Source organism: Cyprinodon tularosa, unplaced genomic scaffold, assembly GCF_016077235.1.
Source record: "Cyprinodon tularosa strain WSP-4 unplaced genomic scaffold, ASM1607723v1 ctg93, whole genome shotgun sequence".
Lineage (NCBI taxonomy): Eukaryota > Metazoa > Chordata > Actinopteri > Cyprinodontiformes > Cyprinodontidae > Cyprinodon > Cyprinodon tularosa.
The window spans coordinates 1650362-1714724 of record NW_024039707.1 but is presented as its reverse complement, the minus strand read 5'-3'; the positions used below and the strand labels follow the sequence as shown (position 1 = coordinate 1714724).

Below are 64363 nucleotides of genomic sequence, written 5' to 3'. Positions count from 1 at the left end.
TTCCAGTAGCTTGACCGTAGCGCCGCTGCTTTATTTATCAAGTAACTTTCCAGTAGTGACGTTATTATTTTTATCAAGTAGCGACGTAGCGTCCACAAACGCTACAAAATCCAGGGCATAACTAAGAAATGAAATCAGGTTTTCTATTTTTGAAACAACAATCAGAGTTATTCGTTGGACATTGAATGTCCTCTGATAAAAAGTATGTGTTCAAATTTCGGTTCTTGACCATAGAGAGCTCATGTGGCCAAGACTAGCCATTTGTTTTACATAGCCAAACACTCATTAAAACAAGCAACTGCAGTCAATTTTTTTAAATAAAAATGAGAAAAATATATCAGCTTTAACTTTATTGGCGCCTTTAATTTCCAGATAGTTCAATCTGATGAGTGCCACTAAGATATTCTCATTAGAGAGCAGTAGCCAAACTTAGATATTGTATTTTCATGGCCTAATTTACCAGACAGGATGTTTACATATATCTGTTTTAAGGCTTATTTGCAGAGATTAGATTTTTTTAGGTATGGAGGAACAGCTCTCCCATATATAAAAATAAATACATAAATAAATACATGCTCAATAAATAAATAAGCATTCAATTAATTACACCCCAAAATACAATGAATAAATATGTAGGTAGAAATTAAATTATACAGTGAGACATAAATGTATATATATCTCTTAATTAGCGTCTTTATTTTTTCACCTTTTTTGTAAACAGTTTCATTTGTTACTTGAATCGACTGTTTAATTGAGGTCTGCAGAAGTTTTCTCTAAGGGAGACCCTAAAGAAATAAGATGCCTTTTGTACTGTAGGGTTTTGTTTTCCCTAGAGATGTCCATTGAATGCAAACTCATAGCCATGTCTCGATGTGTAGAACACTACACAGTACCTTTAATTTGGTTCTAATAACAGCAGATTGTTTATTTTTTTGTCCAACAATGCTGGCATTGTTGTTCGAGCTTTCGCAAAAGCAGGCATTATTTCTGAGGAGCCGCGCTGCACGGAAAGTGACTCCGACAGCGAAGAAGGGGAAATTGGCATGTCTGATTTAGCGCAGCTGTTTAATTCAGAAACAGAGGATGATGACTTTGATGGGTTCGATTAATACTTTGTAATAAATACATGAATAAAGCACAATCATACTCAGTTTTGCTCCCGCTCTATTTTTCTACCTGAAAACTTAATTCAACAGCAGCCTCTGGGCGGGTCTCCTCCTCTTCACCGCGGCGGCTGGCAGGTGTTTTTTCATCTAAATAATCTAAATCTTGCAGCTATATTTGCTGTGATCAGTGGGAATAAAGTAGTTTTAATATGTTTTAAGTGAGAAAGTCCACCTGAAAACTTATAAATAATTAAATAATTGCAGTCAGTTCATCCAGATTATCATCCTGCCTATACTATTTCTGTTGGAGGCGCTCAGACCCCCACATCGGTACACCAACAGTAGAAATCCCTTCAACAGCAGCCTCTAGGCTGGGTAGCCTCCGGGTTCACCGCGGCGGCTGACAGGTGTTTTTCATCTAAATAATTTAAACTGCAGGCACCAGGATACCGGTAATAAAAGCGAACATATTCCGTTGGCAGGTTTCAGGATTTTAAGTTAATTTAGGAGTTATCACAGCGCTCTGTCATCTGCGATGTGTCTGTCTCTCTGCCAGCTCCCAGGTTTGATTAATACTTTGTAATAAATACATGAATAAAGCACAATCATACTCAGTTTTGCTACCGCTCTATTTTTAAATATGCAGTAGAGGTATTTAAACGCAGTAGAGGACATGTACCTATATATACAAAACGCGCCCTATAGTCCGGTGCGCCTAATCTGTGTGTTAAATACAGTAATGGCACACATAACTGAGACTGCGCCTTTTAGTACGGTGCGCCTTATGGTCGTGAAAATACGGTATTATGCTGATCATAAAACAATTTTTACACTGTGTTATGTCATTGGCTGATCTTTAATAAATGTTTTAACCAGTGTATCAGACTCATTTTGAATTGACATTAGCTTGGTACAAGTAGCTTCTGATGTAGTTAAGCTACTGTTAACACATTAGTGTAATTAGCTTGCTATAATTCTTTAGGTGGTAGCTTTGGTGTAGTGAAGCTTAATTTATTGTTGAGTAACTGATAGCTTAGCTCACTACACTGGACAAGTAGCTTGCCCAACACTGCTGGTATATTCTGATCATTAGCAGGCCCCTGTGGGTTAGAATAATAGCAGGTATATCTTACCTCTCCGCTCTACCAGCCTAAGAAAAATCTGTCGCCGGTTTTGCTGCCGCCGAAGCCGTCAAAGCAACTCTCCTCCTCCAATAACAAGTAAATAAAAAAAATAAAATAAAGATTTCCATATCCATTTTTTTTTTGTTTTGTTGTAGGATTTTCATCTTTATTATCCGATCAATGCCGCCGCTTACCAGGCGCAGCCATCTTTGTTTACATGCCGGCCTCATCACTACCGTCGTGGCGGATGGAATGACGGGATTCCCAATGGATTGCAGATGCCACACACGCACACAAAATGACAGAAAGATCCGAGTGTTTTAGTATACCACAGATTGGTGAATTTAGATCAAGATATAAGAAGCATTATTTCTGCATAACATGGCATCAAATATCCTGTAGCTATAAGTAGCCTATAATAATCTACTATTAATTAATACACTGAATTTCAATGAAGGTTAAAAGAAGAACGCCCGAAACGTCACGGCATTAAAAAAATAGATACTCACGGGTGTGGATTTCTTCTTTTCATCTGCATTTCTAAACTTTACCATGGAACAATTTTGCATTAATAACTGAAATGATGGTGAGGAAATTAAAACCCACTGATGAAAGAAAAGAGGCCTGATGAGACAGATTCATTCAGAGTCGCTGAGGACGTTTTTATAACCTAGAAATGATCCAGTTTACGTCCATGAGCACGCGACCGATTGAATGGACGGATGATCCACGGATCTTTGTTGATTCAGTTATTTGTTTTGCCAAAAAGATTAATTATAATCATTTTTCATTAAATAATAGAGATGCAGATAAATAGAAATAAACAGTTCTCAGATAAGATCGGAGGTGTATAAAATAAGATAATGCAGTCACTATGTTAAATTAATTCATTAACTTTATTTTAATCAAAAACATCATATCATCTTAAGATTTTGGTTGTTTATGCAAATGGTCTCAATAAACTTCAGTTGACTGCAGGCCCACAAACGTCACCTTTAGGTGCTCTGGGCACGTTCCACCGGGGGGAGGCCCAGGGGGAGAACCAAGGACACACTGGAGGGACTATGTATCTTGGCTGGCCTGGGAGCGCCTTGGGGTTCCCCCAGAGGACCTGTCCCAAGTGGCTGGGGAGACGGACATCTGGGCCTCCCTACTGAAGCTGCATCCCCCGCTACCTGATGCTGGATAAGCGGAAGAAGATGGATGGATGGATGGATGGATGGATGGATGGATGGATGGATGGATGGATGGATGGATGGATGGATGGAATTAAATACATTTTCTAAAATAGAAAAAAATACATACAGTATATTACACATTTCATCATGTATAAATCTCTTTCAGTGTCAGGTTTAAAGAAAATGATGAAAATGTTTCAGAACATTCCAGTTGGCACTATGGCTCGTGCTCCCAAATCAATTGGCAGTTTCTAACATGGACAAGCCAAATTGCTTCTGGTGAAAAGTTATTTAAGATTAAGTTTGGCCACACTGAAAAGTTTACTTGTAGCATAATGGCCTCTCAGTTCAAATCAGAGCCAAATCATAAAAAAAAAGAAAAAATAAGAAAACATGAAAAACTTTTAAAGTTAGTGGCAGTGTCATACTGTCAGGATGTTTACCTGACACTCCAGATCCAGAAAGTAAAAACACTGCCTAGATTTTTGCCTTGAAAATGGTTGTAACTAATCTCTGTGGAGGCTTTTTTCACTTTCTGAACCTGGATTATCCAGATTTGATTTTGGCACATTAAAAATGGATGGAACGAAGAAGAGCAACACTCCAAATAACAATTTCAAATTGATCTTAGAATAAATGAAGCAGTTTATCAGACATTGTAAGTGGCCTTCCAGAAGCTTTAACATCAGAGACTGTAAAAATGTGTGGACAACGCTTAAATGCAGCATCTGTGTAAGGGAACCAAACAACTTTCAGCCTCTATTATACTTGAAGCTTCACAATTCATTTAATTTAATTTAACCTTAATTTAATTTAGCCTTAAAGTTCTGTTTCCAGTCTAACGCTGAAAGTTCATATAATCTTTGATATCTGTGTTGCATCAGAATGAAGTGAAAGCTTAAAAAAATAACATGACTGGATTTTAGAGCTCTGACCAAACAGACTTTTTCAGGATCTCATCTCGTCATACTGATGACTCATAATCAAATGGCTGCTCTTTGTTCCACATTTAAGCCAGCCCATCCATAAAGGGAACTTGACACGTATAATAAAACACGATCCGATCAATGTCCAGAGCAACGTGGAGTGAAAGTGTGGATGACCTGCAATCTGTTTATTGAGACAGAAGTTCTGCTTCATATCCTACAGAAAATCAGAACCAACTGTGAACCTTTGATTATGACAGAGCTTGTGTGGTTTATTGTAGCCAACATGCTCATATGGGGTTGATTTCATCTACTTAAAGACTAATAATTTGAGCCCAGAGATCCCAGTTTGCTTGCCAGCTGGAGAATCTAAACATGTGTTTCATCCTCTGGCCTCCAAATATTGAGCATCCAATCCATTTTTAATTTGAATTTAAAGTGCATATGAGGGAAATATTAAGGAGTTTGTAGCAATGCTGCTTGCACCTACAAACATGGGTGATTCTAGACAAGGGTCACAGGGGAGAGTGCCCCTGTAGAACTGGTCCTTGCCCATTTTATGGCCCCTCTTCTGAGGACATAATTCTAAAAATACTTTATTATTTGCTATGCAACAGACATAATGACCCATTTCATTTTTTTTATTTACAGTTCTGTGTTTTAAGTTAGTGCTTTAGTTATGATGAATAAATTATGGTGATAGTTTCAGTTGTATTGAGATAGGGTCACAGTTTTCATCTCCTAAATATTATTTTGATCCAAATTGAAAGAAAATACTGGATTTTACAGCAGAATGTTTCAATTTTACTTAAGTTCTACTTATGCATTCATTAAAACTGTTTTAAAAAAAATATATATATATAATATTCCTGAATTATCCTGATATCCCATAGAACAGCTTTATTTTATCTTTTGGTAGATATTTCTGTAGCAACTAAATGTTTCTGTTACTTTTATCTCCTTTTAAGGGATTTTTAAATTTCAGTAAAATTAAAAATTTTTAAAGACATAAATACACATTTTTCAGTGGAAAAACATAAAATGTAAAACTAAATAATATCAAAATTTCTCTTCATTTAGTGCTGGGCCAAAAGAGCTCTTTGGTGTTGTGCTTCTCTTAATATATATTAAAGGATAAACCTTTGCCCTGCTTTTTTGTTTCATGCTTTTCTATGCCCTATGAAAACCCCTGGGGCCCCTGGTAAATGTGTTCTTGAACCGCCACTGCCAATACTGTCTAAAGACATTGACTTCACTGTGTGTTAGACTTCTCTGTAAGCTTCCTACTACACTGAATTCCCTTCATCATGAGCAGTGACCTGAAATAGACCAGGCATACTCTACTTGGTGCAGGAGATTAGATCCAGGACATGAATCATCCTTTTATGAATTTTTATTGCATGAGCTAAGCAGCTGTCAGCCTGGCACACAGCCTACTGGGCAACATGGACAGAAAAGGTCATCTTGTATAACTTTTGTAGCCAATGTCAGCATAGCGACGTTTAATGTGTCTTTAAAGTCATTATTTGTAAGGTTGATTTTTGGGACATGAACTTTTAACACTTTTCTTGGTATCTACATATCGCTTTACGAAGGGTTTATTAATTCATCAATTCACATTGTTACGTCGACTGAGTGATTATCTATCCATTTACATAGAAATAAAATGAAAACATCAAATTAAATCCAAAATCTGTGATAGGACTGAAAACTTATGTTTGCAGAAGTTATGAATACAATATGACTTGAGATATTTTCCACAAGGCCGATGGAAAAAGAATAAAGTTCAAAGTTGGTAAAGAAACACCACATAAAACCTACAGCTGTAAGCGCTGCATTAGAAGAAATGGACCCAGGGGTGTAAATACAAATGCACACCAAACTTTTCTGTATACTATATGCTGAGAATTTTAGAAACAATGCATAATGTTTTTTTTTCTCATTCACTGTTAAAAACCCTTTCTGGCCAAATAAGAATAGACCAAAATATAGTCAAACATTGTCGAAAATAGCTTTTTCCTTCCCTTATGCTGTCATTTGGGTTGTAAGCAATAAATGCACTATATAATCCAGTAATAAACAGGCTCACACTTTTTTGCTTATAGCATTTAATTGAAACATTTGGAAAATAAACTGATTTTTTTGGTTTTCATGCTCTGTATTTAGAGATTTTCATCCAAAATATGTGGAATTAGGAAGCTCTTGAGGTGAGGGGTGAAACTAAATCCTAAGGGAAGTTTCTAGAGCTTTTAATTATGCAACAGGACCCCAGACAAATATCCTTTCTTGTAATTAAAGCTCAGCCGGGAAGGGAGTTAGGCAAGGAAAATGAAAAAGTACAGGTTGAGACTATTGGAGGGTTGCGGAGCCATAAATAAAATAAACTGCTGTATTGTTGAAATGTTTTGGGAGGTTTTAATGTGTAATTTGGCCCACCTGCTCTAGTGTCAGAGGAGAGGGTAGTTTGGCATATTTTTGTTGACTTAGATGATGCTAAAACTAAGTTTGGGGTTTTATTTATCTTTCCTTTATTTTCATTTCTAAACATTTTTCCCTCAGACTTATTTCATGCTGCCGAATCGCCATTGCATCTAAAGGAAATCCCCCAGCTCCACTTTCTGAACTTCCACCTTCTTGTCGCCACCTTTGCTCTGGAATCTCGCCTCACAATGCCACGCCTAATCTCGCGATATTATATTTCCAGCGCATAAATACAGCAGCCCCACCGAGCCCGTTCACATCAGCCTTGGAGTCACTGACAGCTGCGAGAAACTTCTTAATAAACACGGTAAATATTTTAGGTGTAATTGCTGAACATTTATTAAGGACTGCCCTCTTAGAAACGGGTCTCTAAGTACCGGAAATACTTTTATAAATGCTCTATTACGGAAGTAACTGCTCATTTCTTATGGTTTCTGTTTCTTCGTCTGTATTTTATCGGGATTAAAGTTGATATCTGAATTCTAAAGTTGTTTTTATATATTTTTTTTATAAACAGAAATGGCAGCAGCTGAAGTTATGCCAAATCAGGTGAGTTTGTTTACTCTTTTACTGTTAAACTCACCCTTCCGTGTTAAAGGCAAAGGTTTCTATCTATCTATCTATCTATCTATCTATCTATCTATCTATCTATCTATCTATCTATCTATCTATCTATCTATCTATCTATCTATCTATCTATCTATCTATTTTACTTTCAATTTGTTTTAAACGAATTAAACATTAAAATAGAAGGGAAAATAAAGCAAGTTGAGATAGAAAAATGTTAAAAGCTTACTAATAATATCTCAATTATCAGTTTAATTTCTAATTGAGGCAGCTGATTATTAACCTGCTGTCTGTGTGTTTCCTCAGAGTGTGGTGGAGAGAGTAACCAGCCTCCCTTTGGTGAGCTCCACCTACAGCATGGTGTTCAATGTTTACTCCAACACCAAGGACAACCACCCTTACATCAGGAGCGTGTGTGAGGCTGCAGAGCAAGGGGTCCGCACCATCACCTCTGTGGCCCTCACCACCGCCTCGCCCATCATCGGCAAACTGGAGCCTCAAAGTAAGAGCCCTGAGCTTACTTCTTCCCCCACCTCTGTCGGCCATTGAATGTGGCGACAGAGATTAGAGGGGCATACTGAATCCCTCGTGGTCGTCGTGCTCTGTTCAGAGTCACGTTTCAAGAATTTGAAACAGGAAGGTTGACCCAGACTGCTGACTCTTAATCCACCTCACCTTTCACACAGTTCTGAGTCACAAAATGAGTTCCTCCTCTAGTTCAGTGACCTTGCATACGTTTTTACAATTCTTTATATTTTGTATTTTATTGAAGAAACATATTTGATAAATAGGCTCAACCTGCACCAGCATGTGAAACCTTTCAGATTTTATACAAAATCCCTCGCTTTAATAATGAGCAAGTAAGCATCTACTGATATATATTGAATTCTGTGTTTGTAATATGAGAAAGTTTAATAAAGATCAAAAGAAAAGCCAAGATGTCTCGACTTTTTTAAAGCGATTTGCTTCAGAAATTCTTATAATAATCACTTTGTTCTATCTGCAGTTGCCATTGCCAACGACCTGGCCTGCAAAGGTTTGGACAAGATCGAGAAAACCTTGCCAATCCTCCATCAGCCCTCTGAGCAGGTATGGCACCATGCCTAGTTGCACAATAAAGATGAAAAATACAAATCATGATGACCCATGCCCCATCTTCCTTTTGGCTTTCCACCCCAGATCGTTTCCAGTGCCAAGGATGTGGTAACCTCTGCCAAGGATGTGATGACAGGGAAAGTGTCTGAGGCCAAGGGCACCGTCTCTGACACTCTGAGCACGGTTGTGGAGAAGACCCGGGGTGTGGTACAGGAGGGGATGGAGAAGACCAAAGCGGCTGTGAGTGGGAGCGTGAGCACGGTGCTGGACAGCAGAGTGGTGCAACTGGTCAGCAGTGGTGTGGACACAGCCCTCAGTACCTCTGAGACTCTAGTGGAGCAGTACCTGCCTCTGTCAGAGGAGGAGCTTGGTGAGTCGAAAAACCATTTACTTACCTTCTTCTAGGAACGTTAAAGTATTTTTGACTTGAATTGCTCTTAAGGGCAGAGACTATGATGAATGAAACAAAAAAATCACAGTTTGTAGCATTACAGCTTAAAACCTGAATTATGTCAGGATTTTACATGTTAGACTAATCAAAATAACACCATTTATGAAGGGTAAGGAAAAACATTAATTTCCAGTGTTTTTTTATTACAAATAGCAGTGTTCATCCACCCTTCACTCTGATACAAAGAATCAAAACGCAATAAAGTTAATCACCTTTATATATCACCAAATAAGCTAATGAAGGGCTCTCTGGATCCATTCAAAAAATTAAAAGAAAAACAGCAGAACAGGTGTGTAAATGAAGAATTATGTTATAAAATAGGTTTGACAGCTTTAGAGGTCTCAATTTAGAAAAATGGAACAAGCGCTAAAACTGGAAGCATCATGCTGTGGGAATGTTGTTTCTTTAACAGTAAAATGAACTAAAAATGAGTAAATCTGGAAGAAATCTCCATTTCTGAAACATTTATCAGGTGTGGTTTAAAAAAAAAAAAGAAAAACATCACTTATTTTCTATTTAATTAAATGTAAGCAATAAAGCCCAAGCTTGCAGTTAGTTACATAAGTGTTATATATGGGTCAGCAGCTGAAGTGGTTCCCAGAACATTGTGTCTATCAGATGAAGGGTTTTTAGGGTGGTTACATGTGTTAGCTTTTTACTTTTTTTCTCCCCCAGCAATAAATAGAAGAGTTGTTCAGACTGATAAGCTGGTACACTGTGATCAGACTTGTCCTTATGCAAAAAATAAAACAAACAACGCTTTCTAGTTCTAAAAACAACATAGGCATTGCGTTGTGGCACTTACAACGTCTAAATATAGCCTGTTTTCGTTTTCCCTCGCCTTGTGACAGAGCTGGAGGCAGAAGCAGTGAAAGGCTTCGACAGTAAAGAGACGAGCCTCTACGTTCGCCTGGGCTGCCTCTCCACCAAGCTCCGAAAGAGAGCGTACACTAGAGCCATGGCCAGGATGCAGGAGGGCAAGGAGCGCAGCATGGGATTCATCTCCGAGCTCAACTCCACTGTTGACTTGGTGAGTCTCTAATGATCACAAACGCTCCTACTGTGTGATCCTAAGAGGATCAGTGTGAATTATGACCTTTAAAGTGTTCAGTATCAACATTCTCACTCTAAAATAAAGTCTTTGGTCTTCTTAGATTGAATACGGCAGGAAGAACATCAGCAGTGCTAACCAGATGGTAAACAACAAGCTAAACTCCCTGGTGCCGTGGAAGTCGGGTAGTGCAATCCAGGAGAATGGTCACCATGCAGAGGTAACTAATGGCCAGTACTTTTTCAGCTAACACTGCATGAAAAGTGAGATTTTCGTCCCCGTAAACTCCCGCAGATCTGCCTGATTTTCGTCAGTTTCCGACAATTTGCAACCCGTGCTTGTCCGCGTTTGTCGTGCCACAAATTGTCGGAAACGTACCATGACGTATGTGGAGAGCGATCAGCTGTACTAATGGCCCTAATTAGCATATGAATGCAGCAAACCCGCGCGGCTGGCCAGGTCTGGCTTGAATAACCTTCTCAGTATTGGCTGAAACCACTATTCTCAAACAAATGAAATCGCTCGTGATTGGCAGCAAAACCACACGTGGCCACGCCAGGCTTTAATTTTCTTACTGAGTATTGGACGGAACCACTTCTTTTTAAACAAGTAAAGTCGCTCGTGATTGGTTGGCATATATATATATATTTACATATATATATTTATTCATATATATATATACACTATATTGCCAAAAGTATTTGCTCACCTGCCTTGACTCACATATGAGCTTAAGTGACATCCCGTTCCTAATCCATAGGGTTCAATATGACGTCGGTCCACCCTTTGCAGCTAGAACAGCTTCAACTCTTCTGGGAAGGCTGTCCACAAGGTTTAGGAGTGTGTTTATGGGAATTTTTGACCATTCTTCCAGAAGCGCATTTGTGAGGTCGCACACTGATGTTGGACGAGAAGGCCTGGCTCTCAGTCTCCGCTCTAATTCATCCCAAAGGTGTTCTATCGGGTTGAGGTCAGGACTCTGTGCAGGCCAGTCAAGTTCATCCACACCAGACTCTGTCATCCATGTCTTTATGGACCTTGCTTTGTGCACTGGTGCACAGTCATGTTGGAAGAGGAAGGGGCCAGCTCCAAACTGTTCCCACAAAGTTGGGAGCATGGAATTGTCCAAAATGTCTTGGTATGCTGAAGAATTCAGAGTTCCTTTCACTGGAACTAAGGGGCCAAGCCCAGCTCCTGAAAAACAACCTCACACCATAATCCCCCCTCCACCAAACTTTACACTTGGCACAATGCAGTCAGACAAGTACCGTTCTCCTGGCAACCGCCAAACCCAGACCCGTCCATCAGATTGCCAGATGGAGAAGCGCGATTCGTCACTCCAGAGAACGCGTCTCCACTGCTCTAGAGTCCAGTGGCGGCGTGCTTTACACCACCGCATCCGACGCTTTGCATTGCACTTGGTGATGTATGGCTTGGATGCAGCTGCTCGACCATGGAAACCCATTCCATGAAGCTCTCTGCGCACTGTTCTTGAGCTAATCTGAAGGCCACATGAAGTTTGGAGGTCTGTAGTGATTGACTCTGCAGAAAGTTGGCGACCTCTTCGCACTATGCGCGTCAGCATCCGCTGACCCCGCTCCGTCAGTTTACGTGGCCTACCACTTCGTGGCTGAGTTGCTGTCGTTCCCAAACACTTCCATTTTCTTATAATACAGCTGACAGTTGACTGTGGAATATTTAGGAGCGAGGAAATTTCACGACTGGATTTGTTGCACAGGTGGCATCCTATCACAGTTCCACGCTGGAATTCACTGAGCTCCTGAGAGCGACCCATTCTTTCACAAATGTTTGTAAAAACAGTCTGCATGCCTAGGTGCTTGAATTTATACACCTGTGGCCATGGAAGTGATTGGAACACCTGATTCCAATAATTTGGATGGGTGAGCAAATACTTTTGGCAATATAGTGTATATTTATTCATTCATATATATATTCATATATTTATTCATTCATATATTTATTCATTCATATGCTGTGTATTTATGTTATCCTACACTACTACACAATTATTATGCTACCATCAAGGACATGAATGAATTTATACAGGAAATGAAGATTTGCCAGGAAGCTGTTTATGCATAGAAAGAGCTTTATTAAAACACACACACAACTATATACAACGCGTATCCAAACACATTCGTTTCTAAAAATTAAAAGTCCGTGAACGGTCCGTTTGCTTCCTCTGGGTTGGAGGTAACAGGCAGCATTCCCTCCGAGGCAGGTCCGATGTGCAGACGCCTACTGTGCGCGGCCCTGTACTTCGGCATCGCTTCTAACCGGGACTGCAGCTTAACACAGAGTTCAGTGAGATCCGGCCTACGAAATGGCGGCGACCGTACAATCCATCCAGAGACACCGCCGCCGACGCCATCTTCTTCGTCGGACATGAGGTCGACGGTGGCGGACTTACAGAGTTCCACTTCCTCATCTGCCAGCACACTCTGCCTCGCCTTCAGCAGCTGAAAAAAAAAACAATGAATCAGCGCACTGCATATGGACACAACACATCTATCAATGCACCTGAAAAACAGTCACCAAATAAAGTCTTACCCTCTTTCTTCTGGCCCGACTCCGAGCAGATAGCCTGGCACCCTCCGCACGCAGCGTGCTGGCTAGCAGCGTGTATCTGAAGCTCCTGCATACCGTCTCATAATACGTCTTACAGGCAGCTGGAAAACAATTAAATGAGAGTGGTATGAATAAAAAAAAAAATCAAACGCAAGTCACAGTAACAAGGAAGGAGAAAACATTAAAACAAGTCACTTACACACAATGTCGTCTTTATCAACATCGTGCAAATCTGGACTTGCCGAGACGGCAAATAGGAGGTCACCGCCTCATTGTGAGGCGACTGTAGTCTGTGAAAAAAAAAAAAAGTACAGCTATGGTCGGTATTTATCCGTATCCATGTCCTTCTACCGCAGAATGAAAGCATATTCTTTAAACCTTACCCCTGCTCCGGTTCATAGCGCCTGCAATTAGTCTCCGAGTTGTGAAGACGGCGTACTGCTTCCTGTGAATCACAAAAAATACACTTTAATAAAGCTTTAGGCTAGGCTACTTTTAGCTTACCTAGCTAGGCTAGGTTGTCTTTAGCTTGCCTAGCTAAGCTAGACTGCTTTTAGCATAGCTACCAGTAATCGAACATATATTTACCGCTAGCATGGCGTTGTGCACCCGTCTTCTCTTCCTCGAGTTCGTATATCCCGCAAAGTTGCTCGACTGCAGAGCCGCCATCTTGTCCTCTATGGACTGCAACCTGGAGTGCATCGAATTCTCCAGCTGAGTGAGGCGGTCATTCATGTCGGCAGTATGTTGGGCAAGCTGACGAGATAGTCCGCTGATAGCAATCAGCAGTTTCTTCTCGTCAGTCTGCGGGCTGGCCGAAAGTTGTGGACTAAGAGCAGTTGGAGGCGAGTTGAACGCGAGACGTCGTGCAGCCATTGTTCACGTAACAACAAAATACAAACACGGTAACTGGAGATGAAGTTCTTCTGAGTATAGTAACACAAACATGTCTGCTAATATGCTGGTCTCGCGAGTAGTCGAAGTGCACAAAAGCTCACACGTGATTGGACGATGGGGCCGAAGGCTCATCAGGCTCCTCCAATCTCATACGACGTCATTGTTATACGGAAGGACTCGCGAGAAGAGCTCGCGTCGCTCCATTCTGGAAGGTGGCGGTAATGCACCTATAAATTGTTTGCAATTGCAATTGTTTGTCTCCATAAGATTGAATTTGAGCAGGTGGACATTAGAGATAATAAATGCAACAACAAGTTTTTGAATCAATATTCTATAAATAATATGTACCCAGGAAGAACAAAAAGCACAGCTCTCTTACAAAATTTTAAGAAATCTATGATAGTCAAAATTAGGACAAATTATTTGAAATTCTCAATTCCTCCTAAATATAAAGAATTACAATTTAAAATAATAAATAACATATATCCTTCAAATGAGTTTTTAAGAGAGAGATTTAAGTTTAATGTTGAGAATTGTGGCTTTTGTACAACTCAATTGGAAACAACTAAACATCTTTTTTTATGAATGTAAAGAAGTATTAAACTTATGGGATCAACTTCGAACCTTTCTGCCTTCTAAAACAATAAATTTAGATTTTATTTCCTGGCAAAACATTCAATTCGGTTTATCCATTAAAGAAAAAAAAAATTTGAATTTTTAATCAATATTCTAATAATTGTAACAAAGTATTATATCCATAAATGTCGCTATGCAAAATGCTCCCTCTCAATCTCTGCTCTCAAAAATGAACTTTCCCTTTTCAAAAGATGTCTGAGAAAGATGCAGAATTTAAATGCAATTAAATTGTTTGAGTTAATTGAAGAATTTCAGTTGGTAGTCCCCACTGATTAATTTACTTTAACTACTATTATTATTTTATTTATTTTTATTTATTTTATTTTATTTTATACTTTGTTCCAGCCTGTGCATTTAATTTTATTTTTCAAAAGCAGGAGTTGTGATATTTCTTCTTGTATTGAAATATTTGTTATTGACTTGTTATTTGAGATTGTTATTGTTTTCTTATATATTCAATAACAAAAAAAAAAAAAAAAAGTGGAAATCTAAAAAAAAAAATTAACCATTACAGCCAACTGATTCTGAGTAAAACTAATTTTTGAAGTAAATTATTTTGTGTATTTTTTTTACATAACATTTGCATACACAGTAATCTAGCGTACTTTAATTAAATAAATCAATTCAAGCTAAAATGTAAGAGTCTATAATTAGGCTATACTGAGCCTGATCTATTTCTACCATCTATTTGGGGGATATTTATTGCCATACTTTGGGCCACTTAATACCAATTTAGCATGCTGACCTATGTCCTTATGACCACAGTGTACCAATCTTCTGATGGCTACTTCCAACAAGATAATGCGCCATGTTATAAAGTGAATCATCTCAGAATCATTTCTTGAAACTTTTCCACTTAAGTAATTGTGAATTGAGCATATTGACAGACAACATTTTATTTTTTATCTTAAATGCAAATTTAAAAAAAAATTATTACTGCTCTAAATGTATTGCTCTGTCAGCTAAAGATCTGTTTTGGTCTCTATACTTTAATTAAATAAATCAATTCAAGCTAAAATGTAAGAGGCTATACCTGATCTCTTTGTATCAGAGATTTTCTTACCCAGAAAGATGTCACTTGGGGTAAAACCCCCCCTGCAACCCTGATTTGCATTTGTATAGCTCACAGCATGTTCATTTACATGTTAAAGCCTCCCCTAGAATTCCATGGGGGGGAGGCATGGGGGGAACACTGCCTAAGAAATTCCACGTCAATTTCTGACAATTTACGGGAGTTTTCGGCGAAGCCTGCAAATTGCCGTAAACTGCCGCTAACCTGAAGTTCCACGACAATCTACAGTGCCGTATATTGACGAAAATCCCACTTTTCATGCAGTGTAAAGAGTGAATTGATTTCCATATCCAGACTTAATAGAGCAATTTAGGATTATTCAAAGTTCCTAAAAACTCCTAAAACAAAAAAGAAGAAAGAGGAAAGGCTACAAATAGTTTTTGTTGTGTTTTTGTGAATGTATTTTTGTATATTTTCCTAGTATAACAGTTCCTGTTTCAACATATTTTTACTAATTTACAAATGTTTGTTTTATCTCTTTAATGCTGAGTGCTTTTTTAATGTGTATCCTCTTGCCGTAGGTAATCGAGTCTCGCACCTTGATGCTTGCACGTTCCCTCACCCAACAGCTCCAGACAACCTGTCTAGTCCTGGTCTCCGGTTTGAAAGGACTCCCCAACAACATCCAGCAGGAGGCGCTGTCCATTAGCCATTCAGCTGCACAGGTGTACACCAGTTTCAGCCAAGCCAAGGTGCTGGGAGACTTGCCAGACAGCGTGTTAGCCAGTAGCAGAGTCCAGCTAGGCAAGGTGAAGGACTCCCTGGATAACGTAATGGATTACCTGGTCAACAACACGCCGCTCAACTGGCTGGTGGGTCCCTTCTACCCAAGGATGCCCGTTCACCCTGAGTCCTCCTGCCGCCGACAGCCTGTAAATCAAAATTCCCAGTTGAACGAGCTGCGAACCAAGGAGCCTATGGAGGTGGAGATGGAGTCACTACATTCCTAATAATACTTCAACCTAGCTTTCATTTCAAAGTTGAAATAATTTTACTTCCTTGTATTTTAGTAATACTGAATTCCTTTTGCCTGAGTATTTAGGTTAAACAAAATGTTCTATTGCTTTTTTATTCTTGCAGACAATTGTCCTTTTTTTACCTCCGATAACTGTGTTGACTTGAGAAATCCTTTAGAAAATACAACAGAAGCTTGATTCGTTTGAAGCTTTCCTCCCAGCACATTTTAAAAAGAAACATGAATTAAATGTTTGATTCTGTGCTTATAAGACTGAATACTTGACCAATAAACATTTATTAAAAATTATTTATGATTTAATTAATGCAAGCAATCCTGCAGGTTGACATGCAGCATGTTTTAACCACTAGTTTACATTATTTCAGTATATAGATATATTTATAAAAAACTACTAATATATGCAAATATATGAGTTTTATATCCATATATCAGTGAGAGGAAGCCAGAGTACCCAGAGAGAACCCACAGAAGAACATGCAAACTCTCGGTGTGTTCAAATTCATCAGGTGCGTGCACTGAATGCCAGATTGGTCAGCCGATTGCATCATAATACGGCACCGTGGCCTGTATACGCTCAAAGACTCCAAACAGGCTTTGTTTGGTATTAAAATCTTTAATCTGTCCCTGTGCAAATGGGTTTGGCTGAAATTTAAGCACAGATTCCAATATGTGTTCAGTGTGGGGATTAAGCTCTGTTGCTAGGCGACAGTTTTTACCCTGAGTGAGGGGCGGTTGTCTATGTAGAAAAGTCCCCAGGAATTTCCTTCCAAGGCAACAGTGCTACAAACTGCACCACCATGCAGCCCTAAGTCCTAAATCTGTCATTCTATTTCATATAACATGCAGATGCAAAGACATCTCAACAAATGTATTGAGCCTCTTGGATGGGGTTCTTAACTGGACACTCAGAACCAGCAGTTCCTTTAACTGGAACTCGTTAAGGTACCAAAAATCACAGTCATACCTTTTTCATGAGTATTTACCAATAGAATACAGATCTTGTAATTTTAAGATAATCCAGTCCATAAACCAACACTTTTATTTGATAGAATGTTTTAATTAAAATCCTTCTTACTCAAAATCAATTATTTAATACTAGATGTGGTTATTGTAACTTATCAGTCCCAAAGCATACCATCTTAAACCCTAAAGATATGTTAAAAAACGTTTCTGCTACTCATCTAAAATCTGTACCTGGATTGATTAGACACCCCTACAGTCCGGTGCTGTATCACCACCACCCATAGAAATACCAAATTACTGATGCCCTCCCCTTTAAAACAAAAACTGCAACAAGACTGAAATGAACGTCAGTAAAATAGAACGGTAAAAAAACCTCATGAAATGGGACTGAAATAGTCTACCTTTAATATATTTAAGGCAAACCAGTCCTGTAACTGGCAGTGAGACCTCTGCTCCTCTCATCAGATATTTTGACTCCTCACAAGCAAACTGCTCCAGTTATACCAGACGCCATGTTTTAGCTGCTTCCATAGATGCTCAGTAGGATTTGAGTCAGGAAACTTTGGGGGTGTTGGCCTAGTGGTTAGAGCAGGTTGAGAAGGTTGCAAGTACCCGGTTCAATCCCCACAGCCTCCACTCTGGGTCTCTGAGCAAGACCCTTAACCCCACATGGCTCCCCAAAGGGACGGGTTAAATGCAGAGAGTGAATTTCCTTGCTTTGTACTTAACTTAATGTCAATAAAGTGGAATTCTATTCCATTTATAAAAGGACACTTCAGAAAAGTCCAATGATTTCCTGAGATTCTCTTCAGATAATTTGTGTTTTTCCATTAACGCAAAGGGTACCAACAATTAAGTTCAAGTGTTTAACAGGATGAACATCAGCCAGCACTGAAATTAAGCAGATATATATATCCCTCGGTCTAGTACAAATCACATCTTAGCTTTTTGTCCTCATAGTAGCTTCATCTGGTCTGTTCTTCTGTGAATCCATCCTGGATTGAAATATCAGCTGTGTCGCTTCCATCAATATCCGTTTACAGATGGGCCTGTTTTTTTCCAGTGTAGACCCGTTTCTTTTACAGTGACCATGTTTAAAATGAAACTATATGTATAGGCTTTTTAATTTTGTACAAAAGAATCTTTTATTTTCTAAGATCTAAAATATGAAGAGGTAGCAGTTAAGAGACAACATTGAAGTAAAAAAAAAAAAGAAAAAAAAAAATTTTGATTTAGAAAAGAAACAAGTTTTTATGATCATGATACTTTATTATATTTATGACATTTTGTTATGATCCCAAAAAAATAAATTCAGGCCCAGCGGGACAGTGCAGGTAAATTAAAATGCCCATTCATCTTTATTCATTGATGAATGCGATGGTGCCGTGATAAATACTCCATCAGACCCTGAGGAAAAAAAAATAAAAAAAGCAGAATGAACAATAACCAATTAATGAGTTAAAGTGCAATTATCAGTGTAAAACTTTTCATCCCCACACCAGAGGGGCAAGAGAGCAACTTTATCATAGATCCTGGTTTGTCAGAGCATCCTTTTTATTTCTGATCAAATAAAACAGACGATCGTTTTCAATCCTTGGTTAGAACCTAAAAGGAGCACGGAAACTGCTTTTTAAATATATTTTTAATATTCAAAATGAAAAACACACAAGTGTCAAAGAACGGAAAGTGAGCTTCAAAATACATTTAGTGCAAAATAATTAAGTTCTGATTAAAAAGTTCAACTGCAGATATTTAATTGGGCCGATTCAGGCGATTTAAAAAGCCAAAGGAGGCGTTTCAGATAAAGACTAGATGAAGATTTTGGAATCAAATGTCTAGAATAGTATGCAACATTCATAAAAGTTATAAGACGTTGAGGGTTGAAAGGTGTGGAAGATTAATAGGTTGTAGCCCTGAACACATTTTTGAGGAGCTCACCGAAAGCTTTTTAATCTGGCACCAAGCAACGTCATCAAGCAGGTCCAAGTTAATTTCATCCCTCGTCTCTTCAGAAAAACTCAACATCTAGAAATAGAAATAAAAATAATTTAGTTAAACACCAAACATTTTTTATAGAGAGACTACTACAAAAGAAGCGAAAAACTTGGAAAAACGTTTATCTGTGATCAAAAGAAATTGTGCTGGAAGCATCATGTATGCAGGTTAAAAAATGATTAAACAAAAATATCTCCAGCTTCACTTTAAAACAAGCAGAAAGTAAAAACTTTTAAAATGGATATAAAACATTTAACAATCTTTAATTATATCATATTTGGTTGATTGCATAAATGTAAAGTATCATAGATTTAAAGAGTTATAATATTCCATCTTGGAACAAAGAATTGCTGCTTGCTCTCTTTTCCACTCCAATAAGGTTAAATTCTGAAATTAGGATGTAAACCACATCCAATCACTGATGAAGTGTGGACATCTCTCAGGCTAAAAATGCAGCTTTTCCCATGCAAAGTCAGATGGTTTCTGGAAAGCAGGTATTTGGAAACATTTAATGAAGATTTGCTTTTTTGTTAACCTGGTTTCAGGCATTTTTCTCTGCAGCTCCAATATTTTTCTTACCTGTCCCTGCGCCGTCGTCACAGAGATGTGAGCTGCAGCTCCTCCCTTTGAACAAAGAATATCCCCAGCAGACATAACTGACCTGTAAAAGAGGAGGCTAGTTTCAGCATAACTGGATTCTAGAGCATTTTGGGGAGCAGCTCTTGAAAACATTTGTCAGAGACAAAAAAATAAATAGTTCATATTCTTATTCTTCTATTCAACCACAATTCTTGCTAATCAGTTCCAAGGCAAGCTAATGGCACCATTGTGTATTACTACATATATGCTCAATACATTTCAACTTTTTAAAAAAATTTGCTTTTCACTGCTTATAATGCAAGACCATGCAGGCCTAGATGAAGGTCTACAGTATGTGATCAAAATCAGCTGTAATCCTTTTTTGATGCATTAGACTAGCCCCGATTAGACGAGTCACCATGACAACAGGGAACAGGAAGTGCCCATTTCTACCCACTGGAACTAAAAATTTAAATGAAGACATGGTATGGAAAAAAGGAGAATGTGTTTAAAGGAAAGACAAACAGTGCTACAGCTACAAAGAGGAAGATGGCAAAGAAGATTGTTGCTCAAGTTGACAGACCAAATGGGTCCAATTTTCTCCTGCTAAAAAGATTAGATGCATAAAGAAAATAGAAATCCATTTTTCATTATAAACGAATACTCCTTTTATTTAAACCAAATAGGAAAACCCAGCTGTCTTGATGCAAAATATGCATGATATCTACACTGTGTGCAGAATTATTAGGCAAATTAGTATTTCGACCACATCTTTTTCATACATGTCCTACTCCAAGTTGTATAGGCTTAAAAGCCAACTACAAATTAAGTAAATCAGGTGGTGTGCATCTCTGTAATGAGAAGGGGTGTGGCCTAATGACATCAACTCCCTATATAAGGTGTGCTTAATTATTAGGCAACTTTCTTTTCTTTCACAAAATGGGTCAGAAAAGAGATTTGACAGACTGAAAAGTCAAAAAATTGTCAGATGTCTTTCAGAGGGGTGCAGCACTTTGGAAATTGCCAAGCTTTGAAGCGGGATCATCGCACAATCAAGCGGTTCATGGCAAATGTCCAACAGGGGCGCAACAAGCGTGTTGAAAAAAAAGATCCAAAATAATAGAGAAGGATCAAGCATGAAGCAGCAAGGAAGCCATTAGCCACCGGTTGTGCCATATTTCAGAGCTGCAACATGTCTGGAGTGCTGAGAAGCACAAGGTGCTCAATACTCAAGGACCTGGCCAAAGTAAGGAAAGACGGAAAAAAAGGCCACCTTTGAACAAGACACACAAGACAAAACGTCAAGATTGGGCAAAGAAATATCTGAAGACAGATTTTTCCAAGGTGTTTTGGTCTGATGAAATAAGAGTAAGTCTTGAAGGGCCAGATGGATGGGCACCAGGCTGGATCAGTAAAGGGCAGCAAGTTCCTTATCGACTCAGACGCTAGCAAGGTGGAGGTGAGGTACTGGTATGGGATGGTATCAATGAAGAGCTGGTGGGACCTTTTCGGGTTGATGGAGTCAGCATCAACTCCCAGACCTACTGCCAGTTTCTTGAAGACACCTTCTTCAAAAGGTGGTAAAAGAAAAAGTTGCCATCATTCAAGAAAAACATGATATCATGCAGGACATTGCTCCGTCTAGGGTTGTCAAAAGTATCGATACTCAAAAAAGTATCGATACTGAAATGTTGTATCCAGATACAATACTCGTTTTTAAAAGTATCAATACAGTGCCACCACCATTGGCACCTAAGCAGTCATTCATCTAAAGTGCAGAATAGAGGACAATGCACTTTCAGAACACTGATTGAATAATGCTGTGTACTTTCAGTTTCAGACTTTTTTTTGTAACAGGGGCAGCTGCTGAGAATTATTTTTGTTTCTTAACCGGTTTGGCTAGTATCACTGTTATGTGTGCAAAGCATAGCCAAGGAAGGAACACTTAATTTTAATTTGATAAGTTTTTTAATCAAGCTTTCTTAATATTGTGCACAGCATACAACCTTTATTGTATTTATATATTGTATTGTATTTATTAATGAAAATATTTCTGTAGAATTTTTATCCTTTTGGTATCGAAAATGGTACCGAGTATCGAATATTTTCCTTAGTAACGGTATCGAGTTGAAAAGTTTAGTATCGTGACAACCCTAGCTCCGTCACACGCATCAAAATACACCCAAGCATGGTTGGCCAGAAAAAGTCTAGAAGGAGAGAAAATAATGACATGGCCCCCTTGTTCACCTGATCTGAACCCCATCTCCATGAAATCTGAGATCTACAGGGAGGGAAAACAGTCCACCTCTCTGAACAGTGTCCGTGAGGCTGTGGTGGCTGCTGCATGCAACGTGGATCGCAAACAGATCAAGACACTGACAGAATCTATGGATGGAAGGCTTTTGAGCATCATGGTGAAGAAAGGTGGCTATATTGGTCACTGATTTGTTTTTGTTTTTGAATGTCACAAATGTTTATTTCTGAATTTTGAGTTGTTATATTTGTTTACCTGGTGAAAATAAATGGGTATATATTTGTTGTTTATGAAACTTTGATATTAAGGAGTTTTTTGGGTTGATAGAGAGCACCATTATGGCCCAATAATAAAAATACAACTTCCCTAATAATTCTGCACACAGTGTATATGGGCTCTCTGCCTGGTGGAGTTTATTTTTATGATCAGCATTGTGTAGTGCTGACCTTAGTCTTTGTTTCCAGAATGCATTTAGCTGAGTTTTGTTTTTTTCTTTTACTGCCCCATTACAACTGATAAATAAAATCTTGATTAGGTCCATGTTTTGTTAATCAGCCCCTCAGGATGATTTCACCCCACCATGAATTATTATACATAGGCCTCTTTCCATCTTACAAGCTATATTTTAACATATTTGCAGCACAGTGACAAAATAGTTTTTGGATCCAATAAAGATCTGGTTTATCAATGCTAGATTTGATTTTCATAGTCTGTTTTACTGACAAGAGGGACAGACCTGAGTTTAGGTGTGGTCTGCTTCTGTACCGCCTGCTCTGCAGTTTGACGACTCGTTAGCCGAGTCTGTGCTCGTTTGGTCATCACTGAGGAACCTCTGCAGGAAAAGGAAACCGATGTCACTCCATGACCTTTTTTCCTCCATCACGGTAACAACTTTACCTTGATTTCTGGGCTTACACGAGGTTTCCAGTGCTGTTGCTTCCAACTAGGTTTCTAGTACTTCTGGTGCCCTTAACCTAGAAAAATAAATAACTGTGTGAAGCCATCATTTTACAATAAATCCTTTATACATTACCTTTGAATTCCTGGTAGAAGACCTCTGGCCTGAGCTGGAACACACTGGGGGAGTATCTGCCGACTTTACTTTGATAGTAAATGGGAAAAAAAAGCACAACCCCCATTTTAAACCCCAGTAATCAGTGCAATAACATTTATGCTTGATAAAATGATCAATTACATCTTCTGCTGTGGTTTCGCCTGAGGGGAGGAGTCATTTCAAGGGACTCGCTCTGCAAAAGATGAAAATATAAATTTTATTAAAAATAGTCCGAATCAAGTATAGTGGGATACTAAAACCTCACCTTCATGGCTATAGATGCATCACTGGCTGAGGCTTCTTCCTCTAACAAGATACAAAGAAAATGAAAAAAGTTGATTTTATCCTCAACAAAAAGTGAAAAGGGTAACACACACAAGTAAAGCATCTATACGAGTTTCAACAATATTTCATCATTTATAACCCATTTATGATCCGATTGTAATCTGTTTGAAGAGGTTAACAAGATTAGGATGCCTGAAAAATCTAGTTTTAAAGATCCAAAAGACAGACAGAAGAGGTAACAAGTGGGAGGAGGAATAGAAATGGTAAATGGCCAGTATAATAATATAATAACAGCACCACCAAACAGCTACCCAAGTCCACTTTGACATATTGCCCAATTTGATGCTGGTGCACTAAAAGATTTCCTCATTTGTCAAACCGATACCAAAGTATAACTTCAAACGATGCTCAACATTCCTCATTTTAGTGACGAAAGTGCTTCTTGTAAGAGTTGTCAAAATACAACTATATTCTCGTAATGTTGCAACTTTATTCTGGTAATAAAAAAAATAAATAAAAATCTCTAGCCTAGCCAATACTCAGTCGTAGCTTTAGTCCTACATACTAGTACATAGGTACTGGCATAGGCCAGTATCGAGTTTTGTAGGCGAACAACAACCTCAACAATTCCCCATTATGCAGGGGTGGATCTGTTCATTCAATTCAATTTGCATGTTTTCTAAGCCATAACAAGGCTTTGTTGGGCTACTGCATAAAACTTGGAACTCAACACTAATCCAAACATTTTGAATTGAGAACTTTCTGGATGGGAAGCGAAGCATCTTCAAACTTGGAAAACAAAGTCAGGCATCCCAAGTCTGCCGGAAGTTTCGGGAGTCTCCCTGATACCGATAGTTGTTCACAGATGTTCGCCAGATGGATAAATTATCCCGCATTTTAGACTGCGAGGTGGTGTTTTTTTTAATGCGAGTGAGATTGTGCAGTCAATACAATAATTTGTGCACCATGTGTGAATTCAAACTACTTTGATTGCGCAGGCACAACAAGATAAAGTGGGTGTGGGGAGGAGGTTGCTTGTGAAACCTGTGCAGTGCATGTTGTACAAAGCGATGTTTTGTTCAACAAGCGTTCCAAGCGACTTGTCAGAGAGCGCGCTGATTGGATTAATCAGAAAAAGGGTGGGGTGTTCAATAATAAGAGGATTAGGGCCTCTGAAAAAAAAAGTTTACTGATTTTTACATTTTATTTCAGTATATTATGAGAAAAAAAGTCAGAATTCTGACAGCTAACTAACATGTTAGCATCAAGTTGTAGCCATGACTGTTTTACTAAACTAGGTCTCTTGTTTAAATCACCTTCTGCTCTTCCATTAATCAAATAGCATCACCGGGGACCCCTCGGGCACGTAAAAAGTTGCCTAATTTCATAATTTTCCACTAAAGTGGTACTGTTCCTCCCAAACAACTCACATCTTTGTCAGTGGAGCTGAGTGCTCCCACATCTCTTCCATCATGGTGCCCATCTACATTAAGATCCACAATTCTGAGATTAAAGTCAGAATTCCGACTTTTCCCCCCCATATTAAAATGAAATATTTAAAATCAGTTCACTTTTTTCCAGTGGCCCTAATCATTTTCGGCACAATAAGGATCTCTCTGAAATGAGTTTTTGGAACTTGGGATGTCTGCAAAGTCTTTTTTTTTTTTGGAATGATTATGACCTGGATATCTTCACCAGCATACGTTGGAAAAGAAACTAAATTGCTGCAACAACTAAACACTAGATTTAAATGAGTAACAAACCTTTGGATAATCTTTATAGATCAAATAAATACAGAAAAACATTTATACTCAAAATGTGATGCCTATACCCACCCATCACTGCAATGGATGTTAAGATAACAAGTGATGTAGAGCTTTAGTTTTTCACATTAATATAACTCCTCTCATTCCTACTTGAAGCAGTTGGCATATTGCCCATATTCTACTCTTCCCCCAAGTGTTTGATCATTAAAAGCATCTGATTGGTTGAGGTAGATCTGGATCAGTTCAATTTATTGATTAAACCAAATAAATGCATAGAGTTTGAACTACTAAGCAGGGATGCATATAGTTAGATTTTAATGTTACAGTGGAAACTCCCACACTCACCACTTATCAGGTCTCGTATAAGAGTGTTTTGGAGAGAAGGAGGCATCTTCATCAGCTCCACTTTAAACAATTTATCTGTTGTTGCCAGCAAATCCTCCATTCTGGACTCCAGGTCGTTAAGGCGGTCCTGTGCTGCAAAGACACGTTTAAAAAAAATACAATTATTCTTACCTTTAAGCCCCCCTTTCCATCTAAGTGTACCTTCTTTCTCAAACTGTTGGATAAAAAGCGCCAGTTTCTTCCGCCGCATTTCGCGACTTAGCAGCTGTTTGTTTTCAGTGCCTCCTTGATCTTTCGTCCGTCGCCTCGGCATCTCTTCTTCTCAATTAAATTTCTTCAATAAAATTTAAAAATCAAGAACAACGACGCAACCTCAGGATCGCACACCTGTGATCCTACCAGATTTAATTGGGGTATCACTGCGCCCAGCGCACCTGCGGTGATGAGGCTCTGGGCGGAAGAACACAGCTGCAACTAATCAATGAATTGCAACCAGTTCTAACATAAGCTGCCCTACTTTGACTTAGATTCAGTTAATACAATAGGTAAATAAAATAAATTAGATGACTGTTAATTTCCTCTAAATTTCAGTAGCTGTTTTCTTTTCTGAAACCGACTGATGAGTTCACTAAATAAGAAACCGCTATTAGTTACTAATCTCCCTTTCTTGCTTTATGTAGCAGACTATTTAAATTTCATTAAAACCTTTATTTTACTAAAAGCTGCTTTCTACTTAGATTGAGTCCTGGATTTGGATACACTTGTTTTAATCATTAAAACAAGTGCATCTTGTATTTCATTAAAGGGACACTATGCAACATTTTTCAGTTAATGTGTTCCATAACGTTATGGATGACTAAATGAGTCATTTCAGGTTGAACAAAGGTATTCTCGGCCGCCCTGGTGGTCTGTGGGGGAAATACTGCACTTGCAACTGCAGGAGCACCGACCCGCACCCACAGGCTCAGAAGTCTCGTGAGAGTCAGTCTTGCTTTACGGCGAGAACTGCTACACGCCCCCAGTTAAAAGCATTCTCGTTGCTAGCACAGTGGCAATCTTTGTGCAGTTATGCTACGTTCACGCAGCAAAAGCAGCAAAATCGCGTCTGCTGCTTCCTTTTTGCTGCTTGTACCAGTTAGTTCTGACGCGTGGCTGAAGCAGCTTTGTTGCTCTGGCTGTGTCTGAGGCGCGTTGGGCGGAGCGTCACTATCCTTTCTCTGCCTTGCAGCTATATTTGCTGTGATCAGTGGGAATAAAGTAGTTTTAATATGTGTTTAAGTGAGAAAATACACCTGAAAACGTAATCAGTGCAGTCAGTTCATTCAGATTATTATCCTGCCTTCAATATTTTTTCTGTCGGAGCCGCTCAGACCCCCACATACCAGCGGGGCGCCGACAGTACGGATCCCTTCATCAGCAGCGGTTCACCGCGGCAGCTGGTAGGTGTTTTTCATCTAAATAATCCAAACTGCATATTCTGCCGGCAGATTTCTGCATTTTAAGTTAATTTAGGCGTCAAACTGTTTAAGAGGAGTGATCATCAGCGCTGTGTCTCTCTCCCTGCGTTATGGGCCTTTTGGGCCTTTCAGACAGGCTGCGACGACCGCACTGCTGCGCTGTGAAACCCATTCTTTTCAATGGCTTGCGCCGCGCCAGGGCGGTTTATCGCTGCGTCGAGCAAAGCGCAAGCACAGCGCAGCGCAGCGCTTCGCGAGCTCGCGCGCAGACCAGGTCAAAGTTGAACTATGTTGAACTTTGACCGCGGCGCGCCGTGACGAATGCACGCGTGGCCAATAGAAACCATCGGCTGGAAAGACCAGGAAGCAAAATGGAGGAAAAGCTTATACTGTGTGTGTCTGAATTCCCCGAACTATATGACACAAGTTTGCAATTTTTTTCACAAGCGGGAACTCCCCAAGCTGCTCTCTGGACCTGAGTGTTTCGTGCACCCACAGCCTCTTCTTTCTTGCTGCTCTTTTTCTTCGAACTAGCAGGGCTAGTGCTAGCGCTTGCTTCTTAGCACGGGTCAGATACATATTTGCTGCTGACCAAAAGCTGGAACAACAAACAAATGACTAGACCCGGCAACCCAGCCGGCGCAGCGCAGCGCAAATGCGCTGAACCCCGCGGCCAGCGCAGCGCAAATCGCTTCCTATCTGCTTCAGCTGCTCAGACGTGCTGCGCCTGGTGCTCAAAACGCGCCGTGGGACCTTTTGCTGCGCCTTGACGCGCGTCAACCATTGACTTTGCATGTAAACTCGCTGCTTCTGTCGCGCCAGCTACGTCCAGTGTGAACGCAGCTGCTAAGCTCAAAACAACCGCGCCTGGCTTGACGGAGAAACCAGGAGAACAGCTGTGCATATTTACGACAGTGCACTTTTACTTTCGCCCTCTGGAGGGAGCCTCACTGGAAAATCAACACCGGTTGCATAGTGTACCTTTAACTTCATGAAATGCACCCTCCCTACAAAAAGTTTAAAAAGCGCCTTTAAATTATGTATACAAATAAATAAAATGGGACACTACACCAGTTTGTTATTATAGTTGGAAAATTAAAAGAAATATTTATTTTTCTTTACTTCCCAATTGTTTTGTTAGTTTTCATGAAACTACACATGTATGACAAGAGGTATGGGTTTGAAGAGACCATAGTTGGACAGAGATTGTCGAAATATATATCAATCCAAAAAGAAAAACTGGCCAATATTTGGCTCCAAAGTGCAAGAAAATACTATAAAAAAATAAATGGTGACATTCTATTGTCAATACAATATACTTTAACGTTTTGCAAGCCACCATCAGGTAACTTGCTTAAGGGTATTGAAAGCTTAAGGGCCTGTGTCTTTAATACTCTTTTAGGTGACTTAGGCTGGTAGGCCAGGGTTCCTCTATTCCAGACCATGAGCTCTGGTGTCCTGCACCTTTTAGATGCGTCTCAACTTCAAAACACCAAAATCAAAAAAATCCTGTCATGAGCAGAACTTGGAGAACTTGACTGCAAGCTGAGGATGTAATTCAGCCATTTGATTCAGGTGAAGAAGCAGAGAAACATCTGAAAGGTGGAGGACACCTGATCTTGGCCATCTCAATTTCTTTATAATTGTTTTCAGGTATTTATATTTAGTGTTTGTCCACAGTGAGCCTGTGAAACTAAACTTAAAATTCATATTTGTGCACACATGTTGACAATGAAGCAGATTGTGACTCTAGAAGCAGCTAATTTCTTTCACACAATGATACTACCTCCTCTGTGTTACTGTAAAAACCAATCATGAGAATAAAAACTCTTTCATTGCCCATTTCTTCCCCAATACTATTATAATGGGCAAATTATATGTTTAATCAACAGACATTTATTATTCTCTAGAATTTTGGAAAAATTATTATTAATAAATCTTTTTTGATAAAAATTAACCATCTTTGGCTGTTTGATTCCAACACCGTGAATAGCATCTAGGTTTTATACACTTGTTCTTCTAGCTCTTGAAGCAGCCTAAAACATACACATGACGGCACCAACATCACGTTCTATGATTCAATTGTTGTGTCTTTGTTTTCTACTACTAATAAGTTATCTTAAGATGCAACATGTTTTCTGTCAGTTCATGAAAAGAAAACTCATAGCGACATAAAAAAAAATGGGAATTCAAAAGAATTGCCAAGTAATCTAAATGCAAAAGTTTCAGTCTCCATTTCGTATTTAGTTATTAATCTTCTATTGTTACACTGGTGAAGGTTGTCAGTCATCCAGATTATAGTCATTCCAAAAAAAGAAATTTAAAAACAACAACAAAACAAGGTCCCCTTTAACGACTGACCTTTCAGACACTTAGATCTGTATGGGGCAGTTTAAAAAAAGAAGCCAAACGACCCCCATTTCAAATGCATGGAACCCCTTTGTCTATTATAATTTGCATTTTTTCAAAACAAAAATTCGACTTTCTTGGGCTACTGTATAAAACCTCGAACTCAACGCTATTACTGATATTTTGAATAGAAAAAAGCTTCCTGGATGGGAAGCAAAACGTCTTCATAATTGGAAACAAAGACCAGTGGATTATTTTTAATTTTCTTTTTTTAACTTCTATTGTTACACAGTGCTGACAGGTTAGCTGACTCCTCCTTGGATTTTAGATCCTCTAGACACACCGGAGCCCTCTGGAAGCATTGAGAATAAGCTCGCTCTCCAAACCCCACACAAAGTAGCAGGAGGCTTTATCGCTGGCCCGACATTTTCCTTCTACAGAAAAATGATTTTTCAATATGCTCCAAAACACCAGAGGGAGGTGGAATCTAAGTAACACCGAACTATGCATGTGCATTGGTCAGTTTAAAGTCTCAGTGGAAATACAAGAAGTAATGCTAAATCCCCTACCATCCATCACTAACATTACCAGACTGAGGCAACGGAAGGTTCGACAAAAGCCATTTGCCTTTTATGCACAACTTAGAAGCTTATCATTGTGTAATATACAGGTGCTGGTCATAAAATTAGAATATCATGAAAAAGTAGATTGATTTCAGTAATTCCATTTAAAAAGTGAAACTTGTATATTATATTCATACATTACATACAAACTCATATATTTCAGATGTTTATTTTGTTTAATTTTTATGATTACAAATGACAACAAATGAAAATCTCAAATTCATCATATCAGAAAATTAGAATATTACTGAAGACCAATAAAAACAAAGGATTTATAGAAATGTTGGCCAACTGAAAAGTATGAACATGAAAAGTATGAGCATGTACAGCACTCAGTATTTAGTTGGGCCTCCTTTGGCCTGTATTACTGCAGCAATGCGGCGTGGCATGGAGTCGATCAGTCTGTGGCACTGCTCAGGTGTTATGATAGCCCAGGTTGCTCTAATAGTGGCTTTTAGCTCTTCTGAATTGTTGGGTCTGGTGTATTGCATCTTCTTCTTCACAATACCCCATAGATTTTCTATGGGGTTAAGGTCAGGAGAGTTTGCTGGCCAATTAAGAACAGGGATACCATGGTCCTTCAACCAGGTACTGGTAGCTTTGGCACTGTGTGCAGGTGCCAAGTCCTGTTGGAAAATGAAATCTGCATCTCCAAAAAGTTGGTCAGCTGCAGGAAGCATGAAGTGCTCTAAAACTTCCTGGTATGTGGCTGCGTTGACCCTGGACCTCAGAAAACACAATGGACCAACACCAGCAGATGACATGGCACCCCAAACCATCACTGACTGTGGAAACTTTACACTGGACTTCAAGCAACGTGGATGAAGTGCCTCTCTTCTTTTCCTCCAGACTCTGGGACCTTGATTTCCAAAGGAAATGCAAAATTTACTTTCATCAGAGAACATGACTTTGGACCACTCACCAGCAGTCCAGTCCTGTTTCTCTTTAGCCCAGGCAAGACGCTTCTGACGCTGTCTGTGGTTCAAGATTGGCTTGACACAAGGAATGCGACAGCAGAAACCCATGTCTTTCATACGTCTGTGTGTGGTGGTTCTTGAAGCACTCACTCCAGCTGCAGTCCACTCTTTGTGAATCTCCCCCACATTTTTGAATGGGTTTTGTTTCACAATCCTCTCCAGGGTGCGGTTATCTCTCTTGCTTGTACACTTTTTTCGACCACATCTTTTCCTTCCCTTCGCCTCTCTATTAATGTGCTTGGACACTGAGCTCTGTGAACAGCCAGCCTCTTTAGCGATGACCTTTTGTGTCTTGCCCTCCTTGTGCAAGGTGTCGATGGTCGTCTTTTGGACAACTGTCAAGTCAGCAGTCTTCCCCATGATTGTGTAGCCTATAGAACTAGACTGAAAGACCATTTAAAGGCTTTTGCAGGTGGTTTGAGTTAATAAGCTGATTAGAGTGTGGCACCAGGGGCCATCAATTTTGAACCTTTTCACAATATTCTAATTTTCTGATATGATGAATTTGAGATTTTCATTTGTTGTCATTTGTAATCATCAAAATTAAACAAAATAAACATCTGAAATATATGAGTTTGTATGTAATGTATGAATATAATATACAAGTTTCACTTTTTAAATGGAATTACTGAAATCAATCTACTTTTTCATGATATTCTAATTTTATGACCAGCACCTGTAATTGACAGAGTGCTGCAGGTAGATGTAAACGCTAATGACTGACTGGAGGTTCTAACAGCAAATTTCTGAGTTTTCTTCTAAAACAGAAAATATCCCAAGAGTTCAAATGAGGCGTTCCAAACTTTCAGTGAGCAACTGAAGTTTTGTTTGGACAGAGGTTAGAGCTGCGTTAGTCTTCTAGTCATGAGAAGATGGTTCAAAGTTCCTTTTGTTACTGTGCCTACAAATAAACCTTCACGCACATCCTGTGACTGCAGAGCAAGCTCTGCACTGGTGGTTCATTCTTTAGTGAGTGGTAGTCTTAGAGCTGTAGGTGCCTACTGTAGATGGGCTGAACCTCTTCCACAAATTGCTCAGTTTACAAAAATACTCATGAAATTCGACGGATACCAGTGACGCATAGATGTCCTTCCAGCACGTCCAGGGCCATCCTTTCAGTGGGGAGTGTTTAGAGCTCCGTTTGAAAAAGATGCCAGAGCGACCACCTCAGCTGGCTCCACTGGTTGATGGCCGAGTTCCTCATCCTAGCCTTTTGCACTAAGGGTGTTTCCAACAACCTTGCAGAAGCTCACTTATATCCATGATTTCGCTTTTTTGTTCAAGACCAAGATTTTTTTGATCATAGGTGACGTTAAGTGTCTCACTTACCTGCTCTATTCAAGGAAAAAAATGCGCTTGTTTAAAAGAAAAAAAAAGACTAATTGCTCCAACCTCCTCCCACAGTCCAATCACCATTATATGTGTGCATACATGGTTATATGTTTCTATTATCCTGCGACAGACCATCAACCTGTCCAGGTTGTACCCTGCCTTTTATCGACAGACTACTGGAGATAGGCACTGGTGACCCTGATCGATAAGAGGGAGAAAAATTGATTAAGCAGGAGAAAATGGATGGAGGTTAGGGCCCAACTCTCTCTTCAAAACAGACCGGTCGTGTAGAGACAAGGACATGTATGCAATACAGCAGCAGCTGTATTGATCTCTCTGTTGTTCTGTCCTCACCCATAAACAAGACCTTGAGACAGTTGAACTCCTCCATTGAAGGTAGGAACTTCCCTCAGTCCTGAAGAGGGCAAGCAGCACTTTTCGGGTTGAAAACTATGGATTATGAGAGATGTTTCTTTTTAAATCCTTAGTGAACTTTTTTTTTTTAAGCCAAAACTGCAGATCCTCAATTGTTTAAATCAAACCTTTAGCCCTTAAAGTTTTTAAACTTTCTCCGAGCTGCAGATATCAGCTACACGTGATTGAGAAACATGGAAAACAACTTTTAGACCTCAATCTTAAAAAAAGATTTGTTTGTTCAACGGGATTTGGAGATTTACTACACTACAAATCTTCTAAGCCCTTTTTGAGATGGTTTAAATGTAAAACAAAAGTATCTCATGACTGACATTTCTTCGATGGGAGCGCTTTGAATGTGGAACCTGCAAACACAATGAATGGATATAAGAACAGATGAAGGGAAAGCATTGCTAGTGACATGTATAGATTGCAAAACAAAGTAAAGGCAGGACACGTGGACTGGTAGATTGTTGAAATCTGAGATGGATAAAAAATATATTTAATCAGGTGGATGTTTTGATTATTAACCAATGACGGATTCCACAAAAGTAAGAAAACAATCCACTGGACTTTGTTTGCAAGTTTGAAGAAGTTTCGCTTCCCATTGAGGAAGCTTTTTCAATTCCTGGATGGGAAGCAAAACGTCTTCAAACTTGGAAAACAAAGTCCAGTGGATTGTTTTTTTTTAAACTTTTTTTGGAATGACTATGATCTGGATGACTGAGAATCTTCAACAGCAGTCAGTAAAGTAGCAAACAGACAAACAGAAAGATGAGGACTGGATAATAAAGTACATCCTGAAACAGGAAGGAATGAGAAACAAAAAACAAAACATTGTGAATTTTCACACAGCATGAATGTCAGAATAGAAAATTATATAATAAAAGTAGAGCTGGAACTAAGGATTATTTTGCAAAGCGATTAACCGATTAATCAGCTACCCAAAGGTTCATTTTTTTTTTTTTACAAAAATAACTAGGTGAAACAAGAACTTTTCCACTACAGGAGTTCTGGATAGAGCATATTGACAGATGAGAGCTTTTTTTTTTTTTCCGATCTTAAATGCAGAATGTTTATAGATTTAAAAAAATAATAATTTTCATATAATTACTGCTCTAAGTGGGTTGCTTTGTCAGCTAAAGGCATATATTAGAGTCTGTCTACTAACAATTAATCGATTACCAAATTAGTTGACGATTATTTCAATAATCGATTATTATAATTGTTTCAGCCCTAATAAAAGCAGGATGATTTTCATTCAGAATACGAGCCCAGATTTCATTTAGTGAAAAAAAAAATATGTAAAGCTTAAATATCATGTTTATGTTAAAAAGGAAACACTTTATCCTACAGTTTGTGATTTTATTTACTGCATTAATACAAATATATCTTTTATGAACACTTGAGCAGAAAATGTGTGTGAAATGCTAAATATCTAGCTTTATGATCAATAAAATAAAGACATTTTTGTTTCTAATCAGTTCACAAACTCATTTATTGCAGCGCATTTAATGACAGACATTCATTTCATTTCCACAGGATGATAAGAGAGCACTTTCATCTATTAGATCATTTTTTTTTTTAAAGTCTTCTTTGTACAACTGAGGAAATCTAATTTACAAAGTCAGTACAGGATGGACTCCCTTAGGACACAATTAAAGGGAACAGGATGCTGTTAGTTATAAAAAGTCTACATTACTAAACCGTCCGCCGTCTGAATGTGAATAATACAAAAATAAATAATTGAGATTTCTTTTTGTTTGCTCTATAAAGTGGCTTAATTTTAGTCCCACTGGTTTAAGTTCAGATTTTATTCTATGCAGTGCAAACGGAATATTTTACATTATTTCATCTGTACAAGTCCTGCTCCCAACTTCGGCTTAAAAATAGTTCAATCTGAGGCCCGTTTCACCAACAGGTCGTCACAGCAACAACATGATTTTCCTCATGCTTCAGCATTTAGTGGAATGTCACCTCAAAATGTTCTGTCAGAGTATCAGCAGTAATTTGCCAGTTCTGGTTTCTGCAGCGAATTCGTTAAATGAACTGGACTAACTTTAAAATGACGTCCAGTCTGTGTGGAATACAAGCTTCATAACTCTGCAAGTTTTCTCCTATTTTGTGACCATCAAACAAAAAGTGGTGCATATATGTGAAATTGAAGGAAGATGATGTATATAATAAAAGACGTATTACGACTTAAACCTGAAAAGTGTGGCATTCATTTGTATTCAGCTCTATTTCCCCAATAAACCCTAAATCTGCCAAGTAGAAAGTATTAGAAAATGCTAATATTGGCAAAAAAAAAACCCATTCCATTCTAAATGCATCATTCCTACAGTGCAGCACAGTGGTGGCTGCATTATGTTGTGGGGAGGCTCTTGTTCAGCAAACAGAAGGAAGCTGGATGGATTTTAATGCAGGATAATCCTGGAATAACAGAACCAGAGCTGCAGAGTTTAAATCAGGGTATACATATGTGGTAGAACTGCCTAGATAAAGTCCAAACTTAAATAAATTTGAAACATTATTTCTATTACAGCTCTTCATCCAATCTGATTAGTTTTAAGCTAATATTAGCAAAGAAGAAGGAAAAACAGTTACTAAATGCAAAGCTGGTGCAGAAACACCCTCAGAAGATTCTCGTGTCCTAAAAAAATAATTGAATTTCCTTTCATTTCACAATTATGGACTACTTGGTGCATCTCTGGCTTTTACATCGTCCAAAAGTGTTAAAACTTGAAGGGCTATGAATAGTGAGGTTCACCATATTTTTTCTCTGTAAAAACATTTGAAGGCTTTTTGATGCAAGAAAAAAGCAAGAATAGCTCAAGTACATGTAAGGCCTGTTAGCATAACGAGGGCAGCAGCCTTCTGTTAAAAATGGGTAGATAATAAAAGCAAACCGGTGCCATTTATCTTTCCTTGTGTTAGCTTGTTTGCATCGTTTCTTAATGGCTGCAAATCAGTAGTGTGGCCCTCCTGCTCTCAGGTGTTGTTGCAGAGATCAGTGCTCGTATTAGACATGATCTGACTGCAGGGCAAACTGGAATGTTGTGAATCTGTTTTAGTGATTAATAATTAGTGATTGTCCGAAGCTTCAGTTACTGAAACTGACGACATGAGCTTGTATATCTGAACCTGAACATCTCGAGCATACATTAAGACTTAGAAAGAACACAAAAAAAGGCAACCCAGGTTTCAGATTTCTCTTTTGAATGATAAATATGTACAAACAGGAGGTGAAACTCTGTTTTAAGAAAGTGCACGTACAGAAAACTGTTGTTCTGTACCTTTGGGACAAAGCCCACTGATCAGATTTGGGAAGGTTACAATACAAAAGGAAGTGACCGCAGTGGGCAGACAAAGCATTCTGGGTAATGAATATTTCTCACGTTTACCAAGGAGGCAGAAACGTTTCCAAGTGAAAGCCACAGATTGGAAAGAGTACACAAGAAAAAGCAGCTTTAAAGTACCATGTTTAGCAATGGGAGAGGTTTAAAAAGTTCAGTGTTCTTCTGCGTTTCTTTCTTCAGACTGCTGCAAAAGACCAGTGAGAACGCTACAAGATGTGACCATTTTCAGATGAAGGGGGCTCCGAAACATTTGAGACACCACTGGATGCTGGGGCTGGGCGGGCGGTCCATGCGGTGCAGAGACTTGAGCTGCTCTGGGCTCAGCTGGTCGTAGGCCTGCCGGTACTCCCTGTCGAAGGCCTCTGCAGAGGTTCAAACAAAAGACAGATCATTTCAGGGAACATCAGCAGCCACATGATGATCAACTTTAATACAGCAGCAAAATGTCATTTTTTCTATAAAAAAACCCAACCGTTAATTCAATTCTAGAGAATCGGGTCCAAGTGGTTGGGGTATTTAAAGCCGCTACGGTCAGACTTGTAAAACCACAAACTACTCCTATTTTACAACACACAAGTGTTGCGATCGTACCAAGGTGTCAAGTAAGCCTCTCTTCAACCCCCGTTTTATTTTATTCTTGTTATTTTATTCTTATTCCTTGGTGTTTTCATGCTTGTTGTATTGGTTATATTCCTTTGTACTGTACAGCCACCAGCAAAAAAAAAAAAAGACGTATATTACGCACAAACAAGTAGCCTTTAGAAAATCGGAATAAAATGTCTGGCTTTCAGGTTTGCGTGCAAGAAAATACAGAATATAAAGACTCATATATTCTCCTTTTTGTTTAAGAAGGGCAGGTTTTGATGGTGCAGAAAGCTTATACTAGCAAGCTGACTACTGTGGCTATGAGGTGAATATGATCAGAGTCATAATTAGGAAGGTTTTAAACAACTTGAACTGAAGTAAAACTAGATCTATACATTATAGGGAGGAGGAAGGGGGAAATAAAAAAACTAAAATCTCAATCTAATAAGAATAAAGAGAGGGATCACCAAGAACAAACATTAGGCAGCATCCCTAAGCTAAAAGTCTAACAAAGTCAAAACAAATGCAGTGAGAAGATTTAATGAAAATCGTGTCTAATAACCACTGAGCTGCAAATAAAAGGGAATTAATCCCACTATTTTTAAAAACAATCTAATAACTTCGGCTGATTAAGTTAAACTACATGAACAGGAATTAATTTGTTATAATCAAAAGTTTTTGTTTTTGTTTTTTTTTTAGCTCTTTTCCTTTAACGTATCCAAAATATTTTCTGTATCAGTTCCTCACAGATATGTACTATGCAGCATTCATTGCTCCTAACAGAAAATGGAAGAGTATTTGTGTAAATTCTCAGTTATTTTTACATCAAACTTATATAAAATACTGTGAAAACGAGACAAAAATCAGTGGGTAATTGATCTGATCGGTGTAAATCACCCAGTAATTATTAAAGGTTTATTATCGTAATGATGGTTTGTTATATTGAGTAAACATTATAACACTTAAAGGTATAATGGAGGATGTTCTTTTTCTGGGTGGATCATCAAATAAGTGATCCTCCTAACTGTCAATCATTCTGGTGATATGTTTATCAACGTGCTCGTCCCCATTTTCACTTGTGTTGAGTCTGACATAGTGGAAAAATAGCTAATCTTGTTTTGGAAAGTAAGCTTGTATGAGCGATGCAAACAGCAACTTTTACACGGAGAGTGCACGAGGAGAAAGGGGCTCATTCATGCATTTGCAACTGTTTAATAGGCGTCCCCTCTCGAGAGCGGGTGCAGGGTTGTGCATGTGCATTATTTTTTTTTCTTTTCAAAAATTCAGGGAATCCTCCACTATTCCTCCAAAGTAAACAGCAGGGTTTACAAACACTGTGTTGTCTACGATTCTGTGAAAAACACAGTGAGACTGTTTCCCACACAGAACAAATGCACTTTCATTTAAGGTTGGGTATTTACAGGACATTTCAGACTGAAATTCAAAGACATATTCATACCCAGGTGTGTCAGTTAGTCGATGATGGGGACATATCTGATGCGAGTTATGAAGTAAAAGTAAGATTTTTCTCAAATGATTCACTCACCTATGTCAATGTTCTCCCGCCCCAAGGCCACCAGTGAAAGAAACAGTATTTCTCTATAAATACTCCTGCGAGAAATTCAGAGAAGAAAGTTAGACAACAACTAAAATACAAAGAAATCAGCAAAAACTCAGCAAGTCTCTGTAGAGACTAACCTCTGCCGTTTAACACCTTCTGGATGACGTTTGATCTCCCGTAGCAGCAGGTTGATCGGACCATAGACGTCGTTGGTCTGGATGTTTCGAACAATGGTGTTGAGGAGGGTCCGGATCTCCTGGTGATCTGTTGGACCCAAAGTCCCCTTCTTCTCCACTACCAACAACAAACACTTATTTAACAAAAAACAGACTCTCACTGCGAAGGCTGCAGGATACATTTTTCCATACATTTATCCACCAATTTCATTTCCTAGTACTGTTAAGGAAATTCAAACTAAAAATTTCCTTAACTCATTGATAATAACCCACTCTTTCAAAGGAGCTGTAAATTATTGTCCTTTGGTGCCATCTACTGGAAAACTGGAAATTAGACATCAAACTCAGGCACTCACAGAAGGTCCTCCAGAGGAGGTAGAGGGGTTCTTCAGGCTCTCGGTGCAGGTTGATGTTATCCCACAGCAGCTGGACGAAGACATGCTTACTATCCTGAGTCAGTGACGTCAGAGGAAGCTGCAAAGACAACATTGTTACAGAAATGTGAGTGCTTCCAAAAACTTACATTTGCACATCTTTCAACCTCAAACTTTATTTCATAGGGATTTTTGAGACTCTGATACCCTTTAATAAACCAACCAGCTTTAGAAGTCACTGGAAGTTACAATCTTAATATAACACATCGATAATTTTAACCAATCATAGAAACGTAGAGGGAGGAAAGCTGTTTTTAACCTGTACTCCATTGTTGCAGTGTTCAGAGGTTAAGATGAGGCCAGGGAGGTGAGACGGGAGATCCAGGCGACGGAAATACCACACCAGGTTCCAGAAAATTATGGGATGCTGACTGAGGAACTTGTGTGTGTAGATGACCTGGATGGAAAACATCGCAGAGGTTTTTAGAACGGAGAGCCATTTCAGGAAAAATGTTAAGTGAAACGCACTATGAGAAATAATTTGCACCTGGTCTCCTTCATTCTCCAACAGGGTCTCCAGCTCCTTGCGCAGGACCAGAGGGCTGAGGTACGGTACAGACACCGGTTTGGGATTGGGACGTTTTTTGCCAATGCCATCCTGATGTACACATAAAAAAAAGAGAAATCCAACCATTAAATCCTAGTAAAACATGCTACTTGGAGCTTTGCTTTAATCATTACAGCCAAGTGAAAAGTGCTGACCGACACTTCCTGCAGGCTGCAGGGCAGGCTGGTGGTGGAGACACCGTGTCCGGGTCTTAGGGAGTAGTCCAGGCTCTGCAGAGGGCCTCCGACGCTGTTGCTGCGTGTCAGTGAAGTCCCACTGGGTCTCTCCTGTTTCCCTGCTGCCTCCAAGAGACCCAGAGGATCTGATTGGACTGGCTTTGGAATCAGGCTGGGGAGGCAACAAGGAAAGGGGGCATCAAGCTGTTTCTGCAGGACTTCAGTCTTTCTTTCAAGGTTCAGAACAAAACAGAAAATTTATAAACGGTTCATTGCAACACTGGGTAAAATTCTAGAAATAATTTAAATTATTCTCCAGGACTGAAAATTGATGTTTTTCAAACCAAGTAGGAGCCTCAGTTTGACAATGTTGTTTGGAGCTACTCCATATTAGGCCGAACCTCTTATGAGCTGCAGGTCGACAGTCTGGATTCTCCTTTGACTCCTCCTCAGAGAAGTTGATGGCATCTGGGGTCTTTATATCAGCTAAGCTCCCAGCTGTAGGCTGGGTGCTGCTGCTGTGAATGCTTTCTCCTGATGCACTGGGATTCATATAAAAACTGAAAGAAGATATCAAAAGTCAGCTTTTTGCTTTGCATCTATATTCAAACTGAAAAAAGTGATCTGCCGCTAGGTATTATTCTGAGGGAGTCGTACTCGGGCATCGTGCGGAGGTCATGAAACTCTATGTGCAGTAAGGGAAGGAAGGCTGTTCGGCAAAACGGACAGTTTGTGTTCAGATTGGAGTCATCCGCTGTCCAGCCTGCCATTATCTCCTCATCATACACCAGGGCCTCGCAGGAGCGGCATTGGGAGCAGCTGGACATCAGCACCTAGGGAGAGGCAAATTCAGCAATTACTTCAAGAAACTGACACATTTATCACAGAGAGGGTTAGTTTGTGTGGGCCGGACCTCCAGAGCACAGTTCTGGTAGATACTGGAGGAGGAGGCGTGATGTGAAGAGTTTTGCTCAGAGTCTGGACCCCTGCCTACACGCCCTGTAGTTGCATCTGCAGCCATAAAAAGATAACGTCAACAGAAATCTCCTAAAAAAAAGGAAGTTTGTGGTTTTACGTCGCGTGTAGAGATGAGAACTTACTGGTCTGCTGTGTCCCTCTGCCCGTATCACTGCTGCCACTGCTGCTGCCCAGACTGGTGCTGCTCCGGTTTAGACCATTAGCTACCAAACCAGGGTCGGCTCTTTTCTCGGGACTCTCCTCTAAATCGTGTGCAGACAGCAGGTGTTCATCCAGACGTCCGGGGAATCGGGCCGCACCCTGAGGATCTTCATCCTGCAGTTAAATTTCAAAATTACAGTTTGCAAATGAGATTCTTCTTTTTTAATATTAAGCTTTTTTTAAGGTTTACATCCTATAGTACTTTGATATGAATAAATACATAAATACATTCACCCCTCTAGATTAAATCCTACATCAGATAACCTGTGTTGCGGTCTGGGAACCACTGTCCAAGAAATGCAGATGCTAATCCACCTCAGATGTCTGCTAACATTTCTAAATCCTGCATATTCAATCATTGAAAACTAAAGAGTAAAATGAAGAGTTAAGCCTTCATGTTGTTAGCTGAAAGTCTTGGTCTCTCTTTCTGGGCCAAATTGAACATGTCTCAGAAAATTCACTTTCCTTTTAAATAGTGGGCTTCACATTTAAAACTCATAGTAACTAATAATGGATTAAGTTTAGTAATCTTGCAATAACATCTTCCACACTGCAGGGTGTTGTGAGCAATGTGATTGGGCAGAGCTAACGATTGTTTATGTCCACTCACCTCATCATCGGAAGAAGCAAAAGCTGATTGCATGGCCTCCCACATTTTACTCCCCACATTCGCTGCTTGCTTCATGCCCGACTTAAGCACGTCGATTTTGGCTCCGGACAGCAAAGAGTCCATTTTGATGCCTGAAATGGTGTTGATGACGGATCCCAGCGATGCTGCCTGCGAGGACTTGACCAATGCCGTCAGTGTGGAGGATTTGGGAGTGGCGCTTTCCGTGGTGCTAACATAGGTTTTTGTCTTTACTGCGAAAGTCTTGGAGCGAGTGACCGTGCTTGGGCTGCGTTTGGGCGTGTCCACTGGGGAAGTGCTTGCACTTTTGGCAGGTGGCACCGGAAGGCTGGCCCTCCGTTCCAGAGGCTTTTGGCCGTCGGTGGAGTCCCCCTGAGCCTTCTGCAGCTCCATGCTGGAGGACTTTGATCCCAGTGGGCTCTTCAGACTCATGTACATTTCGATTTCCTCGGCCAGGTTGCGGGATACAACGGTAGGCACGGAGCGCGGCGGATCCTGACTGCTAACAGAAGCTGACTCCTCTTTCTCTGACACCAGGAGGGAGAGAGGGTCAGCCCCTGCCTCCACGTCGGCCCTCTCCAGCGTAGCTCCTCGGACTCCAGACTCATCGTCCTGAGATTCAGTCTGCCTCCTCTCTCGTTTCTCCTTCCTAACTTCAGCAACCATCTGTTTCTCCTCCCCTTTCGTTTCCTCAGACGCTCCAAGGTCCTGCTCACTTGAAGGCTTTTTGTCTTCCCCAGGCTCCTCCTCTACATCCTCAAAAAGTGCTTTGGACTTCCCGTGAGGCAGTGGACTCTGAGCTCCAGATAGCGCCGCTGTAAGTATACGAGCGTCTGCGCCCATTTGGCTGGCCATGTGGTCCACGCCTTTTTCCAAGAGCATCCCAGCACGGGTTTCAGCACTGAAGCTGCAGCTGCGCTCTGAGAAGGCTTTCTGTCGCTGATGCTGAGACTGGTGGGCTGCTTTTACAGGTGTCATCGAGTCGCTGTGATCAGGCAGAGACACGTCCTCAGTCTTACTGAGACTTCGGAAAAGCTTCCCCGTTTCTGGAGAGAACAAATGCAAAGTAGGTCATCTAAAGCTGCAACAATAGAACCAAATAGCTCCTTTTTTTTAGACCTCAAAGCTTGCAAAAATTAGAAGAGTTGACTTACTGGTTTCCCTGCCGCCATCAAAGCTTCCGGTGGAGAGCCTCACAATACTGGGGACAGGTGAATGGACATCAACAGGACTGGGCGGCTCTGCTACAGCTACGGCACTGTCCACTGAGCCCGCAATGTCGCCCCCTGGTTGCAAAAACAAACACTAACTGTACGGAAAGCAACCACATACTTTTAAGTCTCTGTACTCTCTAACACTTCTCAGTCATTTTTGTCTAAATTTAAATTAAAATGGATCCATAAACAGAAAGATGGATGACAGATCTACAAAGACATTAAATGAATGAGATAAATGAGTGGGCAGACATATTTTGGATGATCAGAGGTAGGGGAAGAGAGAGATAGGAGAATGGGAGGGTGCATTATTAAAAACAGCACAAAATTGATATCACAATGTGCCACAAAATATGGAAGTTATGAATATACTGCTCTACTCTACATAATCAAGACTGCAGCATGAGAGTTAACATATTTTCTAACCATCAAGGTCATTTTTATCAGCATTTCTCTGCTCAGTGGATAGCTCGCCTGCAGCCGAGGCCTCTGCCAGCTCCTGGTGTAACTCATCCTTAGACCCGTATCCTTGATCAGACTGCCCTGAAGAAAAAAAACCCAGCTGTTGTCAGCAGTTATATATTTATAATTATATATTTTTTTCCAAGCATTGAACGTGAGAAAGGGAGTTTTTTTAATTAGCTTCAGGTTTTATCAGGTGAATCTACCTGTATTACAGCCCTCTACTGTGTCCTCATTTGGCTCCTCGCCGTTAACTTCACTGGAGCTGTGAGCGCTACCATGACTCAGATTATCAGCATCTGTAGCTACTGACTCTTCTGATGCAGCTAGGAGAACAACACAGGGAGAATTAGTGATCAGAAAGACATAATGCATGCTTTTAAAACCTTTTAAGATTCAAAGTTTTTGTTTTTTTCCAACACTTTTGTGAAATGTTCTGAGCATTTGAGTATAAATACTGCAGTGCTTCCTTAATTCTGGTTTTATCTTAAAATCAGAAGGTCAAAAAATAATGTTTTTATTGTAACTAAACAGCTTTTTTTGGTGAAGATCTTGAGCACATAGATTTGTCAAATTAGGTTATTTAAAGCAGAGCTAGCAAACATGTCTGTGGGACAAAGCCCTATAAAAGTATTATATTTGTTTGGTAAATCAGGCTCTGTTTATGTGCCACAGGTTGAGTAAAAAGACGATTTAAAATAAAACAGGTACTAAGGTGGTCCATTTTTATTTTTTGCACAGTGCTTGGTCAGAAAGTGCGAAACTTTGTCAGTCTGGTAAAATAGATCAAGATTTTTCATTTTAAACAGGAAATGGTTGCATATTTTTTACATTTGGTCTAAATTTCAGCTTGATCAAATTGATGATTTGATTACTTAATTAGTTGAAAATACTTCTAAGTCAATTCAATGACACTTTATTAATCCCAAAGGAAAATTAAATGTTGCAGTAACTCATACGTTATTTTTTTAAACAGGTGTTGTAGGTGTTGATAGCTGTAGGCAGGAAGGATCTTCTGTAGAGTTCTATTTCATCCCTACTGACCGCCAGAGGGCGGTGCTGAAAGCACTGAATGTTCCCTTCGGGCATGCGCAGTTCGAGTAATTATACCAACAGAGTCACACCTGTGACACCGGATGACCACTCAGAAGCTATATAGCCTGGTGTCATCCTTTGCTCTGCTCCTTTTTTCTTCTCGCAAGCGGTTCGCTAACTTCCCCGTTGTCTGAAGCCCCTGTCTCTTGACCGGAGTTGCGGTTATTCTCCGCCCTCCCAGGGCTGCAACGGGTCGATTCTGAAGATTACGGAAGGTAAGTGAGTTGTTTGCTGGTGATGGTAGCGTCCGCGCCCCCTCCCCCGGCTCACGACTTTAGCTTTTTACCTACAGCTTCGTGCTGTTTTGTTCCGAACTGGTGACGGCAGCGTTTTCGCCCCTACTCCCAGTGTGAATAACTTCACTGCCGAAGTTATATACGGCTAACGTAGTTAGCTTCTTTAGTTTGTTGGTGTTATACCTGGTGACGGCAGCGGTTTTCGCCCCCTCTCCCAGTATATTCCCTACTTTTGCATCCTTTTTTTCACCGGTCTGCGCTGCTATAATTACTGACGGCCGCGGTTTTCGCCCCCTCTCCCAACCAAGTGTGGTCTACTTCGTTGCCGAAGTTGGAGACGGCTAACGTTGTTAGCCTTTTTTGGTTTGTTTGCAGCCTTCTTCATCGGTCTGCTTAATTATAAATGGTGACGGCAGCGTTTTCGCCCCCTCTCCCAATATCAACCTTTTTTTGCAGCCTTTTCGTTGGTCTGCTCTCTTAATTGGTGACGGCAGCGTTTATCGCTCCTACTCCCTACTTAAGTTGCCATACAGCTAACGTTGTTAGCTTTTTTTTGTTTATTGCTTTTATACCTGGTGACGGTAGCGGTTCTCGCCCCCTCTCCCGGTATCGTCCGCCTTGTGTCCGCAGCCTCTCTTGTTTTATCCGCTATAATTGGTGACGGCAGCGTTGTTCGCTCCTACTTCCAACTTAAGTTTCCATACAGCTAACGTTGTTAGCTTTTTTGGTTTATTGGTTTTATACCTGGTGACGGTAGCGGTTCTCGCCCCCTCTCCCAGTATCGGCTGCCTTGTGCTCGCAGCCTCTTTCGTTTCTCTGCTGTAATTGGTGACGGCTGCGTTTGCGCCCCCTCTCCCGATTTTCGATAACTTTCTGTTCTTTAAGCCTTGTCGGCCTTCGACATGGATGGCTCTCACAGCTGCATAGATTGTGGGGCTGCCCTGCAGGCAGAGGATGGCCACGACCTGTGCCCTACCTGCCTTGGACATGAGCACCTTTTGGAGGCGCTGTGAGAACCCCTGTATGAACTGCAGCTTTATGCCCCATGCAGTGAGGGTGGCCCGGTTGGCCCAGTTGTGCCCCCAGGAGGGCTCGGACCTTCCGCCCTCTGGGCAGGTGGTTCCCCCCAAGCGTTCTAAGCGCCGTGGTGGGACCACAGCATCTGTGCCCCTCCCCCGGAGGAAGCGGGCCAAACCTGACCAGGGCCTGTCCACAAGGGTGGAGCAGTTGTCAGCAGAGCTGGCAGAGATGAAGTCCTTGTTGCAGACACGGCAATCTGATCCCTCGCTCCCAGTGGTTGGGCTCTCTTCCCCACCAATGCCCGAGCTGGTTGTAGAGGATGACGTTATCTCTCTGGCTGCCTCCGCTTCTCATTTTAGAGATGAGGAGGAGGCAGGGTCCTCTCAAGCCTCTGAGGCTGGTTCATTTTCATCTCAGAGTGCGGTTGGAGAGGCCGGTGACGGTTCCATGCGGGAGGTCATGTCTATGGCCCTGAAGCAGCTGCAGCTGGAACTCCCACAAGGAGAGGCATCCAGCTCTGGCAGTGCTTTTTTCAGACGTGGAAGGGCTCCTACTCCTTTTTCTGTACCTCCATCAGAGGAGTACCTGAAGGAGTTACACGCCTGTTGGCGGGAACCGAGAGCGCTGTCGCGTCTCTCCTCGGATGGTCGTGTATTAGCTGCCATGCATGAGTCAGTGAAGGCCGGCCTGGACCGTATGCCAGCAATTGAACCAGCTGTTGCTTCACTGATTGTGTCACCAGATGAAGCCCTGCGTCCTGATGTCCGGTGCCCGCGGACTCAATGTCGGGTTACAGATGACCTCCTCTGTAAGGCGTACAATGCAGGAGCGCGTGCTGGCCGCCTTGGCAATTCCCTGGCGCACCTCATGTTTGCCCTGTCTGCATCTGTTCAGGACACTGGTGGTGCAAGTGCGGCGATTGGTTATAGTGACGCAGCGCTGCAGGCCTTCGCGCTGATGACCAGAGAGCTTGGACGGGTCATGTCTTTCCTTGTCCAAGCTCGTAGACAGGTCTGGTTGGCACAGTCTCCTCTGACTGAAGCATGCCGTAGGACCCTCAGGGGTGTCCCGGTTGTACCAGGGGAGCTGTTTGGATCAGCTGCCTTGGAGGCGCTGGAACGGACTGCTCAGGCACGTCAGACTAGCCAGCAGCTTTCCGGCCTTCGCAGGAGCATACCTGCCTTTCCCCAGCGTTCGGGCCGCCCTGCCACTACCCCCAGCGTTCAGCCACGACCTCAGACCGGTGGCAGACCTGTTGGTTCCTATCCCCATGATGTGCGGCAGAGACCGAGAAGGGACTTTCGTGAGCCAGTCTGCCACCCTGTTAGACAGACCCGGGCCTCAAATCCTGGACGCCCTCCCCCCAGAGCCCCCAGGGGCCGTGGGGATAGAAGATGATGCCACCGGGCCAGCCGTCGGACATTTTTCCCATCAGCAGCTGAATTTCTGGGCTGCTCATGCCGTAGATCCATGGGTGGTTGCCACCTTAACCAATGGCTACAGGCTCCAGTTCCGACGGCGGCCCCCCCTCTCACACCGGGTCAAGATGACTGTCATCACAGACCCGGTGAAATCTCAGGCACTAGACCAGGAGCTTTCCGCCCTCCTGGGCAAGGGGGCAATCGAGTCTGTAGATCCTCTGCAGCAACCCAGAGGCTACTACTCCACATACTTCCTAGTGGCCAAGAAGACCGGCGGTTTTCGCCCCATTTTAGATCTAAGGGGACTGAATCGGTACCTGAAGGTCCTTCCCTTCCACATGCTCACCATAACAGAGGTCCTTCAGACCATTGTGGCGGGAGATTGGTTTACATCAGTAGATCTGACAGACGCCTACTTTCACGTGCCTATTGCGGCAGAACATCGCCGTTTTCTCAGGTTCGCCTATCGGGGGTGCCATTGGCAATTCCGGGTGCTCCCATTCGGGCTCTCCCTTTCCCCGAGGGTGTTTACTCGATGCGTGAAAGCAGCCCTCTCTCCTCTACAGGCCTCCGGAGTCAGGATTCTGCCATACCTGGACGATTGGCTTCTTTGTGCTCCCTCTCAGGTAGCTGCCTCTCGGGATACGTCCCAGCTTCTACTTCATGTGTCAATGTTAGGCCTCAAAGTCAACTTGGCAAAGAGTTGTCTGGTTCCATCTCAGACAACCACCTTTCTTGGGATGCATCTGGACTCTGCTACCATGATGGCCCGTCCATCTGTTCACAGGGTGGACGACATACTCCAGCTTGTCCGTCGATTCAGACTGGGCAGGGAGTTTCCCTACATCACCTTCCTGCGAATGCTGGGCAAACTGACATCAGTCACTCGTGTCGTGCCCTTAGGGCTGCTCCTTCTGCGTCCTTTGCAGCGATGGCTCAACAGCTTTCGCCTAGACGCCAGGCTGCACAGGCATCGCAGGCTAATGGTGACCAGGAGCTGCCTCCATGCCCTAGCTCCTTGGCGAGACGGGACCCTTTTGTCCAGTGGTGTTCCAATGGGGCTAGTAGTGTGTCGAAGGGAGGTGGTCACCACGGATGCCAGCCTCATGGGCTGGGGTGCCGTGTGGCAACACAGAGCTGTTCGGGGTCTCTGGGACCCAAGGGAGCGCACCGAACACATAAATGTGCTGGAGCTGCGGGCTGTGCACATGGCCCTCAGGTGCCTTCTGCCCCACCTAGAGGGAAGGAACGTGCTGATTCGGACAGACAACACCTCTGTTGTTTATCATATAAACCACCAAGGTGGCACCAGGTCAGCACGTCTCTTGAAGGTGTCGAGGGATCTCCTGGAATGGGCGTATCCCCGTCTGTGTACCCTGCGCGCAGCGTATCTGCCAGGACGGCAGAACCAGGTTGCGGACTCTCTATCCCGCCAGGCACCTGCTCCGGGAGAGTGGTCTCTTCACCCCGACGTAGTGCGCATAATCTGGAACCTCTTTGGGCAGGCAGAGGTAGATCTGTTCGCCACAGAGGAGTCGACCCATTGCCCCCTATGGTATTCCCTAACCGGGATGGCGGGCGCACTGGGCCAGGATGCACTGGCTCATCCATGGCCGCAGGTTCTCCTGTATGCCTTTCCACCCCTCTCACTGGTTTGGCCGACTCTACGGAGGGTTCTCGGGCAGGGCCACAGAGTGTTGCTGGTAGCTCCGTTCTGGCCAGCGCGGCCGTGGTTCCCGCTGCTTTGGAGTCTGTGTCACGGTACTCCATGGCGTCTTCCAGCAAGGAGGGATCTGCTGTCTCAGTTGGGGGGACAGATATGGCACCCCAACCCTCAACGTCTCCAGCTGTGGGCATGGCCCCTGGGAGGCTGACTGGGTGTTCAGACACCGTGAGACACACCGTATTGAGTGCTAGGGCTTCCTCCACTCGGCTGCAGTATGCTAACAGATGGCGCCTCTTTTCTCAGTGGTGCTCTGCCCACAATGAGAACCCGCTTTCCTGCTCGGTGCCCACTATTTTGGAGTTCCTCCAGTCTCTCCTTGATAAGGGCCGCTCTCCTTCGACCCTTAAAGTGTATGTTGCAGCAATTTCATGTCTTCACCGAACTGTTGACAACCGTACAGTGGGGCGCCATGAACTGGTTTCACTTTTTCTGCGTGGTGCTCGTAGGTTGTGCCAGCGGCCAGCCCCACGAGCCCCAGATTGGGATCTGCCATTGGTTCTCACAGCTCTGTGCCACCCTCCATTCGAGCCTTTGGCACAAGCAGAACTCAAGTGGCTTTCCTGCAAGGCTGCTTTCCTGATGGCTATCGTCTCAGCTAAGAGGGTCAGCGAGCTACATGCTCTTTCTGTCAGCCCTAGGTGTATCAGGTGGAATCCAGATGGCTCTGGTGTTACCCTGTGGCCTAATACTGCGTTTGTGCCTAAGGTGTTGTCTCCTTTTCACCGTAACCAGCCATTGCGGCTCGCTCGGTTTCAGCCTCAATCTGGTACAACTGAGAATGAGTCGGAGTTGTTGTGCCCAGTAAGAGCGTTGGAGGCATACATTGCAGCCACCGCCAATCTGAGACGCTCGGACCAGCTTTTCCTATGCTATGGGGGTCCAAGGTTAGGCTGTCCTCTTTCTAAACAGCGTCTGTCCCATTGGATTGTGAGTGTCATCTGCCACGCCTACGCTGCAGGTCACTGCTCCCTGCCAGTCGGTGTGAGAGCACATTCCACCAGGAGCGTCACCGCTTCCTGGGCTGCTTTGAGAGGGGTTCCGCTGGAAGCTATATGTGCTGCTGCTTCATGGGCTTCCCCAACCACCTTCACCAGGTTCTACAGTGTCAATGTGGCTGCCCCTCATCCCCTGGGTCAGGTCCTTTTACAAGGTTCTGCTGGGCCTCCTCTGTGAGGTATGTGCTCAGGATTCCTTGTGACATCGTTGGCATTAGTCATTCAGTGCTTTCAGCACCGCCCTCTGGCGGTCAGTAGGGATGAAATAGAACGAAAGTTACGTATGTAACTACGGTTCTATGAATCCCGGATGACCGCCAGAGCTTCTCTGTCACTCAGAATCCTTGCTTTTGCGAGAAGATTCTGTAGGAGCAGAGCAAAGGATGACACCAGGCTATATAGCTTCTGAGTGGTCATCCGGTGTCACAGGTGTGACTCTGTTGGTATAATTACTCGAACTGCGCATGCCCGAAGGGAACATTCAGTGCTTTCAGCACCGCCCTCTGGCGGTCATCCGGGATTCATAGAACCGTAGTTACATACGTAACTTTCGGTCTGTCTTGCACCAGATCTGGAGAAGCCTCTTACTGAAGACACCCTGTTGTTGTTGTTAAAAATCCTCTAACGAGGATGCTCACTGTTGCCCATAATTTTATTCACTTTATGATTAATTATTCTTTGCGAAATAATCTCCAGAGTTTAAGAATATCAGAGTCAAGCTAGCAAAGTTACTACAATGCGCTCCCACCTTAAACAGTGCAATTGTAGAATAGAAAACTTCAGACTTTTAACATTGAGCCAATAGCATATTCTAGAAAAGCAACCCTTTATTCAGTCTTTCTCACCTGTGGTCGTTGTCGTAGGTGTTTTCTTCTTTGATGACCTCTGATTTTGAACTTGCTTGAACTGGGCCACCCCACGGACGACGTTACGCAACTTGGTCCACATGAAGAGGCCGCTGCGGTTTCGACTGGGCCAAGGGCTCTCCAGGACCGCCTGTGGACAGCGGAACGCTTTGTCTCAATAGAACAAGCCAGCAACATATCTAAACTGTTTCTTTTTTTATATTAAACAAAAGGTATGAAGCAAACCTTGTTATAGTATCCGTACGTGATGGCGTTGGGTTGAACTCCAGCTTTTTTCATCTCTACCAGGACTCTTACAGCCATAACAGGGAGACCCCACACACCACAGAGCTGCATCACCACTCTGTAACAGACCTAAGGCACAAACAGAGGATTGATCTGCAGCGTTCCATGCCAATCGAAGCTTCACCAGAAACAGCAGAGAGCTGAGCCTACCTCATCCAGCACCTCCACCTCGGTGGCCTTCATCCTCAGCAGGACGTTGTACGCCTGCTGCATTGCTCGGCTCTTAGACTTGGCCAACCGCACGCCTGCAGGCAGGCAGATGAACCACATGCTGTAGCAGTGGCTAAACAGGCAGCGCGCCCACAGCGGAGGGTTGGAGTAGAAACGCTTTGCCAGCTTGTAGGCATGCTTAATCTCCTGTTAAATAAAAAAAAAAAAAAAGCACACCAAGTTGTTTTAACAGGCTAATGTAATAAAAAGTAGCTCAGCATCTGCTGTATGTACCTGCTTGGTTCTCTTCGCCAGCAGCGCAGGACTGCTGGATAGACTCGCCCCTGCTGCTCTGGTGCTCAGCGCCGGACGCAACTCTCTGGGTCGATCAAACAGACTCAACTGCAGCCTGGGGAAACCCTTATAGCTGGAAAATATAATAAGCTTAATGTCTTAAGGGAGCAAGAGGGTAAAAGTCTGTCTTATGAATACAATTCAGAGTGAATAGAAGTTAGACAGGCTGGTCCCCTGATTTGAACACCTAAAACTACTAAATGATTCCATCATTCTTTCCCTACAATGCCTAGTTCTTCCAGATAAAGTGAATTTTCTGGAGCATCCCCTTCTTCCACCTGCTGCTGTGCACTGCCAGTCAGATGGCTGAGGAAAGGAGATTCTAAATATATAGACTGGAATTCTATCTGATTCCAGAAAAGAAACCCAAACCAGTCATTCCAGATCATATAAAAGGCACAATTTATCCCTTTTTAAGCAACAGTGACTCAAATGTTAATTAATCATTCAATGCAGCCTGAAATATAAATATCTCTCATGAGTTTTAGGCAATTTTGTTCAAGTTTCAAATTAGGTTGAAACAGGTTTGTTTAAATCTACAGAAATTAAGGATGAAGGCATTGATGGAGATGCACAAATATATATGGAAACATTGAATAGTAAACTGTCATTTTTTTTAATAAATCTTTTTTCATAAATCCATGAATCAGTTTAATCAATACTTGAATAAGAAGCCAGGTTCGTGTATCATTTTCTTCATCCTTCATCCATTGAAATGATCAATTCTACACTTTTCAATATATCTTCTACCCGCTGTGACTTCTGTTTATAAACTTATTTTGTTTTTAGCTGGAAGAGACTTTAACCCTGTAATGCCAAATGTATCATATTTGATACATACGGTTTCTGAAACGTCTGACACCTTTTGCATAATTTAATGGTAAAAACTTTGCTGAAAATCCTATTGTACATAATCAGATATACCTGATAACAGAGGGCAGAACACTACACAAAAAATAATCTTGACTTATCGCATAGTAATAAATTATTAATATCAAAAATGTATTTCTGTTTTTTCTTTTTACATATTTTGTTAAAAGGCCAAATAAGAACTTCAAACCAAAAAAAGTAATTTTCTGTTTTGTTTTATTCTTGGATCGGGCTTTAAAGGGTTAAAATCAATCTTACTGATATAAACTAAATAAGATTTAAGCTTTGATCTTCAAATGTTTTCTTTTTTTAGACCGACTTCCAGCATTCACCCGAGCTTCTCCTTTAGTGTTTGCATTAAAAGGCAGCAGCTACAAATGAACATTTTATTACTGCAGCTATAATATTAGCAGTACTGTGATCGGATGTCCTCTGGACGCAGTGCAGGAGGTTGGAAACAAAAGGATCCTAACTAAATTAACATTTCTGTTGGATAATGTCTCCCACCCCATGCATGAAGCTATCCTTCAGTGACAGACTGCTGCACCCTAAAAGCACCTGGGAGCGTTATCACAGATCCTTCCTCCCAGCAGCTGGAAGACTTTATAACATCACTGTTCCAAACAACCTCAATAAGTTGTTATATTCATGATGACTTTTGCAAAGTTTCTCTCTTAGCCTCTTAAATAACATGCTGCTGTCATTTTTTGCACATCTGTGATGTTGCTGCTATTTTTCACTTATGCATTACTCGAACAATGTCCACAGCTTTTTATTGACTATTTATTATTTAATACAGATGCACAGTATTTATATTGTAAAAACAATGTACAGTACAATATTTCTTTTTGTTTATTTTCTTAACTCTGTCACTTATTGTTATTTTTGTACAGTTTTCTAAAGCTCCACATTTGTGTGGCCAGTTTTGATATAACCCTTTGCTGCTGTAACACCACAATTTTCCCATTGTGGGAAAATAAAGGGATTTTCTATTCTATTCTATTTAGGTACATTTTTTGTCTTAAACTTTGGGTTTAAGTAAGCCAGAGTATAACAATAATTTTTTCGGCCCAAGGTAATTATCGTTAAAATCTCATAGTGATATGCGTCTGAATACTTCGGGAAAAAAAGTAAAAAAAAAACGCTTTGTTTTCCAGTCTAACGGTTTTTGACTTTTTTTTTTTTTTAAGGACTATGACCTGGATGACTGAGAATTTTCAACAGCACTTGTCTGATAACTGTTTAGAAAAACTTACGTGTACCAAACAGCGGGTTCCGATCCGTTGTCAGCTGGAGGTTCTGGAGGCATCACAAATACTGTGTGCTCGCTCTTCTGGGACTCATCCAGCTCCAGCAGCTTGGTGTCCTCAGATGAGTCTCCTTCGACCTACAGCCAAGATATCAACCAGATTAGAACCAATAAATCTGCATGTGCAGCTCTTAGCATAAATTAAGCATCAGGCAAGACTTCCAAAAAAAAACATATTTCCTAAATTTGGTTTTTAATGACCCAGACTTTATTCTCTTAAGCTTAGAGCTTCAGACTTTTCTTTTGGACTTTTGCTGCTTTCTACACTGCAAAGAAAAATATAGAAATAAGTAAAAAAATTCTTACATTAAGTGTATTTACCCTTAATTTGAGTAGGTAAATAAAATGATTTGCCAATGGAATTAGTGCATTTACTTATTAAAATAAGACAATTAGATAAAATGCACTTGAAATAAGACAATGCAATAGTTTTTTCTTATTTTTAATTTAAATTGTGTTGTTCCATTGACAAAGTGTCTCACTTACCTCCTCAAGAAAAAAATGCATTTTTTTAAAGAATTACTCATTTAATTTTAAATCCGTTGCAATATAAATGACAATAGTCCTCTTTTTATACAAAAAAATCCTATGTAAACTAACCTGAGACATTTAAAGGCAACAAATGAACAGAAATTAGAGATTTTTTCTACACAGTACTGTAGTGTATAATGCTTTTCCATCCGTCAGTAAAAGGATCATGTTCGATTAGAGTTAGGCTTAAAGGTTAAAGTGGAAAGCAGGAAATGGCCACACCCGGTGTTGTATACATGACTCAAAGAGTATAACATAGCATGCTCTACTTGTTTAACGTTAAACCAGTCTTAAAAAGGAAAAAGCCTCTGCGGAAAAAGGGATTAAACATTACCTTGGTACCCTTGTCGGTGATTTTATCAGAGGGAAAAAGCTGCAAGAAGAGGAAAAAGAGCAGAGGCCAAAGAGTGAATTAAAGGAAGCTTGTTTTCCATCCAACATCCCAAAGTGATTTAGCCAAGAAAGTGTGGTCAAACAAAGGCCTCCTGGAAGGAAAGGGAAAACAACGTGGGCTGGTGATTACCTTCTCCACACAGTCATCGAAAAAGGCCAGGCCTGTGTCTTTGTCGCTCACAAAGGTGCACTCCTCGATAAAACGGATAAATATCTGAGTCTTTGTGAGCTGGGAGTAAAACTTCTGATGGGTGCGGTCTCTGCTTTTCAGGAAACCTACAAGGAGAAATGGAAGATTGTAGTTTGCTCCCAAAAGATTGTCTGGTTGTTTTGGAACATCCAGGATTTGCTTAGAAATAGAAAAAAATTCAATAAAACGTTTCTGTCTATTATGTATGAGCAAACATGGATGATCAATGAAAAGAGCTTTTTAGAGAGCTGGTGGTAGTAATAATTCTGTCCAATTATTGATCGGGGGGGTGTTTGGGAATAAAGACCTAATTCAGAACCATATTCCCAGCAACGAAAATTAATTAGCGTTTATGAAACCTGACCAGACAGGCTGCTGAAGGTCCCCCGCTTACCTTGCAGGTCATAAAGGGAGTCTGCAGCTGTGGCCTTCGCAGAAGGTGCCTGGGTGATGGGTTTGAGGTAGTTGCGGTAGCCCTTCAAGATGGAGGCCATGAAGCGAAGGAAGGCTTCCTGGGTCTCCATCTCCAGGGACATCTTCTTCTTTTGCCACGTGAAGTCAGCATCGATGGGGGTCAGATCCAGAGCAGAGTCTTCGTGTGGAGTTTGGCGAACTGCCACTGAAACGCCAGCAACAATCACTTTGAGTCAGTAGGTCTGCATGCACAATGAGGTTAAACTTTACTTGGCCTTTTGGCTACCTGCATTTCTTATCCAAGTTCTAGACTTTTCAGAATAAAATGTCAAAAGTGTGACCTTAAAAGGAAAAATGTCACTTTAAAGAGACATTATATAAGTTTTTAATTAAAAAAAATTTTTTTTGAGCGATGTGACACATAGAATGTGTTAAATGGGTCCATCCTTGCAAACAATAAAAGTGCTGTATTCCAGATGGATTTTGCGCCTTGCTTCCAGCCCAACTCAAACACCAATAACAACTCCAGGTAAGGAGAAAAAAGTAAAAAAAAAAAAAAAAAACTTCAGTAGGAGAGCCAGTTACGAGAACGAGCAGATAAGTATGATTAAGAAACTCTGTAATGCCTCTTTAAATTTTTTACCCAACAAATAGAGCAGTTAAAAAAAGGAGAACAGCTTTATCCTATTCCTGATAAAGCTGTTCTGCAAAGTGCAAAGGCAAAACTCTGTCAAAGGTAAAATGTGCCTCATCCATTCATCAGCTGTAAACATGTGGTGAATGGATGACTCCTTGTTAGGATGTGATCTGTTAGGAGCAACATCAGATGCTCACACTGAGGCCACATAACCATTGTTACACTTGTTATAACTTGTTCACATTAAAACCTTCACAGTTTACACATTGAAATGTGTGGATGAGCTTCAGATACAGTATAAATTCCTGTAAATCTTTATAAGTTTTTAAATCTCACTGTTTTTTTAAACATTTTACTAACATAAATGATATAATAGTATAAGCATTACATGATTAATATGTCTAAATAAAAAAACTTACACGTAACTAGAATATGACCAAATCTGATCTAAATTTGATCTATTTTTCACATCTGTCCTTTTAACTTCTCAAATAATTGTCAAAATGTGCCACTTTAAGAGCTTCCTGGATGCTGTTTAGATATGGTTTAGTAAGTAAATCCTGGTTTACAATCAGCACTGAATGCTTGAAATGTACCATAAATATCCACAGGTTGTGAGATTTCCTTTAGGTCCTAACATCTTAATTCTCTAGCCACCATATCTGAGAATGTGTTGATAGACCCGTTTAGCTAGCAGGCCTGTTACACCCCAGTGGGGCTGTTTTATGAGTGTTCAAATGTCTGGTGGATGAAAAAGTAGTGGAGTCAAAATTTCCCGCAATGCACTTAAAAAGAAGTGTGCAGTTATATCCTAGAATGCTTTGCAAGAAGAGTGCCTGCATAGCATTATGGGATCGTCTTGGGGGCAAGAAAGAACAAAGATAGTACAGTCATGGAGTCACATGACCAACGGATAGCAAAAAGTAGTGATCATCTATCCCAACTGTCAGTTATCCGAGTTCCCTATCTGGTCCCTGCACTATATAGTGATTGAGGTTTTAAGACGGACGTTCGGACACAGCCTAAGACTGATTGGCTGCCACATACGCTTCTTCCTGCTGGATTATTTATTCATGCATCTGTAGCACCCTTTGATGAGCTGAATAAGAACATGTCAGTTTTTTAAAACCACAGTGACATTTAATTTAATATATCCAAGCATATAAAGCTATTAAAAGTATGAATTTTTGTTATAAAATTAATTTAATAGTCATATTTGAAAGTGGCATTGAAGAGAAGGGTCAATAATGCGCCAGATCAGCTGATTTCCAGTAAAAGCTGCTGGCACATCCAGCGTCCAGCAGGTCATTTGTAATAGCGGTCATAAAGACAAAATTTTATAAGGGCTCAAAGCATTACTTCAGTGGCAACTTTTCTACAGCTCAGAGGAAGTGGTCAAATAGCTTTTTAAGAATCCCAGCCATGACAGAAGGGCTCAAGCAAAATATCATCTATAATGGAATGTATCCTATCCCATGCATGAAGCCGTTGCAGCTTTGGGGGGCTTCCTGATTAGTTTCTTTAACAAATGAGTGCAAAATTATCAATTATTCTGCTCACTTCGAAAATGCAAAGTTTTGCAACTGCGTTGTTTTCACTAAATAAGAAATGTAATTCCACTTGAATACGTTTGTTTACACAATAACTCTGAAAACAACATGCCAACACCAGATGTAAACATGAGAAATATCCATATTTCTGCCACGGCACTAGTGGGCGCCATCATCCTCCAACTGCTCACAGTCTTCTTCATATTTTTACAAGGCAATAAGGTCCAGGTGGATCACGTGACTGGTGTGATACGAAAAAAAAGTATTTCCGTTGCAGTTTTGCAAAATTTAAGAATTTCGATATGAATGAAAAACCACCACTAAGTGTGATTTATTTTATTTTTTAGAAAAACATGAGGCGTTACCATTTAGCATGTTAATTCGTAATTTCAATTTGCACAATTGGATTGTTAATAGAAATGCAGCTAGTACGAATGCTGCCCCATAGGTGCAAAAGGTTGCGTATTTGTAGATCTTTTCTCCAAGCAGCTTTATAACCGTTTCTTCTTAATAAAAGACATCTAATTGCATTTTGCTTTTTTTCCACACACACATTTCAAGGCCCCTAATAGTGAGCAGAGGGCCTGCGTGAGATAAAACACAGCCTCATGTAATCCAGGTTTATAAAAAAATTCAAATGTTTGTTCTTTTCATTGGAGGTCGATTTTGGAGGAACACCTGCACCAAAGCTAATTTGTTTGGGATTGAATCCAGAATAGCTGCACAGAGGATCAAGGCCTCTGTACTTTTGCAGCACGCTTTACAACAGCTCCACAAGTTTACAATTTCACTGGTTTTCTTAGTTCACTTTTGGTCAGCAGGTAAATGAGAAGCACTGAGGTGTAGTTTGTACCTATGGCCAGCTGGTGGTGCAAGTTGTTTAGCAAGTTAATCAGACTCTTGCAGGGTTTCTTTGGGAGGTACTTCCAGTTGCTGTGTTTCTTCTCATCCGACCTGTGACACAAAATACCACAGAGTCAGTCAATTAGAAGTAACAGAAAAAGCTCCATTGACATCAGAACTGGGCTTTGAAAAACAATCTGCTCCAGCAGCCCAAAGCTGTAAATAAATGTCTGTAGTAAAAAGTACAACATACAGATAGATGGTGTTGGTGTCCAGGTCCACACAGACAACATCTGGTGGGGGGTCGTACAGATCAAAGTAACGGGAGTCCACACCCACAATGAATGGACACGGGGCATTAAGGACACCTGCCAGAGAGAGCGGGCACAGCGGGATGTAGGGACACTGCCACTGGAAGGGGAAAATCATCTAAGGAGACACAAACAGACCAGCTGCTTAGTTACTGGTTTAAAAAAATATATTTTTAAACAGGAATCTAATAAAGCAGAAGGTAACGTCTGGTTTCTAAAGACGATCAGATCAGAATGACATCTAAAGCAGAGATGTTTGGCTAAGATAGAGAAATATATTTAAATGTAGCCAATTGAAATAAACTGGTCAGTTTTTTAGGGATTGTGACAGTGTGGAGTTTTTAAAGGTGGCCACACGCTGTAGAAAAAACAGGTTAAAGATAAAAGAGCTTAAGTACTAAAAGGACATATCGTTTTATGTTTACATCAACTGGATTATTACTAAAATAGACACGAATCAAATTGATCACATTTAAAAATGAAGTTTCTTACAAAGATTAACAGAAAAGGAACATTTGCTTCATCTTTGCTTAAGTTTGTTTTTCCAAAAGCAATCTGATGTAAAAACAACATGCAAGAGGTCAAAAGGTCAACTCAGGTGGCCGCTCTAACTATTTCATACATGCAGTCTCACATGTCTAATATTTAACTTGCTTGTGAAATACTGGAACCAGCTAAAAGAAAAGCTTTTACTTGTTATGCAATAAAGGGGCGCAATATTACCTTCATTTCAGCTCCAGGTGAAGCATTCCTTCTACTTATATATATGCCAGTGACGGGAAAAATATACTATTCCTGACAAGTGAAGCACAAAACCATCTGCCTCAAGCACAAACTGTTCCTGTCAGGATACTGAAGCTTGCAGAGTGGAGCAGACATTGTGATGGAAGAGTGAGCTAATTGTGGTTTAATCATAACTTGTTGAGGGTAGTTTTGGTCTGGTGGTTAGCGCAGTGTGCTTGTGCTTTTAGAAGGTTGCAAGTACCCGGTTCAATCCCCATAGGCTGCACTCTGGGTCCCTGAGCAAGACTTAACCCCACACTGCTCCCTGGGCGCCACACAATGGCAGCCCACTGCTCCCCAATAAGATGGGTTAAATTCAGAGAGTGAATTTCCTCATTGTGGGACAATAAAGGAATTTACATTCATAAAGCTAATATTTATATCAATAATCTATCATTGCTAACTTGCTAAGGACCCAGAATATTCTACACTTTCCAAAGAGCCTTTTTGAAGGCTTTTCAATGTTTTTCTATAGGTGAATGAGAAACACTACTGTGTATAAATTTGTTGTTTTCATGGTGAAACATGGTGGTGGGAGCATCATGCTGGAGAAAGGACAGGGAAACAGGTCAGAGCTGATGGGAAGTGGGATGGATCTAAATGTAGGACAATTCTGGAAGATATCCTGTCTGAGGCTGCAAAACAATAGAGACGGGATTGGAGGGTTGACTCTAAACTGTGGTAGCCCACTGCTCACTGAGGGGATGGGTTAATGCACGGGTAAATTAAATAAATCAATAAAGTTCAATTATTATTATATTATAGATTATTATAAAGAGCAGGAAGACACGAGAAGGAGCCAATTTAAATTGACACATCTGTTAGAACGGCCATTTCAAAGTCCAGACAGAAGTCTGATTCTAAATTTCAGTCAAGACTTGATCATCTATTTAAATGCTGCCTTCATTTAATCTTCCTGAGGTTGGGCTGTTTCCAAAGAACAAGGAAGATTTTCAGACACACCCTGCGATTCCCAGTGTTGAATCAGGGCTGGGCTTGATACAAAAACTACAGGATTATTTTTAGATTTTTTTTAAATCTAAAAATAAGCCTGAAAAAGCAAAGTTATCCTTCTAATTCACAATCATGCACTATTTTGCATTAGTCCATCAATAAAATCCCTACAAAAACAGACTAAAGATAGTAGCTGTAAAAAAACAAATAAATAAATAAATAAAATAAAAAACTACCTGCAAACTTTGATAAGAAACTATCATTTTTCACATCTTGGTAATAAAATGAAGTTTTTGATTATATTCTGATAATCAAGCCATAATCAAACCATAATTGTTTTTACAAACACCTGAATACAGTAGAGCTAATGACAGCGTTAACAGAAGAAATGAGGCTTCAATTTGGAACAGGACGAGGGTTACTCATGCTTTTCAGCTCAAATGCATCAGCCATGCCACATCAGACAACAGGGGAGGTTTCAATTTAGCTTTATATTTAAACCATCCTCATAGCTGAACGATATCAGACTGTACTCACAGCTACCACAGCCTCCGCCACTCCGGTGAGCACGGCAGGCCTCAGCGAGTGCAGCAAGATCTTGCTCTCCAGCAGGATAAAGTGCAGCAGTGTGGCGCAGTTTTCAGCACCTAGATTCATCAGCAGGGTGCCGTAATCTGCCCCGCTGACAAAGACGGAGAGGGAAACCAGATCAGTTTCGAGCGGGTAAAAAGAAAACCGATAAACGAGAGCACAGGAATGGAATTGTGACAGCATGGATAGATTGAGGAAAATTGATGCTATAGTCAAAAGGGCTTAAAACTGGACAATTATCAAAACATAACAAGCGGGTTTTATTCTGCTCTATGGTCTGAAAAACAAAAACAGAAAAAAATGTTTTTAACCTTGGACATAAACTGATTTTTTCTGGAATTTATAACCTGTAGTGTCCCACAGCTAATATATCACAGAAATATCACCTGTGGGACACAACTTTTATAGGTTTACTAACCAAAACATCACATCCTGCTACCTATGAGCCCCTGCACAGTCAAGAAAGGTTTTACTGAGAAACTTCATAGTATTTATTACCTGAGGGGTAAAGGAGTACACACAGGCTGAGAGAGTATCAAAGTGTCATGTGCCGAGAGCTGCAAAAGAAACAACGTCTATGTTAGGAAAGCACAAAATAAAAGCATTGTCTGACAGCTCCTTAATAGGAACACATACAGAATCAAAAACAAAATAAATAACCAAACAGTTACTACCATGTTAGCAACATGGCAGCTTGTAGTAAATATGCAAGCTCACTGTATGGACAGGTAGGCTCTGTAGGTTGAGCAAAGGTTAAAAAGGCACCGAAATGTTAACACTAGTGTGGATGAAGATGAATGAGCTGAGAAAGTGTCAACCAACAAGGCAAGAACATATTAGCAAGGAAAATTTAATCAACTTTGTTCAGAAAATCAGATTTTTCTTATCTAATATGTGAATCTGACATACATAGGTGTATTAAAGTCACGCTGTCAATAACAACCTTCAGTGAGGAAGTAGAAAGAAGGTTAAGTGTTGAAAAAAAATGAATCACTGGTGGGATCTGCTGTTTACAGCTGTAAGGAGACCACCAATGACAGGAAGCTAAATGCATAAAAACAATAACTTTATCTGTTTGAAGAGTTTTATCCATCATAGCACAGGCTGAAACTAGAAATGTTGCAATTCTTCAAATAACTCACATTTTAGATCAACATTTATTTTTTTTCCTAATGTATTTATTTTATTTGAATGAATAGGATTATGTCTGTACAGTAATAAATATTCTGATATTTCTGTTTTTAGATGTTTTAATTGTACTGATCACCATTGCCATAAAGAAGGACTTGACTTTATTTGTAGATTTTTAATGGTACAGAGAGGAGGGATACGTTTTCTAACTTCAGGCCATTATAAATATGTTTAGAACTGTATAAAACATTTGTTGTTTCTGCTCTGAAAGAGAAACTGGATCTGACTGAAATCTGGATACGCACATCAGTGCTTGACTGATTGGAAATTAGCCACCAATTCTCTGATTGGTGAATCTTACATAAGAGCAACACAATTATAACTAAAGGGAACTGCGGAACCAGGCAGGAAGACTCCAAATTTTTCCTGGATGTTTTTCCACAAATGATCTGGGAATATTAGAATAAGTAATAAGACATTCATAATTGGCGGATAACGGTGTGAAAATAGACCTTCGTTTTCTCATGCTAGTACCTGGAGAATGGAATTTCCTCTGATTGAAACCCTTTTGTCTGCAGTGGAAACACTGATCTCAAGCTTAACAGCTCTAGCTTAATTAGAGCAACACTTTATTTTTATTTTTTTTATTCCTTGGCTTGTTTATGATTAAAAACAACACATGGAGATAACGCACCTGGACAAGGATTCTGGGTCTTTGAGGGGAAGGAAACGACACGTTGTGCATGAAGTGCGAGATGTGCCTTTGGAGAGAAACAAGCAGAAATTGTTTTTAAAAAAGCTTTGCTATGAGGTGAGTTATAATGCCTTTACCAACACTGAAAGGATCCCTACTTTTCAATGGGCAGTGGGTTCGGGCCTGAGACAGAGAGCTTGTAGATGAACATCAGAAACTTGCGGAACGACTCAAAGAAGGGCCACCGGGAGAGCACACAGATGCATTTGTTGGTGTTCACAGAGCGGTCAGGGATCGTCTTCTTCTCTACAGGGGTGAGCAGACCCAGTTGGATCTTCTGCTTCTCGCTCAGAAGATCAGCAGAGTATGGTTCGTAGAACTGGATGGCAGAACCGTATACCTGGCAGGGCAGATGGACAAATCAACTTTACTTCTATAGCGCATTTAAAAACCGCATTGGTAACCAAAGTGCTGTGCATAAAATAAGTTTAAAAAATGAATAAAATAGACATAATAAATTATCAACATAAGTGGTGATTTTATTGTGCTTCTTCGCAGCTTTATTGCTGCATGTTCCTCTGCTTCACCTTTTCCCCAGATGAGATTGTCAGAATAAACGTGGAGAAGACCGGCAGAGGGTCACGGGTGTTTGGTGCCCAGCATTCGATCTTGGCGCCCATGGGCAAACAGAAGAGAGGAACAGACTCTGACAGAGGAAAAGACTCATAATCCTCTTCAGGGTAACGAAAGATTAAACCTGCAGAAGAAAAGAAAGAAGAAAGTAAGAGCTTATAATGTGATGATGAAATAACATCATAACCAGCGAAGCAGGTCTGACGGGGTTCATCCTTTCCTTACCTGATCTAATACAATGTCAGGAAAAGAAATTACCATTTCTAAAGCTCAAAATGTCTGCATCATGTGTCAACAGATCAATTACACTGGTTTTAACTTATGGAAGTGACTAAGTTCAAGGTCAGTCCTGGATGAGATGCCTTAATGACACAAACCTTCCTGTGCCAACATGCTTACACACACAGAGACCTGCAGGCACTCGGATTATGGGCGTGTAAGGAAGTGCAGTTGTCTGAGAAGAACAAACAGCTCCTTCACAGGAAGACAGCCGGCCGAAAAAGATAAAGCCGGGCTGCATGGGTGTGTTTGTGTGTCAACAATCTTCATACGTGTGTGGCACAATATATCATTTCATAGGTCAAGCTGTTCCGGAAGTAGTAAGTCAGTGAAAATGTCACATGACGCTAAGAAAATAAGAAAAATGTCCGATTGTGAGAATGGAGAAAAACAGTGAAAGTTTGTCTGCTTTAACAAAGTGGCCGTGTTTCACACTAAAGCCCGTATTTCATACATTGCATGATAAAAATCTGCACTTTTAAAACAACACTGCATGACTTCACCTGCAGTATTACACAATTAAAAATTAGGTATAAACTTAATTTGAAATACATTAATATATAACTTTTCGCATCATTATAAGGGACTTGGTGTGTAGCGATGTTCCTTGAAGGTTGTCCTTTTTAAAAAATGTTGCCATGTAACTTGAGAAGGTTGATTCAACACAAAAATGAGTCATGTGACCCAGTGCTGCTTTACAACAGTCTGAGATCCCCTTCAAAACCAGACTTAGACTTAGACTACTTTATTAATTGCACCGCTCGTTTGAGCAGTACACGAGACAAACAAACAAAAACATGTAATAACATAAAAAATAAGATGACTGAAAAGAGAAAAAAAAGAGACAGGGACCTTAAGGACCAACAACGTTAATTGCAACAAAAAAGCTGACATCTGATCAGATTCACTTATAGTTCTATGGTATAAGATTTAATCTAGAGGTGAAAGTGCTCTTTGATTTACTATTAACTCCATGACTTCTCAGTCTGTTGGTCCAAAGTGAGTTCTATCAGAGTCTTTAACACTGAGGAAGATTTATCATTTTGAAACTGATCAATGTTACCAGTTGTTTTCAGGGGAGCTAAACCTGAAAGTTATAGGTTTAGCAACCCTAGTGGCTAAAAGTTACAGTTTTTCTTTTAAAATTTGTTTTGTTTCTTTGTTAATTCAGAACTCATGAGCCATATAACTAGTTGTCTTTTTTTTTTTTTTAAACAGTTATATAAAAGGCAGTAGTCA

General features: G+C 40.8%; 3 protein-coding genes across 3 annotated transcripts in view; 1 reads left to right on the top strand and 2 right to left on the bottom strand.

Annotated features, from left to right (window-relative positions):
* Nucleotides 1–6999: 6999 nt before the first annotated feature.
* Nucleotides 7000–16392, top strand: plin2 (perilipin 2). Its single transcript, XM_038274790.1, has 8 exons — nt 7000–7122; nt 7333–7364; nt 7689–7884; nt 8389–8471; nt 8562–8847; nt 9780–9958; nt 10083–10199; nt 15695–16392. The coding sequence occupies exons 2-8, from the start codon at nt 7335–7337 to the stop codon at nt 16121–16123; spliced, it is 1320 nt and encodes a 439-aa protein (XP_038130718.1). The 5' UTR covers nt 7000–7122; nt 7333–7334; the 3' UTR covers nt 16124–16392.
* A 1987-nt stretch (nt 16393–18379) lies between these two features.
* cdca9 (cell division cycle associated 9) lies at nt 18380–25778 on the bottom strand. The gene is made up of 10 exons (XM_038274756.1): nt 25592–25778; nt 25391–25522; nt 23260–23300; nt 23136–23187; nt 22950–23041; nt 22856–22908; nt 22677–22772; nt 19687–19768; nt 19051–19137; nt 18380–18519 (listed from the first exon to the last, which is right to left on the bottom strand). Exons 1-10 carry the CDS (start codon nt 25701–25703, stop codon nt 18475–18477), a joined length of 792 nt encoding a protein of 263 aa, XP_038130684.1. The 5' UTR covers nt 25704–25778; the 3' UTR covers nt 18380–18474.
* A 9231-nt stretch (nt 25779–35009) lies between these two features.
* The window catches only part of dennd4c (DENN/MADD domain containing 4C), a 74201-nt gene continuing 44847 nt past the window's right edge, over nt 35010–64363 (bottom strand). Inside the window, exons 5-34 of the mRNA XM_038274792.1 lie at nt 62800–62969; nt 62371–62612; nt 62213–62279; nt 60886–60944; nt 60334–60478; nt 58002–58177; nt 57759–57859; nt 54699–54923; nt 54245–54390; nt 54056–54094; nt 53138–53268; nt 50952–51084; nt 50658–50864; nt 50448–50576; nt 50202–50352; nt 43070–43189; nt 42828–42944; nt 42342–42473; nt 41170–42233; nt 40481–40673; nt 40294–40391; nt 40038–40213; nt 39782–39940; nt 39360–39552; nt 39145–39255; nt 38917–39054; nt 38580–38697; nt 38185–38341; nt 38033–38097; nt 35010–36263 (exon numbers count right to left, since the gene is read on the bottom strand). Of these exons, the coding sequence (XP_038130720.1) occupies nt 36127–36263; nt 38033–38097; nt 38185–38341; nt 38580–38697; nt 38917–39054; nt 39145–39255; nt 39360–39552; nt 39782–39940; nt 40038–40213; nt 40294–40391; nt 40481–40673; nt 41170–42233; nt 42342–42473; nt 42828–42944; nt 43070–43189; nt 50202–50352; nt 50448–50576; nt 50658–50864; nt 50952–51084; nt 53138–53268; nt 54056–54094; nt 54245–54390; nt 54699–54923; nt 57759–57859; nt 58002–58177; nt 60334–60478; nt 60886–60944; nt 62213–62279; nt 62371–62612; nt 62800–62969 (5099 nt within the window). The 3' untranslated portion in view covers nt 35010–36126. The remainder of the gene's footprint in view (nt 36264–38032; nt 38098–38184; nt 38342–38579; nt 38698–38916; nt 39055–39144; nt 39256–39359; nt 39553–39781; nt 39941–40037; nt 40214–40293; nt 40392–40480; nt 40674–41169; nt 42234–42341; nt 42474–42827; nt 42945–43069; nt 43190–50201; nt 50353–50447; nt 50577–50657; nt 50865–50951; nt 51085–53137; nt 53269–54055; nt 54095–54244; nt 54391–54698; nt 54924–57758; nt 57860–58001; nt 58178–60333; nt 60479–60885; nt 60945–62212; nt 62280–62370; nt 62613–62799; nt 62970–64363) is intronic.

What these genes read in the sequence shown, in the direction of transcription:
- plin2 (XM_038274790.1), top strand. Translation starts at nt 7,335, where the DNA reads ATGGCAGCAGCTGAAGTTATGCCAAATCAG. An exon ending in CGGCAAACTGGAGCCTCAAA is followed by an intron (nt 7,885 to 8,388) that starts GTAAGAGCCCTG and finishes TTCTATCTGCAG; the next exon opens with TTGCCATTGCCAACGACCTG. An exon ending in TCCATCAGCCCTCTGAGCAG is followed by an intron (nt 8,472 to 8,561) that starts GTATGGCACCAT and finishes TTTCCACCCCAG; the next exon opens with ATCGTTTCCAGTGCCAAGGA.
- cdca9 (XM_038274756.1), bottom strand. Translation starts at nt 25,703, where the DNA reads ATGCCGAGGCGACGGACGAAAGATCAAGGAGGCACTGAAAACAAACAG. An exon ending in AACAGCACTGGAAACCTCGT is followed by an intron (nt 22,773 to 22,855) that starts GTAAGCCCAGAA and finishes CTTTTCCTGCAG; the next exon opens with AGGTTCCTCAGTGATGACCA. An exon ending in GCCAGATTAAAAAGCTTTCG is followed by an intron (nt 18,520 to 19,050) that starts GTGAGCTCCTCA and finishes TTTTTTCCTCAG; the next exon opens with GGTCTGATGGAGTATTTATC.